At 43.2% G+C, this 71,421-nt stretch overlaps 3 protein-coding genes across 5 annotated transcripts; 1 reads left to right on the top strand and 2 right to left on the bottom strand.

Moving 5' to 3' along the window:
- Positions 1-20,220: 20,220 nt before the first annotated feature.
- Positions 20,221-26,118, top strand: LOC104341218 (L-lactate dehydrogenase A chain). Its single transcript, XM_086472290.1, has 8 exons — positions 20,221-20,244; positions 21,847-21,981; positions 22,708-22,825; positions 23,464-23,637; positions 24,084-24,257; positions 25,078-25,195; positions 25,618-25,741; positions 25,917-26,118. Exons 2-8 carry the CDS (start codon positions 21,856-21,858, stop codon positions 26,079-26,081), a joined length of 999 nt encoding a protein of 332 aa, XP_086328416.1. The 5' UTR covers positions 20,221-20,244; positions 21,847-21,855; the 3' UTR covers positions 26,082-26,118.
- A 2,286-nt stretch (positions 26,119-28,404) lies between these two features.
- Positions 28,405-48,630, bottom strand: TSG101 (tumor susceptibility 101). 3 transcript variants are annotated; one of them, XM_086471933.1, is made up of 10 exons: positions 48,554-48,630; positions 44,585-44,669; positions 42,606-42,671; positions 41,857-42,020; positions 40,369-40,495; positions 37,776-37,842; positions 35,947-36,041; positions 31,561-31,763; positions 29,867-30,106; positions 28,405-28,740 (listed from the first exon to the last, which is right to left on the bottom strand). In XM_086471933.1, the coding sequence occupies exons 1-10, from the start codon at positions 48,593-48,595 to the stop codon at positions 28,651-28,653; spliced, it is 1,179 nt and encodes a 392-aa protein (XP_086328059.1). In that variant the 5' UTR covers positions 48,596-48,630; the 3' UTR covers positions 28,405-28,650. The 3 variants fall into 3 exon arrangements, with proteins under 3 accessions (XP_086328059.1, XP_086328060.1, XP_086328061.1); XM_086471934.1 differs by having other exon boundaries at positions 35,947-36,038; XM_086471935.1 differs by lacking the exons at positions 44,585-44,669; positions 48,554-48,630 and adding an exon at positions 44,529-44,557.
- Positions 48,631-49,235: 605 nt separating this feature from the next.
- Positions 49,236-64,030, bottom strand: UEVLD (UEV and lactate/malate dehyrogenase domains). Its single transcript, XM_086471932.1, has 12 exons — positions 63,989-64,030; positions 62,148-62,232; positions 61,439-61,501; positions 60,543-60,706; positions 59,431-59,566; positions 57,977-58,101; positions 57,299-57,404; positions 54,775-54,945; positions 53,666-53,839; positions 52,966-53,050; positions 52,196-52,319; positions 49,236-50,892 (listed from the first exon to the last, which is right to left on the bottom strand). The coding sequence occupies exons 1-12, from the start codon at positions 64,028-64,030 to the stop codon at positions 50,728-50,730; spliced, it is 1,440 nt and encodes a 479-aa protein (XP_086328058.1). The 3' UTR covers positions 49,236-50,727.
- Positions 64,031-71,421: the final 7,391 nt, after the last annotated feature.

Raw genomic sequence — 71,421 nt, 5'->3', positions numbered from 1 at the left:
GATAATAACTTTATTTGACATACGGCATGTCCCGTGACGAGAATTGACAACTCAGATGCGGCAGCCCCACGATAGCCACTTCCCTGTGGGCACTCCCCTCGTTCCCCTCTGCCTTACTTCTGCAGACAGTATGTCAAGGAAATAAGCGCCGAGTCGTAAAGCCACGCGCTTCTGAACGGACTGAGTCCGGGCACGGCTCCCCGGCGTGCTCCCGGCGCACGCTGCCCTCCCCTTCCAGCCACGAGCTGATCATGACTTGAAACAGCAGCAGCGAGGGACAAGGAGAGACGCTGTGTCGGGCTGGGTGGGTTTCCTGGGCGTGCACTCAGCGGGGACAAAGATTGCCCGTCCAGACCCAGACAGCAGACACCCCAGCTGGCAAGCACCAAGCATCCTGTTCGGCAAGAACAGGCCACCCAAAGCACATCGCCGAGAAAAATGCTCTACAGCCATGCGGCACGGACACCTAGGTGCCCTCCACAAGCTCTGTATGGAGCCCTTAGGGACAGCAAAAGCAGAATGCTTCCTTCTGCTCTGCAGCCCTGCTGAGCTCAGGAATGTTAAACCCTCAAAGGCTTTCGGCCTTCGTAACCCTTCAGGCCACCAAATTGCTCCATAAGACCTGGCTTGCGCACACCCTGCCATCCTTCCAAACAACGAGAATTTCAGGAGTGTGGTTGTTGGCGCTGTTGAGGTGTGCATGGTACCAAACACAGCGAGTACCGTAACTGGAATAAAAGGAGCCAGCTGACTGGTTGAAAGTGGTGGAATTAAGACAACAGAGATCTCATTAGTAATTTAAGGAGTCATAGCAACAGCCAGCTACAAAACCAAAAGACTGCCTGATAAATTCCTGATAAGGAACAAGCTCACTCAGACTCCCAAGGCTTCTCTGCCTCTCTAGCACCTCTTCTGCCTAAGAACAGGGTCTCCAGGTTTTACATGCTGAGCGGCTGAGCATGGCACTGCTCTGCATGGGACAGAGGTGGGCAGCAAGGGGACAGTTTCTGGGAAAGAAAGCAGCCCCTCAAAAAAGGGACAGGAAAGAGCAAGCTCAGTTGAGCTCCAAATGCACTTCAAGTAGGGGTCCTGCCATAATTTAGGATTTACATTGATCAAGGTTAAAAGCACACTGGGAGCTACTGAAAGCTCAGGAGAGATCCAGCCCTCTGGCTAACTCCAATTCACCAAAATGCCACTTTCCCTATGTCAAATTCTGTCACTAGCCCCCAAGCTCGTGTGTGCTGTTTTACAGCGGACAGTGGAGTGCTTCTTTAGGGACCTCAGCCTTGGACCGGGATCCTGGGTGCTGCGGTAATGAAACATCTTTCCTAATGGCTTGCCACTCCCCTGGGCACAGCTCCTCGGCTTGTCTTAACAAAAGCAAACACATACAACACTCCAAAGATGAACACAGGAATTACTACTAAACTTTGTGATAACCATTCTCAGGTGATAACCACTACTTTAGGCTGAGTAAACACCAACACAGCAGCACGATAAATCAGAACAAGAACCAGCTGGCAGAGCTGGAATCCAGTCCTTAAATTAGGCCCTATTCAGCTATGGGGGTCTTTCTCCGGGGATTTAAGATCCATTTTTCCCCAGGAGGGAGATTTTTTTTTTTTTTCCCCAGGGGCAGCGTTTTTCCCCAGAGAGGAAATCCCTCCTCTTCATTGTGCTCCCCCTCACCAAGCACTTCATGTCACTCAGAGTTTAGTCACAATTTCTAGGCCTTACATCACAGAAGACAGACAACCCCCGTTTAGTTCTGGAAAGGGGGATGATCCCAGGTCGCAGCCAGCCCAAGGCGCTTCCCAGCTGGCAAACAGAGATCGCCAGCGGTGCACCTGGTGCCGATCTCTCTCTCTCAAGGACAGACTCCATTGACAGCAGGTTAAAAGCTCACTCTCCAGCCACACCATTGACAGGCTGACTCGCTGCCAAGCACCCTTCATGCCTAAGCATCAGGGAGGGAGGGGCAGAAAACAAACTAACCCACCAAAAACCAGTTTCTATTCCCTTACCAGCCCCAAATTCACTGGTGCTGGTGATTCCCAACCCCTGCTGGGATAAGTACTGCCATGGTCATCTAGGTAGCAACATCTTGTTCTTACCCTGCTCTGCCAGCAGACAAAGGGAAATAGCTGCTCCATCACCTCGCAGCTCCCCCAGCCTTCCGGCAGAAGCAATTGCCTTTTGTGGGACTGGGATGGGAGTGCAGCCTCAGGGCTGCCAGCCCTGGGGGAACCGTGAGGCCGGACAAGTGCCTTGGCAGCAGGGTTGGCAGAGCCTGACCTCAATCCCTAACCCCCACCCCCCTTCGCTGTGGGCAGCCTGGTTTCCGAGGCCACTTTCCCACACCGCCTTGCCCAGGACCCCTCCCTGAGAGCTCCCTGCCGTGCCAAAGCTGGACGAGAGCTCGGACAAAGCACTGCCAACCCCCAGACCCTGTATCTTGGGCTCTTTGTCTCAATGGACAAAGCCTGGGAGGAGACACAGAAGAGACAGCTAGTTTCTCTGGGAAACTAGCCTGGGATGGAAGCAGAGGTGACCTACAGGCACAGTCCAGTCTCCAGGGGGGTCAGTAACCAACTACACTTTGAGACCAGGCAGAAAAAACCCTCTCTGCGCAGAGCTGCTTCTGAGGAAGTTTACCCCACCGTGCCACCCGCGGGCAAAACCAGGCGCCTCTGCCTGCGGCTGTTTGCTGTGCCCAAGCGAGGAACGACACAGGCTCATGAAGCATGGTCAGACCTGGCGTATTCCCAGGGGCTGGGCACACCAGCTGGAAGGTGAGCGAGGCCGACCCGACACGCAGTCCCCTGCCAGCACCTCCGCAGGCACCGCAGGAGCTCTGCGGCACAAGCACTCACGTAAGCAGCCCCTGCTCCCGGGGGTTCTGCAGCGCACACGGGCAGCGAGGCACCGCAGCCCATAACAGCGCCTTTGGCAGCCTGGTATCGGTGTGGATTTGGCTCTGGCAAGGGCAGCTTTGGAGGCTTGGTGCTCTCCTCGAGACACGGGCAGGCAGCCAGAACCAGGTCCCCGCCAGCAGGCGCGAGGGCTCTAACTTGTCTCAAAGAAATCTTTGTCCACAGAAGCGTTCGATGTGGCAGTCCCCACAGCAGCAAAAGTGACCATGACCAGGAAATCTTCCACTAGAAGGAGTATCGGGTAGAGAAGCTGCGTGTTACAACACAACAGCTGATTTCCTGTCGACTTGGTTCAACCCATGGTCAAATTGCGGCTCACAGGATGGGAGGAGCATCATGCCTCAAGCCTCTAAGTAAAACTACTCAATGCTTTTCCCACCACAGGAAACTCACAGAAATAAGGGAAAAGCGCTCACAAAACCAAGCAGAAGCTGCAATGAGTTTTGTTTCTGTCCTAGTCAGACTCTCATTTAATGCTACGGGACACAGCACAGCCATGCCCAGAAACTCTACACTCAAACACTGACGTTTTGTGCTCTTCCCCTGCCAGAACGCCTCTCCCCTCCAGCCCTGGCTCGCAGTTGTCTCGTCCCTTCATGCAAAAGCGCCTCCCTTCCCGCACAGCGCCCATCGCCCCGCACCAGCGAGGAACGCTGCCGCGCCAGCGCGCAGACAGGCGAGAGGGGCAGTCTGCTGGTAAGGCAGCGTTGCTGCTTCTGCACTCGCCCTGCTGCCGAAGTTCAAGTTACATTATTTCATTGTTACTCTCCCCCTAACATCCCCCCCTTTTAAATATCGAGCTATCTGAAATCAGAATCTGATGCTATAATTAGACACCCCTGAAGCACCCACTGCTGTGTTACACAACACAGCTCGGAGCTCCTGGGCACCAGGCGAAGCTATATTAGCATTTTGTCCACACCACGAACAAATTCTTAAAGCAAACCCTCCCAAGAGTTCTTGGTTACTGAGCTTTGGTTCAGACGATGAGGCAGTCTCAGAGCATGCAAACAGATTTCCCTGGTCTGAAACTAAACCAGAGATGAACTCCAGTCACTAGCGGGTGTCAGTCCACAGGCCTAGGCTAGAGTTAGCCAGAAGTAAAACCTCCAGCACACACACACAGCAGATGTTGGGTCCGTAGCACCAACGTTTGCTCAGTATCTGACCCTATTTATTGCAAACAGCTTGTTATCGCAGACACAGCTGGTCACAGGCCTGTGCAAATCTCAATGCCAACCACTACTGCCAGACCAAGAAATATCTCTAATTCATTTAAAGGATGAACTCAAAACAAAAGCCAGGCTCCAAACTCCAAGGCTTCACTGCTCAGCCCCATTTCTGCTTTCTCTTCCCAGCAGCAGCAGGGCAAGCTCCTGCCTGAATTTGTTCCTGCAGCAGCACCAGGAAGCATTGGACCAGCCGCAGTAACTCCCATTAATAATTATTATTTCATATTACTCATTTTCAGCTCACAAACACAATGATAGCTCCATCCTTTTAAAAGGACTAGGTGTAAGGAAATGCCACGCTGCAGCAGCACATGCTTTGCAGAGCATAGATACCAGTGGCAGCGAGAGCCATATGGCACGTCCAGACAGCAGCCCTGTGAGCTAGAGCCACGAGCTCTGTAGGCAGCTCCCCCACCTATCTGGTACGTTTTATAACCAAGTATTTGTGCATCTAACTCCCACTGGATGCAGCAGGATTAAAATACTTATTGGTTCTTTAAAAATCCAGCCCTGAGGCCTTCCCTCCTACTGCCCTTGCTTGGCAAGCGCCTAACTGGGTGGCACAGGGCCCAAACCTTGCCAGCTGCACACCCAACCTGTACAGCTGTTTGGAATTTGCATCTGCCAAACAGCATGAGGAAAAAAAAAACAACAAAAAAAACAGGGTCAACATTTTAGATGTATCATTTCCCAAAGCTACCATCAACTGTTAAGCACATTTATGTAATCAAAAGGGCAGTGCCACTGGTCAAAAACAGCCCTTCGGCTGTCCCCAGTCAGCATCAAACTTTCTAAAAAAAAGAGAAGGTTACCTAATTCAACCTAAAATTGAGAGCATTCTTCCAAACACAAGTTTTCTGCGTTATCTGCAAGATGTGATCTAAATATTTCAAAACTTCACTGGATCTAAGTCACTGAGGTTTGCTGATGTCCCAGAGGGATTGGCTACTTTTTTTTTAAATTGTTGCTGACTCCCAACGTCATACTGAAGTATACCCGATAGCAGGTGAGGTGGATGAGATGAGAAGCAGGCACAATACTGACAAAGGGTAACTTTAGCTTGTTGAAGCTGAGCTCCTTCTCACCCTCATGGAAGACGGCTCCTCTGCAGCCGTGGTTTTATGCCTGCCAGCCCCTGAAGGTCCACAGGTTGATTGCACGAGATGTGCGAGAAGTCTCGGGAAAAGCAAGCTTATCTTCCATTTGCAGCGCAAGGATCCACACGTGCATCTCTAAGGATCTCCAAAACCACAATGGCTGAAAACGCGTCCAAGAAGAGACCAACTTCAGCTCTTCCAGAGGACGAATCCACAGAATGACTTCTCGTGGTGGACTACGGAAGAAGCCCTAGTGGCAGTGCCACTGCTACATGGGTGGCAACATTTCTAAGCATCTCCCAAAATAGTCCTCAGGCCCATTAGGTTTATATAATTTATAAAAGAATTAGAAAGGCAAATCTGGAACTCTGAAATATATTTTGCACGTTGGCAGCCACTACATCAAGCAGTCCAGAGTCCAATGGTTGACCTTACTTTTGGGCATGTTGGTTCTTCCTCCCCTTTATTTATTTGCATGTAATAACAGCAAATTACACAGAACCAGGAAATGGTGTCAGCACAAAGTTCAAACTAATTTCCCTACTAAAGGCCTTGCGCAACCATTTTTACAGCAGGCCTTTAATGACATCGTTAGGCCAGTTACAAGGCTGAGATTCCAGGCATTTTCAGGTAACTTGGGCATGTCAGTCAAGACTTTCTGGAAAACAAGTTTTCTTTTTCACATTTCTTTATCAAAGGCGATAGCAGTGATTATGCTCGTTTCAGAGAAACTAGAAGGTGCTGTATCCTCAAAAGGATACAAACCATATGAAAAGCAGTTTGTCTCCACTTGGCACATAAATAATTTCTCAAAGCTGCTTTATCACAAGCAAGCCACTTGCATCCTAAGTGCTAGGAATGCAACAAACTATTTAAAATATCAGCTAATATTAAGCATCTATCAACATTATCACACCTACATTCACGATTCCTTATGAAAAAAACAGCTTATTTCTCTGCTCAAGGTCTCCAGACAGATTAAGTCAATCCAGGAACACTAAGCTTCAAAGAAACACCATGCAACAGCTTTAAAAGGCTGTATTTAGAGGAAGCACTGACTATCCAATCATGAAGTATCCAGCCTCCAAGAACCCGATCTCTTGTGGGATACCTCAAACTGCACATAAGAACAGGAATATTAATATATATTACATTTTAAAATCCTAAAATTTTATTCTTCACTCCCCAAATTCCATTTCACATGTTCAACAGAAGAGCATGAGAAAAGATGAGTGATTTTGGCTTAGAATTATCTTATTTCTATTAGTCAAGCAGCTCCAGCCCTATGGGTCTTGCCTTGTGCAGAACTCTATGGGTCAAATTCATTCCATGCTGCCATATCAATGTTTCTAAAGATCATTCTTTTTTAGTGCCCTGACTTTAATGGGTGTTTTATACCAGTACTTTCTGCAGAATCAGACCTTCAGTGCATTAGATGCCTGAAGTCTTTACTGGTTAAAAATTGTTTGGGAGCACAAGTCAGTATAGGCACAGCCCCTATCAAAATCATTATCAGCAATTAAAACTGCAGCAGATATCCTCAAGATTCTCCATCTCAAGATTCTTCATCTCTAAACTTATTTCTTTCTCATCTAAAACCAGATCATAGAAGCCAAATTCTGAACTTTAAATTTTAGAGTGTTGATGTTTGTGGGGTTTTTTTAAATTATTGAACAACCTATACTGCTTGCACACCTCTCCCACTGGTCCAGTAATTACCTCGTGATTTAATTGCTACGCGGACCATGAGCCATGTGTTTGTAATAGGCAACTCCCTGGGACATGCAGCCATACCCACCAGCTACAGCAAAAGTTAAACAATGGAGCCATGGTTTCAGCCTTGCTTCCTGGCCCACCTTCTCAGCTAAGGTTTTTGCCTCTCAGTGCCCTTTCAGTGCTAGTAGATCTGAGCAACTGCTGCAGCTTTCCTTAGAGCTCCACTTTCTAGAGTCCTGGGAGTTTTTTAACAATCAAACAGAAAGTTTCTGCCGTATTTAAAAAAAACAAAAAACAAAAAACAAACACACACAAACCACCAAAAACAAAACCAAAAAAAACCCTTGAAAACAGGAATTCAGGTTTTGGAAGACAGAAAAACAATTAGAAGTACACCAGACGGTGAATTCAGAATTTTTTAAGCCAGTCACATAAACCTAGCCTAAACCTAGTTTGGGGCAGGCTGGGGAGGAGATTTATGTATATATTTGTGCAACTGACAGCTTTTTACCTGGCAGTATCAGGCATAGAAAAAGCCTCCTGTGAGCCTGCAAACAATTTATGAGATCTGCTCATGCTGTTGCTCAGCCTTCGAATCAGCCAGAGACTCCATGTTTGGGTGAGCCTCCCGGCTGCCACATGGCGCACTTTCTCCTCCTCCAGCAGGCAGGATGCCCACCTCCCTGCACCGAACTGGCAGCTGCCCACGAGCCGGCTATCCCTGCAGCGCCGGGGCTGCTAACCACCTGCTCCGACAGCACGCCCACGCGCGGGCTGGCAAGGCAGGCTGCGATACCTCGTCCAGATCTGCCCCAGAGCTGCTCCTCGCACAGCTCAGCTCTCTCCCTTCACTTTCTCACACACACACACACACTCGACTGTTGCTCTTGAGGGGTGGGGGATGCTGTGACCACCCCCTCCTGCCTACTGCAGCTAAACGGCAGCTCTGCGGAGCAGTTCAGCCTTCCTGCTCTTTGCTGCTGCAGAGGAGGCCCAAGCAAGGCAAAGCCGCCATAACGCACAGCACTGGCCAGCACCTCCCAGTGATGAGCAACCAGGCCATGGCAGCATGCTATGTTGGGGCATTGGCAAGTTCTGGACACACGCCACAACTCATGCTTGCCAGCGAGCACCGTGCAGTGGGAATGACACATCCGTGATCCCCACGTGGCTCGTAGGCACCTGCAGGGCCTGGCTCTGCGACAGCCCACAGCTTGCTACACCTTGCTTTCTCCACCGCTCTCTCTTGCCAAAGAACGGTTTCTGGTGGTTCATTTCCTGCCTGTCTTCATTCTTGCAGCCATCCAGTTAGCTCTGCTCCATGCTGGGGAACATGTAACATCATGCCACGGCTCCAGGATTTGCTCGCTCAGGTCTGCAGCTGCCGATGCTCACGCTTTCAGAAGAACGTCTTAGCATTCACCTGGCTTTTAGCTACAAAACTGTTCCTGATCCATGCTGTTAATAAAGAGGGGTGCTACAAATCTCTGCTAATACGTGTCTCAAAGGAACAATGCACCATGATCCCAGGAAAGAAGCTGGCACACAAGGCTGAATTAGGCAATGCTCGTGTGGCTTGGTACTTCCTGGCAAAACTGGAAGGCAAGCACAGGCTGACATTCCATTGATCCTGAGCCAGGATCAGAGCATTAGAGAAGCAGGGTTACATATAAACTCCTTGAAGCATCCTGGCTTGGTCTAGAAAGGTTTAGTTTTGAGCTTTTGGATAAATTCAACCCCAAACCACAGAATGCAGATGCAGACCTGCAGATCTACATCCTTCTCGATTATTTGCCACACCCAAAAATCCTGCAAGTCACTGCACTGAATTCTCCCATCAATACTGACCCTGTTCTCCTAAGCCTGCCCAGACCCAGACCTCAGAACAAGCAATTTTTCACATTTCAGGAATGGTTTCAGCTGCAAGCTTTGGATTCAGACGCTGGTCACAAAAGAGCTTTGGAACTCAGTCTCCCAGTCTGGTGTTGTCTATTATAATTGGAGATAAGAGCATTTCCGAGGCATGCACCCCTATGAAGAACCCCCCAAATCTCAGCACACCCAGAGCTAAATTCCAGGATCACCAGACTTAAAGGAAACTTAGATTCACCAGCACGCAGGTCAGCAGTGCTGTCTGCCTGTGTGCTGGCTCCCCGCATCTCACAGCTGCGTTTTACTTTGGCGGGTCCATCTGTGCTATTTTTCTGTGGCTTGCAGCCGCATGTCCAAGAGGATGAGCGTAGCAGGAATTAGAGGCTGTATGACTGCACAAAAGCAGGCAGCACATACAGCTCTGTGTGTGTGTGTCTGTGCACACACACTGCCCCCCCAGAATTAAGCATGCACTCCAGGCAAATGTCAGGCAGAGTGTGTTCCCCAAGGGACATCAGTTACTCCCTCACAGGGGCTCTTAGCTGAAACAGGCTGTTGAGTGGGTGTTTAGGGAAGGAGCTGTTGGCCGCAGAGACCACCGATGCCTCCAGGTTGAGCGCAGACAGGCAAGCTCCCTCCATTGTCCTTCGGCACACGGCCTGGACTGCGAGATCACACACATCAGCAAGTGTGACAGGTCACAGAGACATCCCCCAGCCTGAAGGGATCCTGCTGTGATCTCAGGAACCCTGCCAAAGTGACGCTTTCGTTTCTGGAGCATCCTTAACCCACTCTTGCTTTCAGCATGCCCTTCTCCTCCTTCCTTTCCTCCATTTCTAGCAACACTGCATTCTCCTTGCTCCCTGAGAGAAATAGGGCACACATAACCTGATTAACCAAGGGGATTTGGGCAGGAAGGGGCGGAGGGGGAGATTAATACGCAGAGAAACACAGAGCCTTTTCCTCTCACATTAGCTCTTGCCTATTCAATAATTAAAGTGTTCTGCGGTGACTCTGACTTTGGGATTTGCTATAAAAGCTTCTCGTAAACTCTGTCTCAGCATGCAGATATCAAAAGAAAGAGAACATTCAGTCTGACAAGCTGAAATTTCTTTCAGACTCCGGGGTCAGTCAGAAGCTTAAAATCATTTGGATGCGAGCCTATGGTTCCATTTTAAAACATAAGGGTCCCTCTTGCTGTTGTTCATCTACTGACATTGTGAATCCAGCCTTTATTTGTCCAGGCTCTCTTTGAAGCATGGTTTAGAAGTTAATGCAGGCTTTCTCCATTTCACATACGGAAAAACCTCCAAGGCTAGCAGCAGTTTGTGCAGGCTCATATGAATAAGGAACATGTTACACAGGCTCTGGCTGCCCTCCAAGTCCATTTTGGTATTCTATCGTCTTTCCATTCATTCTTGCTTGCTTACCATAAGACATACAGCTGCTTCGGGTCAGAAATGCAGAGCTATCCGCATGCAGAAAAGATGCCTTCCCTGACCTTCCAAGAAGCTATTTTTGGCTGCTCTTATACGCCTAAGAACTCTTACAGAGGCCATGAGCTGAACTAACTGGCCTGAGTAACCCTCGCCTGAGAGATATGAAACATTACAGAGATTTTTAATTATTATTATTATTTTTATTATCTCCATAACCTAATACCCTATTGACTCCAAACCTCCAGATGTTGTTTTTGCAAGGGAATATAATTTAAAAGGGGATGCAGGACTGAGATTATCACCCAAGGAACATGTATGTTCAACATTACAGCTAAATATACACAAACAAAAAATGGCAAGGACATACCCTTAATCCAGAACTTTCGAAAATTTATTGAGTACCCTCAGCCTTCAGCTGCCTTCACTTCTCAAGACTAAACCTGGGGAAATACTACGTGGCTCCAGAAGTTTCAAGGCGGAACAGATTTCTTTTCCTTACTGTGCTACTCCAGGGGCACAGTCGAGGAGTTTAAAAATGAAGGAGCACTGGGTTAGCAGCCAAACACACACACAGAATGAAACTCCATAAAGAAAGCAACAGACCTAGCACCTTCTCTCTGAACACATCAATACACCATACGACATCCTGGCAGTCAGAGACCTGCACTCTGGTCAGTCCTGTGTCTCGCAGATTCTAATGGCTGATATTCTTCCACCAAAGTGGAATGCCCTGTCTGCAAACGTTCCAGCCCAGAGGCAGAGTGGAGCGATGGGTGAGCCCCACTGCCCCAGCAGCCAGTCCAAAGGCTTGTCATGTGGCAAGGAGTTAACAAGGACCAAGGGGATTGCACATCCCTGTTGCCACTCCAAAAATTCTTTGACTTCACACAGCAAGCAGTAGATAAAGCATGCTGGTATCTTTTCACTTCTGACATCACAGCATTAAATATCAAAGTTCATCCACAAACACACAATGAATCCTACATAGACTGTAGAACGTATAAAGCAGAAATGATGTACAACTAGCAAAAGGGATATGAAGAATGTATGGGGGGTGAAGCGTTCAGGAGACCCAGCCTCCAGAAATCCAGCTTTTCTGCACATGTGTGCGCACACACATACACAGAGTCCATGACACCGTCTCCCAGCCCCTCACATTTTCATCATATTGGCACCTTTTGAAAGGGTTCCTGCACTGAGATACTGCTTCTTAAAGGCAGAACTGCATAGGGTCTAAGGATACAACTGCATCTGGATAAAGTTATGAGAAAAACAACACAAAGTTTGAGATAGCCAGTGAGAAATGGTGCACCTTGCATTTACCACCCTAGACACAGACATGCTGTTCCTCTTATTATAAAGCCCAAGCTAGAGAACCAACAGATTATGCAAATATCAGGATTCCCCCCCATAGGAGACAAAAGTCAAGTGCTTGTTCCCTTTGGTGACATCCACATCCTTAAACAGGACTCATTAGCTTTGCAAAACAACAAGGCCATGCCCTGCAAATGTTTGCTAAACATTTGTGCAATTTCATCCAAATACAGGAACAGAGGGTCCACAAGCCAGGAACTCCGCACTCAGCATAGGACTGTGAAAACGATTCATTGGCACTCCATAGACAAGCAGCAACCTTTCATTTGCTATTTAAAATTTGAGTGCAAATAAGAAAACTGAATTAACTGATAGTGATAAGGGTCAGTATTTGTGTAATGTTCTTGAAAAATACAGCACACTAAGACAAGCACCATATTTGGCAATCATTTTGCCTTACTCTGCTTCCACTTTCACTTCCCTATTTTGTTCTGCCTCTTAAGTGGATGAGCTCTTTGCTGAGAACTGCTGTGTCTGTACAACGCCTGCGCTGTGAAGCTGTGCTCCCGACAGAGATGTTCAGCATGGTACCTGCCAGAACTATATTAATGATTTCACTGTGGCTGCATAATGAAGCTGAGTCAAAAGACACATTAGCAACGCAGGCTGCACCCCTCTATCCACTTCTGTTTTCCTTTGCAATCGCTGCCACAGTTTAGACCTTTGGTACTGACTCATGGTGCACCACGTCATGTTTCAATTAAGAAACTCAGGCACTTAAAATTAAAAAAGGAACGGAAGAAAATTAAGACCACAAAAAAATTCTTTCTTGAAAAGGGTTGGAAATCATCCCCCTCTTCCTGCCAAGCCACACTTTGAACGTACATGTGCCCTCAGGGCCCACTCTAGCTTTGCTGTGAGTAGGATGACGTCTCCAGCACCAACCCCCCCAGCCTGGGGAAAGTGCAGGCCACTGAACACCCGCAGTGGCCAACTAACGCAGCTACAGCACATCTAGATGACAGCATAAATCCCTAACAGTACAAGCTAGGGTCATTAAGGAAATGGTGTACGGCTTTCTTTCCCTTGGCTACCTTCTGCTTATAAAATCAAATTAAACCAAACAAAATTAAAAAGTCTCGGGAGCAGAACTTTCAAAAACATAAGGCAACAGGTTTCCCCTGGGGGATAGCTCCACATCTGCTCCCGCAGTACATTCTGCTGGCAGTCCATGCGATATAAATCATATTTAAAACCCCGGCCTGGTAGCCTCTCAGGACAGTACCTGGTTTTCACAGTCATGTCCCCCGCCCAGCGCTCTGTGTTCACCACAGAGCTGCCAACAACCACCACCACAGAAACAAAGATCTAAAAGTACCTTGTGGAGAAACAGCCAAGTTACTTTTCCCATCTGAGAACAGCAGAAGAGTTCAACTCTGTAACACCCGCCAAAGCCACCATCAGGACAGCTGTCTAAGGGCCAAGCCAGCTCAGCTGCAGAGCTTTTAAAGAGCCTCAGGTGTGGCCCAAGAGTGCGGACTGAAATTAAAGCAGCTGGTTGCCTACTGCCATTCTATTGCTAAGTTTATTGAGCTGCAAGTTAAATTTCATCTTCCTTCTCCAAGGAATGGATAATCATTTATTACGTAGTCAGTTGTAGGCACACACATTTTTCCATATTCACTGAGCATTATCTGAGAACACCAACATGTGGGACAGACTGTGAGGCTGTCGTAGCATCCAGGCTCTAAAGGGAGACTGCAAAACCAGAACGCCAGATCTCTGGCCTTCCTACTCCACTCCAGGCACAGAAGCGGGTTTCATTCACCAGGACCCACAAAGAGCTACAGAAACTAACCCACGTGTTACAGCTCCAGAACACCTCGGAAACTGTAAAAGTTAGGCTTTACAGCACTGATGTCTTCAGTGAAAGCTGAGGAGAGAGGTATCCTGCATGCTGAAGTGTGTCCTTCATGAGAACACAAACCAAACTATTTTCCATGTCTAGGACTTCCTTGACCCCCTGTAACTTTATGCTGCTAAAGTGAGAGCTTCCTTTTACAGAGTCCCAGCTGTGACACTCCTGACTCCTAAACAGATGAAAGAGGTAGTGGGATGAATTCACATCTTTCTTGTGCACTATTTCTGTAGAGCAGGCAGGGCAGGAAGTTCCTCCACCAAGGCTGCATGTGTGTAATGTTGAGATGTACTCTCAGCTTTCTACAGGGGTTGTATGGCCCAGTAACTTCTCAACCATAGGATGCTGAGTTTCCAGCAACGTAACTCAGAATTTTGAATCATAGAAATGAAAGTTTGGCCACAGTGATTTTTGGATGGGAGAGAATACATAACCTGCTATCGTTACAGGGGGTCAAACAGATATATAAGGTCTGAAATGCTAGAAAAGTGTCTCCCCCATAGGGGAGGCAATATTGTGTTATTAAATGCAGTGTCCCAAATGGTCTGAACCAGTAAAAACTTGTCGTTTCAGGATGCTGTAGCTCTTTACCCTGAGCTAACCAGCTTGTTGGCATGTGACGTGCTGAGAAGGGACCCTGGGGAAACCAAAACTGACAGCTGCAGAATTAATATGAATATTAAAATGGAGGCGAGGGGGTCTCTGCTCCAGATGGAGTACAGGGACCTGCCTCTGCCTTTTTGCTGCTGAACCTGCCTGCCCTCTTGAACTGGCAAGTAGCAGTGGGAGCAGTCAGCAGCCATCCTCTCATATCCCTCCAGCTCCTTAGTCTAATTTATAGAAAGTCTCCCCTTGCTGCAACCAGCCAGGCACTCAAGAACAAGTCAGATAACAGTAACAGTTCTGCTGCTGCTGCCAGTTGAGAAGGCAGCAGCGAGGGTGCGTTAATGACGCTCCTCTGGACAGTCAACAGGAGGCAGGTGCTGAACTGGCTGAGATATCTTTGTGACACTGCTGGGCGAGGACTGCAGAGTGGCCCCTGTCCACGGGAGCGCCTTTCCATCCCTCTCTGACCGTGTGGTTTATCTGAGCATCCCATTTCCTGCAGTTCCTAAGTGAATGAGTAACTATTCAGAGTCGCATCAAGGGAATGGGTTTGGCTTGGAGAATCCTGCACAGTGACTCATGCTTCCATGGGTAAGTTAATTTCCTCAGAGAAGCAAGACAAAAATCACGCATTCTGCTTAGTCCAGCTACCTAGAGTGATTTAGGAAGCTATTGCAAGAAATTCAGTTTTATCTAGCTTTATACTGACTGCATAATCCATTGCTGTTGTACTTGCAAACATAACCAACCTTTTAAGGGGAAAAGAAAAATTTGTGTAACTTGGAAGTTCTGCATATTGAAACATGTCAGCTAGAAAACAGCTTGCAATCAAAACCACACATCTGACCAAAGGGCATTGTGGAAGTCTGGGATCTTCAGAAATTGACAATTATTCACGCAGGTCTCCATGCATATATTACCCTGGTGCACATTTAAAAGCAGGTTGTAGAAACACGTGTGTATGAATGCCCGGAAACGAGAATTGCATCAGCTAGCCCCTCCTCCACCATGACTGTGCAAAGGAAAAGAGGGTGCGATGCAGCAGCAGCACTGCAGCTGTGCGATACCAGCGTCCCTTCCACAACATGCATGCATGGGAGCAGCCAAGGAGAGGGACCCCGAGGTGTATGGACCATGGCTAATCAATTATGTGCAGAGATACCTGTTAGTACAAGCCGAGGTGAAACTCATCTTTTAGCTTTTTGTTTTCTTAGATCAGTTCAGGTTTGATGAGGCTATACTGTCTGGGTTTGAAGAACACAAAATACACATTTTTATGGAGTATGAACCAACTTCCTGTATCTTACCCTGGTAAGTATTTAGAAATTGCAAGAATTCTGGCGCTGGGACCTTTTCTGATGTTGGCAGTTTAGCAGAGTATACCAAACTTCTGGTGCCAGGCTACTCCATTTTGAGGTCCAGGCCTCTCTGATTTAGGTAAAGAACCATTTTAATTTTGTTTTACGAAGCTGAAGTGTTTCATAATAAACTAATCCCTACAGTACCACCATCAGAATGATAGAATAAGACCCCTTCCATTTTACAAAGGAGAAATGAAGCCGTTTAAGCTGGAGGAAGTTGTTCAGGCCTCAGAATAAATCAAAGAGAAAGACAGGACTGGAACATGATGCAGCTATGCCCAGTGCCAGATCTTTCCCTCGCACACTGACATCATATGAAAGCAAAGTTCTTGATGACGCCAGAGCAAAAGTGGGACTGATCATGCTGGGAATAACACTTAGGATTTTTAGGGGCAAATTAGACCTCCAATCTCAGGTAGAGCAGAGGGATTCCATTGACCTTTCCAGGGCCAGTCAGCATCGATGGTGGCTTTGGGTTACTGCTAACCTCTTAGCCGAGCTGTAGCTCATACAGCACATATGCACAGGTCATGGTTTGGTGTCATTATTCACCCCATCAGATTTGACTTAGTCTGTCATGAGCCAGGACCTGAGCAAATGGCAAGTGTAGAAATTAAATATCACCACGTAAAACCTCTTGCATATTAGCAAAATGGAGATAAATTTACTAACACTGTGTAAATGTTTAACTGAAAATAGCAAGATGCACACATTGAATTCACCTTGTATAACTGTCTCTGGACTTTTATTTTTGTGATACAGGTTTAATTGGTATGTCACAGTTTAAAGACAAACACACTGTTTAATAAGAATGTGACATTGTTTCCTTCTGTTGCCAACCAAAGCTGGATCAAATGACACTTGAGGCCAGTGGAAAGGCTCTGCTTGTAACTCCTGGAATAACAATATAAATATTTCCACATTTAGCAACTTCTATTGCTTTATTTTTCATGTCTAATCTGTGAAAGCTAATAGGAAAAGAGGTCAAGCAGGCTGAGGAAGGGCCAAGCTTCCCCGGAGAGACCCTGTCACATTTCAAACATGCCCATCACTCTATCAACACCACCTCTGCTACTGCGATGAAAGGCAGCAGTGGAAAAAGGACGGGAAGAATGAAAACCCTTATGCATACAAGCAATGGAAAATCGGCCCCATCCCTACAATGAAAGTCAATCACTTAAAAGAAATCGAGACAAACCTGGCCTCCACCTTCCAAGTGCAAGAAAAATGCCCTTAATTTGCTCACCCCGTTCTGTTTGTGTTGTTCTGAGCCTCCCCTGATTGAAGCTCTCTCAGGCAGAAAATCAATGTCAATCATGCCAGATGGCTGCTTTCCTCCTGAGCATCTACTGCTGCTACTAAGATCACAAAGGACACATAAAAGGAAAAGTTTGGCAGTTGCAGCCGCCTTCTCAGTTTTGTAACCCAGGTGAATTAACACTGGCAGATTAAAAGCTGACACTTCTTTTTTAACAAATTGAGGCTTCTGATCTGCTTATCGTCCTCGAGGACATGTTGGGACCAGGATGGTTTTGAAACATCCTAGGCAGCTTGCTTTGGCCGACTCTACTAAAGGTAGGACCTCTGGTATCTGAATAGGCACCAGACAGTTAAAGACAGTTGATGCTTTATGTTATAAATAACAGAGATTTGGTCTTAGTTCTGTTCTCAGTAACAAGCAACACAAACACGAGCAAGTGAAGATTTTATTGGAACTTATACCCTGAAAACCATGTCCAGTTTTACTTTATCTGAACTACAGGATAAGAACAATCTTGTAATAACAACATTCTTTTCTCAGGAGCCTTGGTATCAGCGTGACAGTAGTAAAATACCATTGCTCTACATTAGTGACATATTTTTAAAATACTCATTAATCTATCCAGCCAGTCTTGTCTTAGAAGCCTCTTATCTTACACTTAAACTCTTCTGAAGTAAACATTTTTATATGGAGAAAATATTTCTTCTTCATCTTCATTCCTGTCAAATGTTCATGTTCTGTTCTGCCAGATGTCTGGAACCCAAACTCTGGATGAGATGTTTAGTCCCATTCATATAAAGCCACTGTAAATACAGATTCCTGGGATGCAGAACTAAACTTCCTAATCCATCCTTGAGACTTCTGATTGAACAACATACTCAGCGAACCCAGCATAACGCAGAACGACAGAACTACATTATATCGTTTCCTTTTATTCGGCATTCACGCAGCATTAGGCCTACTCAGCATCTAGCTTCCCTTCCTTAGCTACCGGTCTCCTCTCACATGACACAACTCAGAAGCATCCCTCACTCCTCAAGCAGCAGCAAGGAACAAAGCACATCCAGTTTTGCAACCGGCAGGTCACTATATTTAACCTCCTTTGGTAGAAGTGTTGGTTTTCTAAGAACCAAAGAACCAAGACCACATTTGGTCTAATAAGAACCAAAATTTTCTGGCTTGTTTCAATCAAATCTCCTTATTCTATGTTTCAAGCATTTTTAGATGTTTTCTCACCTGTGGTTTTTGGGGTTTTTTTTTGTTTTGCCTATGGACTGTCAAAGAAATGATGAGGCTTTGGGCTACCATTCCTGTCAGACCACCACACCAGAAGGGAATTGTTACTGGGATGGTCTGTGATAAGGCATCAGCATGCCTTGAGCAGCAGCAGCAAATTCCTTCAGTTTTAAAGCAGTTTGGTAGACGAGTACAAGCCTTAGGTGTGATGAGATACACCCGTCTTCATACCATCTGCTCTGGTCTGGCATGACCGAGGGCTATGTTTTATGCTTGCACGTACTGGGAGTGGGATGAGTCACGTGGCGATCCGGAACTCCCTGACAACCTCCTCATCTGTCATATGGCTAACTCTAGTGACTAAGAGGTAAACTAGATAAAGTGACTTTAGAAGAGAGAAGACACATCCCAGACAAAACAGAGAGGGAAAGGCTGCTGCAGGCAGAGGAAGACAAAGGGGTTAATGAGTAAGGAAGGCTTTCTGCCGCAGCAAGATAAGCACCTCGAAAACCAAGTCAAGTACATCCAAGAAGCTGCGCGTAGATACTGCCAAAAATCAGCTAGAGTTAGAATCCCAAAAGGAAACTAAGACAAACATCACAAAGGTATTGCAGCTACAAGAAATCAAAAAAAAAAAACCAAAAAAAAAGGAAGAAAAAAAGGATCACTGTAAAAAGAATGGGAAATTAAAGGCAGCCCAGCTACTCACACAAGATTAAATGAATGCTTCCCTGATTTTCATTAAGGATGAACATGTTAATCCATGGGGTAAAGCCATGATGCCTAAGAGGAAGGGTAGAAGGGAGAAACGGATACAAGACAATAAATGAACACAGCCAGCTGGTGAGCCAAACTCAGAGAGTCTAGTGTGCTCCAACTGGAGGAACCAGACATTCTCAATCCCAGAATCCCAACATACAGTAAACCACAAATCCAGGTGCAAAGATTTTAAGTAAATTTACTGACTTGCAGGCATTGCCACAGGACCAGAGAACAGCAAGTATTTGAGAAGTGAGCCATGGTGGAAGAGGCTTGGACCTGTGCTTTTGGTATCTCTGCAGTTCAGGAAAACTTGTGAAGGCAAGTTTAACTACAAACATGAAATTCAATGAATAGAGGGATAAAAGGTAGCATGGGTTTACTAAAAGCCAGTTTTGTGGGACAACCCTGTAACATAGTATAAAATTGAAACTTCAGGCCTCCAGGAAACAATAAAAATATTTTCTTGCTCTTTATTAGTATCTCAGCAAGAAATAAGCGAAGAGGAAAAGGACTTGGCTTTACTAACCAACCACAGGGTGACAGGGAGCTGACAGCGTGGCATGACTGTGAAAAAGCCAAGTGTGAGCCCAGCCGTGGTATTTCCAGCAACGACAGGAAAACGTTGGTGTTCCCTGTTCGAGGCATCACTGGGATGACTGTCCGAAATGCTCCACACAGCAGCCTCTCTCAAGAGCAAAGCATTCAAACTGGAAGAGTCCCGCAGAAAGGCCATCCCAGTGACCAGAGCACAGCTTGCATCGTGCCAGACGGAAAGGGTTTAGCTTATGTAACGTAACAAAACAAGAAATGAGTGGGAATTGGATATGTAAATGCAGGGAAAGGGGAAGTAAACGCCAGGGAAGGACGTCCGTAACAGAACATCGAACATCTATAGATTAGGACGGAAATTAGAAGCAGGTTTCTAGCCACCAGACAAGAAGCTCCACCCGCCACTACGGCCGTAAACCCAACCGCCTTGTGGCGCCGAGGAGGAGCCCAGGGCTGGCTGCGGGGCCGCTGCCGGCCACGGCTCCCCGGAGCGGGCACTGCCCGGGCGGCGACGGTACGGCCGGCAAACGAGGGCGGGAACGCCTTTAACTCTCCGGAACCTTCCCTGCCCTCGGGAAGCGACGTTTTAAATCACTTTCACCCGTCTGGCTTAATAACACAAAGAGGGAAACCTGCCCCGACGACACCCGCTCACCACCCTCCCGCCGGGAGACGGGCCCGCGGCGGGGCTGAGCTCTGCCTCCGCTCCCCTCACGGCGCCCACCGCTACGGGCCGAGCGTTACCGTCCTCCTCACCGCCCCGCCTTTCCCTTTCCCTTCCCCTTCCCCGGTACAGCTTCCCCCTCCTCTCCACCCCGACGTGTCGGCGGGCACGTCTCCACCGCTGTCGGCCCGCCCGCCTCACGTCAGACGCCCGGCCCCTACTTAAGGCGGCGGCCGCCTACCCGCCCCGCCACTACAGCCGCAGTCGCCTGAGGACGCTCGGTAGGTGCTTTGGCGGGTTAAGGGGGTTGCTGAGGGGGAAAGCGGGGGGAACGCGGGCGCTGATGGCCGCAAGCTCTCCAGGGGGGGACGGGGGGACTCGGTCGAGCAGGCGGCGCCCAGCGCCGCCTGCTCGACCGAGTCCCCCCGTCCCGTCCCCCCCCGGCCGCAGGGCCCTCATCCCGGCGCCACGCTGGGTGCGGCGTGGGGAGGCACCGCGCCCTACTCGGCGATCTTGTGCAACCGGCGTAATTTCCACAGCACCGCCCGCCTGCCGAGCCCTGGGCGCTGCATTGCCCCGCCACCCCCACCCCACCCTTTAGCCTGCGCCGATTCATTTGCTGCCCCTAATCGGCGGTGAGAGTGCGTGTGGCCGCGGGGACAGGGGTCTGGGAGCGACCCCGCAAGGGGCTGGGAGGGTTGCGTTTGGAATGGGGCGTTGGTATAGCGCCTCGGCTCCCGGTTCTCCCTTAACCTGACGCTTTCAGGGGAACAGCGACCTCAAAACCGAAAATTGCGCGTGTTAAGCGGCACCGAGAAATGCTTGAGTGGGTGCTCCTCACCAGCCCTGCGTGCTTGGGGTGTAAAGGGAGAACTTGGCACATGGAGGGAGCGCGTTGTGCTGGGCCATGCTTGAGGAGACTGCTGCAAGTGAAGACTGACCTATTTTGGTTAACTTTTCCTAAATATGGGCACTGCTGGCTTCCTGTCCCATCCCCCCCACCCCGACCTCCCAGTCCTTACCTGCTGTGCCAGCGCTGCCTGGCCTTGCCTGCCCTGAACGAGTTCCCGCCTGTTCAGTGCTACCTCCAGAGTCGCGTTGTGTCTGTACTTGCCCCCCTCTGCGAGGCTGCCCCTGCCTCGGGCTCTCCAGGCAAGGCAGAGCTGTGCTGCTGCCGGCCCTGCACCACCTGGAAGCACGGTGCCGGCTTCTGCGGGGACCCTGGGGTGAAAGCACAAAACCCCATCATCATCGTGCCATTTCAGCACACCTACAGCTGTTGGATGAGAACCCGTATAACCAGGCTACCTGATAGCTAAAAAAAAACGGAGGGTGGGAGAGATAGTAACGCCAGACTCTAGACATCTTACTGCAAAACTATGCAGTTTCTCTTTAAAATAAACCCATAAAGTTGACTTTGAGGATGACACTGTGCTTAAGAAGGGCTTGCCTAAGCGTTGTACAGCTTCAGCTCTGGAAAGGCTTCAGGGCACACAGTACCAGTTTTTCAGGGCAGTAAATGGAGATTGCCAGACCATGCTCTGCTTAGAAGTACTAAAATGGCTTCCTTTACCTAAGTGGAATATGGATAGTTATTTAGAACTCAGCTAATGCTGGTGGAGTGCCACCCAGCTCTGGAATCAATGGTTCTCAGGATGTATTTGAGGGAAAGCTAATAGTGAACTTAAAGAGTGTGTTTCCATCAGTAATTCAGTTTTTCAATCATTTGGTTGCATTCAGGCAGTACTTCCAGATGTTTCAGGCATGTGATTTATATTTGTTTTCTTATCATCCTGGAATAGTCTTATCTTGCTCAATACAAATATTCTGGTGTCAGTAACTGCTCCAAAGCTTGGACAAATAATCTGTTGCTTTCCTTGCAGCAGTGCACCATGTCTCTTAAGGATCAGCTCATCCACAATGTCCACAAACAGGAGCAGAGCCATGCCCACAATAAGATCAGTGTGGTTGGTGTGGGTGCAGTTGGAATGGCCTGTGCTATCAGCATCCTGATGAAGGTAAGTGTCAAGCTTAGGATGAAGCAGCACAGTTGTGACTACCTGAGGCCTAAAAGAGGGGCAAAAAGTCATCTGCCTTACTAGACTAATTGGGCTAGCACACAAGATGAACTTTTGGTTGTATGTTCATTTGGGTCTGAAGTGAAGCGGCAATCTTGAAGCTCTTGACAGAGAATAGCCGTAGTTCTTGGAAACCCAAATTTACCCCAGTATCAGACAGAACATGCTCTATCTATCAGTTTGACTTAAGAGCTGCATTTACTTCTGAATGACTTCCAGAATCCCTTCTAAAGAGGAGTCCTCTAATGCTCCAAACACAGAAAAAGATAAAGAACTGAGGGGTCATTTTGTCTGAAGGGGAGTGCAGTGGAATAATTCCCTGCAGTGTGGACACTCTAAATGACCTGTCCTCTGCATTGCATTATTATACTGAAAATGCTGTGGTTAAACACCAGGCTTGCTTTTCTTAACTATAAAATAGGGTGTTTATGAACAGCTATTAAACTATTCTTCATCATTGTCCTGCTAAATTGTAATAGAATGCAGATACAAAAAACTCAACAGTAGATATCCCAGGAGACCAATTTAAGTACACTAGGAACAAGGAAAGTGTTACAGACGAGCAAAACTGCTTAAATAGCTCACTGTTTTTAAAATAATTGTAACTTCACAGTTTACAAATTGGGTACTTTGAGCAAAGAGGCAATAAATCTTGGTCTCTTGTAGGACTTAGCTGATGAACTTGCCCTTGTTGATGTTGTGGAGGACAAACTCAGGGGAGAGATGCTAGATCTCCAGCATGGCAGCCTCTTCCTTAGAACACCAAAGATCGTCTCTGGCAAAGGCAAGTAGCTGGCTCTAATGTGCTCGTGATTTCCAAATGGAGGTAGGCGCTTCAGCTCCCTGACTGGTCATCCAAGTCTAGCACTTAGCCTATCCTCACAATTGTTAGGAGGAAAGCTCACTTAGTTTCTGGTCCTAGAGAAATATTACTGAGCTGACATTGTTTCATATCCTTGTTAAGGCCAGTCCAACTACAAATCCTCTTCCAGATTTCACCACTCAGTACAGAAGGATGAATTTCTTAAGTACTCCTGCACCTTTGAGAATTTCATTTTACAGCCAGTTAGCCCATGAATGCATTACTGCTTACTTCTTGGCTATAAATGTCTGATAGCTTAAAGTTTAGTGGCAATCTGACTAGGGCAAATGCTAGCCCAAGAAGTGTAGAATACCACTGCCCAATACTAAACATTAAGATTTTGATGTGCCCTTAGGGTTGCCACTTGTGGCGATGAGCCCACAGTCTTAAAAGAAAATTTAACTTTCTATAGAAGCAAAGTCTAGGGTAACAATTACCAGGAGCATTTCAGCACCCTCAAACTTGAGAATTTTAGATAATGATCCTAAAGGGAACTGAGAACTCCTGTTCTAAACCGTGCATAGCAAGAGGTCATGTTTGACACAGCCTTTTGTCTGCAGATTACAGTGTGACTGCACACTCCAAGCTGGTCATTGTCACTGCTGGTGCCCGTCAGCAAGAAGGAGAGAGCCGCCTTAACTTGGTCCAGCGCAACGTGAATATCTTCAAATTCATCATTCCCAATGTCGTTAAATACAGCCCTGACTGCAAGCTGCTTATCGTCTCAAACCCAGGTTTGTCTTGTGTTGCCTTAGCCAGAGGATTTGGCTTAGGGAATAGTGTTTTCAATGTGAGGTGGAGTTGGTGTACTGATATGACCAAGCATAGGCTTTTAGAAGATGCTCGTGCCAGATAACCACATAGGAAGAAGTGTCATCTTCCCTCTTCACACTCAGCAAGCTGGTCCTCTGAGAAATACACCAAGTTGCCTTTTAAGTGATGCTTAACATAGGATATAGTAAGGGGCACTGAAAATTGCATGCATGGCATAAACAGCCTCTCAGTTCTGCTGTTGAAAGTCGCTGTGTTATCCCGCTGCGGGGCCTGGCGATGGGCACTGCATTAGGTTCTTCCACTTAACCAGTGTGCAGATAAAATCCATACAGGTGAACAGAAGACACCATCCTGGCTATCAGACCGCTCATGAGGGGTGCTTTTGTCCTCCCTGTTCTACTTACAGTGGACATCTTGACCTACGTGGCCTGGAAGATCAGTGGCTTTCCTAAACACCGTGTTATTGGTAGCGGCTGCAACCTGGACTCTGCCCGTTTCCGCCACCTCATGGGAGAAAGACTGGGCATCCATCCTCTGAGCTGCCATGGCTGGATTGTTGGAGAGCATGGAGATTCCAGTGGTAAGGGTGAAATCTGGCCGGCTCTTACACAGAACTTTTTCTGATACTTTGCAACAAATAGCTCCAAAAGCTACAGCGAAACACTGCTCAAAAACCTTTGCAGTGCAGCACCTTAAGAATGCAAGTCCTGCTTTAAGTCATCTGCCGCACACAGTAACCCTAGATGATCTATATTTGACCTGAGTTACCCTGCTTGGAAAAGGTCATTACTGTAACCTGAGGCAGCTAGAAATTTCCAGGCTAAGTTGTTCCCATAACTCTCCAAAAAAACAAACCAAAGCAGCAAGAGGGTAAAGTTCTCTGCAAGGGACTCCCAAAGATCTGCACTAGACCTACTGGTAGTCACTCAGTTGTCTTTACTGGCATCTCTTGATTACTTGAGGAACTATATATAGGAATTGAAGTGCAGAGGCAAGTCTAGAGGACAGGAGAAAGAGCAACTTTTGTCTTACTTACCCTGCGCTTTCTCTAGCAGTACCGTCTGCTTCCTGACACTCAGGAGGACTTACTTGGAATGAAGTCTTATTTTGAGAAACCTTTGCAAAATAGTTACTATCATCGCAGTTCATGTTGCCTAGGTGTTGTGCTCTCATAAAGGTATACTCAAACCTTGTGTCATCACATATAAAGAAAGATGTTCATATGCTCCTAGGGTCTCAGCCTACAATTTAGACTGGCCTTATAGGTCATACTACATTTAAAGTCTTATCTAAATCAGTGACATGTGTTGCAGATTAATCCAACTAGATCTTAGTTAACTGTTAATTTGAGGAGGACAAAACAGTTTTCTTAAGATAATTAACCTATGTCCAACTCTCAGTACCGGTCTGGAGTGGAGTGAATGTTGCTGGTGTCTCCCTGAAGGCTCTTCATCCAGATTTGGGAACTGATGCAGACAAGGAACACTGGAAGGAGGTCCATAAGCAGGTGGTAGACAGGTAAATACAGATTTTTTTTTTTCCCCCACAACCTGAGAACAAACAGGGCTATAGTACCTCTGAACTGCAGTATCCATAGCTAGTTTCATAAATACCCTAGCAGCACAAAACAAATGTCAAGATGCAGACATAATAGAACTTGAAATAATATTTTAAGGAGTAATGTAGATTTGGCAGAGTTAACTTTTCATGGTTAGTGAACTTTAAATTAGGGAAGTGCTTTAACTTCCAAGTTTGCAGTATAACTGCAGGGAGTAGTGTAAAATGCAAACAGAATTCTTCACTGATGAGTTCATTTCAGTCCTGTCAGTAAATCAGTCAAGCTTCTGCTGTCTCCAGATTAAGGCACCTCCAAAAGCCCTCCTTACAAGCTTTAAATACTGATGGTACTTGTTTTTTAATGAGCAACTCTGTCTCTGCAGTGCCTATGAGGTCATCAAACTGAAGGGGTACACATCATGGGCTATTGGCCTGTCTGTGGCAGATCTAGCTGAAACTATTATGAAGAATTTGAGAAGAGTGCACCCAATTTCTACCATTGTTAAGGTGAGCAGCCTCTTCTTTTGTCTGACAACTAAAACCTTGGGAATGCTGAAGAACAGTGATAACTTTCTAGTTTAATTTTGACTAAATTTAGTTGAGTTTTCCTGATTGGATGTTCTATAAAATACACACATACACAAATTCTAACCTAACTAAATTACCCTTACCTACTTTTCAGGGCATGCATGGAATAAAAGATGACATCTTCCTAAGTGTTCCTTGTGTACTGGGCAATAGTGGCATCACTGATGTAGTGAAGATGATCTTAAAACCTGAGGAAGAGGACAAATTAAGGAAGAGTGCAGATACTCTCTGGGGAATCCAGAAGGAACTACAGTTTTAAATCTGCCCAGGCAGTTCACTCTGCAGTTTAACGGGTTTAGTGGTTTGTCTTATGTTGCACTTTCCAAGTAGGTCAAATCTTTCAATGTATGTATCAACTTATAACACACAAAAAGCTCAAATCTGAACAAATGAGTTTCCTGAAGATAGCATTAGGAAACTATTCTACGGTTTTCCCTGTTTAGACACCCATGTTCTTAGCCAGAGCTAGATAACCCAGTCAGTCTTGTACAGTGAAGTGGTATGACAGAAATCCAGCACTCAAAGCAGCACTGCCTAGAAAACCCTTTGCCTTTTCCTCATCTTGTTTAATGTTGGTTCAGAACAATAAGTAATTAATTATTACACAATGTGAAACCAAAGACTGTTTTCTTGCAGTTAAAGGATTGTCAAAGCCAATTGACCAACCTTCTCTGCCAGCTGAATAGCTTAAATATTTCACTGTTTGGTAGGTCCAAATGTATTTTCCTAACAGTGCTTTGGAATTTTTATGTATATTTTTTAGAAAACCTTATTTTTGTGTATTGTATCAGCCTAGTTGTAAGTTCATGGCCTGAGCATGTTTAAAAAATGTTAAGGTTTCTGTATGCAACAAGACAGTGACTGTCCAACTGTAGTACCAGCTCCAACACCAAATAAACCACAAACTGTTATTTCTGTCTCCTTGTTGGTCTCTATAGGGCTTTATCTCCAAAAGGCAACTCCACTTGAACCCATCTAAATCAAACAATTCTATTTCTTCAGTCACACTAACTCACACCTCACCTGTGTAATAATGTATGTGAGCAGCTACTCTGTTGTAGGCTCCAGAGAGCTAGTTACAGGGTGAACTTTCTAACAGTCTTAAGGTAGCAATGAAGAAACAGTAACAAATATTTACTCAGAACTTAAACTTGATTGTATCTTAATGCAAAGAAAGGAGCTCTATTCATGCTGTTAAGGCAGTGGAGAAACAAGGCAACAAAAAAAGCATCTTCCTTACCTGTACACACAGGGATGCACGTAGAAAGAAACCTCTCTGCATCAAGTACTTGACAGCTGCAGAAAGTAAACTTGCTGCCAAGCACAAAAAAGCATCTCCTGTGGAATAGCAGCCATGCATAGAATCAATGGCCAAAGTTACTCCTCCCAGCCCCATAGTAAGTTAGATTAGGAAGAAGTAATTGCCTTCTTTGTCATTAATATTTTAAAACCATATATCTCATTACAGTAAAGAGAGAAAGGCCTTTTCTTAGCTTTTTCTAACATTAGGACATAGCATGTAGCTTAATGGAAAAGATCACCTGATTAAGTCCAGGGTAGATTTTTAATATGGACTGCTGATACTTCTCAGAAGAAAATATTTTAGAATAAGCTGAAAGTGCTCATGAAGCAACTTCAGTAACAAAGGAAAAGCTGTAGCTACTGTACCACTTTCTCTTGCATCCATGTGACCAAAGTAGCACCTGGAAAGAGAGCACAGAGCAGTAGTGACTATGAATAGCTGTGTTCTATGCAGATGACAGGAAGAGGGTATGAAGCCATCTTTCAGAAGATCCACAGGACTTACAATTTTTACTACACAACATCTGACACAGCTTTTTAATATGAACTCCAGCCTCTTCAGATCCAATGGTAACTTGAAAAGCCTTAAGACAAATGCTCAGTTTTGAGCCACGCTGATTCCTGCACTGAGACCAAGAAACATTGGTGTTCAAGCTAGCTTTACTGAGGCAGCCTACAAAAGCCAAAGCAAGAAGACAGCAGCATGCTGCTCAGAGGTGACGAGCAGCACCATGAATCCCTACAGCACTCCCAGGTGGGAGATGCTCTGTACCACAGACCCTCTTTTGCAGGCAGTGCAGTGTTTAACCACCAGGCTTGTCACCACGAGCTCTGTCCCAGCTCACAGCCAGAACCCATGCTTCCCGTGGCACCCTGGTGTGCAGTGTTTTCTGCCTGGCAGGTAGTGCCACACCAACTGGAGCAGCTTTTCTTTTGCCTGGCATTTTCTAGTGGAAAAACGCAATATACATCAAGGCTTCTTAAGGCACCATAAGGTGGACTCCACTCTGCCCGTGATCTGGTGATAGAACAGGCAAATCAATGTAACCATTATGAAGCTTACTTCAAGAAATCAATCCTTGGATGTCAAACAGCAGGGTTTTGAAATTTTGAGTTTTCAGCTTTCACTGGTCATAACAAAGGTTAGTTACACTGAAACACGAATTTTGCCAGTTTGAGACACTGAAATGTCTTCCAAATCTCAGCAGTAAAGTGAAAGTATGGTTAAGCTGACACTGAATAAGCCAGGCCTGTTTGTAAAGAAAGCACATTGTACACAGTTCTGTAGAGGAAGAAAATATGCAACAAGTTTTATTCAGCGTTAAGTTCACCAGCACAAAGATTACAGGATAGAAAGTGCATTAATAAAAGCTAGTCTTTACCAAAAAGAAAATATATTATTGATTCAAAATATCTTACACTTGAATGATGTAATAACTTATTCTGGGCACCTACTGATTAAGAGAAATATCAAGAGAATGGCTGCTTCATAAGGAAATCTAACTTCCCAGTTAAAGTCTGAGAATTTAGTAGAGATCACTGAGTCCAGCAGTCTTCCTTGCTTTCTGCATTAATGCCCTCAGCTGGAACTGCTTGCGAGACAGCAGACGTACATGCTGCAGAAAGAACGAACAAGAACAGTTGGCTACTGGGAAAGTTCTGATACAATCTCAATTTCAAAGCATGACACATTCCATGACCCAAACAGGCTGTTAGTTTTCTGGAAACAAAATGCATTGGTCTACTACACGGCATTTTCTTGGCTTAAATGACTTGCAGACGGCTACTAAATGCCATGACTGTAGTATATTTTTTGTGGTTTTAATTATTAACTCTGCACACATTCTTAGAAAAGTAGTAATATGCACTCCAAGGTGAAGTCAGAAGAATGCACTTCCCATGGTGCAGAGAACAGCTCTTTTAACAGTAGGTAAACAGAACTAGCAAGCTACATGAGAAGGAAATAATATGTCTCTACGTAGTGCACTGTACACTGGATGTTAAAAGCAAAGCTTCAGTGGTAACTTGGGGGAAACCTCAGCTGTTACAAAAGGGACCAGTAACATCTGTTACCCAGTGGCCCCAGTACAGACTGTTAACACTTCTGCATGCTAATCTTTCCAGATACAATGACAACATTAATTCCTCAGACATACACATTTTGTGTAGTTTCATTCCATGCTAAAAAGTGGGTTTAATCTTTTCAAAATAACAACAGATGTGTTTTTATTTCATGTGCCATCACCACGTACATAAGTTCACAATAAAAAGAAGGCTATTAGATCAGACACTGTGAAAACTTTAAGCATTAAGGACAGTGAAGAAAGGGAACAAATTGCCTAAGAAGGGCAAAATTGGATGGCCATTTTTTTTTTTCTTTCTATGATTCTAACACTCCATTGGCAGTGTCAGCAGAGGCATCCATAGACTGCAAGTGAAAAGCTGTCCTAATACTCCAATCACCCTTAGTTTCCCCAGAATTAGGGTGCAAGCCCAATAGAAAGCTTATGTTGCCCTTGTCTAATGATAAATGACTTTTTATCTATAATGCTTTCAAAATTGGTCTTTTGTCTGAATTCTGAAATTCCTCCTTTAAAACTTACGTTTCAACATACAAGTATTCATGTTCTTACAGGATCTTCTTCAGTGAAGAAATCACTAACATTTAAGATGAAAAAAAAGAGTTCAAAGTATTTAAACACATTTAAAATACACATCTTAAAAATATCCCAAAAAACCTACCTTTAAAAAAACATCTAGATCTATCACTCCACGTCTCAATGCTTCCCCAAGATAGAAGATGGTGTCTTCAATTGCATTTTCCTCTGCATATAAGTTCAGGATCTGCTTGTAAAGAGGTGCTGTAGGAATAATAACTTCATCTATGTCATTATTTTCTGACTGACTTTCCATTTTCTCTAAGGCAGAACTGAGCTCCTCATCCTTCTTCTTGAGAAGTTCAATGTTCTTGTCAACTTCAGCCTAAAATTAATTAAGATGTTTATTTCTTTCTCAGGTCTCAAGAGCTGAATGTCTTGTAATACAGTTGTCAAGATGAAAGATTTTTAGACATGCCAGTTGATTCTTTAATTCTCTACTCATCTCTACTATGATTTTTACAAAAGAACGAACCACCAATCTATAGATTTCAGATTCTTTCATTTAAAAAGAGTAAAAGTTGTTTTAGATAATGTCAATCCATTAACAATTTCTACCTGTAGAGAGGGCATGCTAACAGTCTTTAAGTGTTTTGAAGGTGCCACATAAGGAAAAATAATGGTTTAAACTAGCTAAAGATAATAAAAGCAAAGCGATTTCTTGGAAATGTGTCTTTTGGAGTAAGTTCCTATAAAAGTTTGCTGAGCACGGATCAAACAAATGCTTACCTGTATTGACAGGCAACAAAATATGCTGGCTTTACCCACTAATGGTAACTATAATTCAACTGCGTCAGTGTAAGATGCACCTCCTTTTGCTACTTTTGATTTTGCCTCTTGATATTTTTGATGTCCCACAGGTAGCACAGTGGAAGAGCCTGTACACCACTGGTTTTCCTCGTACCGCTCAAAGCCATACAGACGATTATCATACTCCACTCTCTCTGTCCCCACTGTCTTTTTTCCAGACTGAAGTCCTAACTTACTTAGTCATGTTTTATATGGAAGCTGTCTGATATGCTGGATCATCCTTATTGCCTTTGCAAACATCTGCAGTTCCATTATGCCCTTTCTTTCCAAGATAGCAAAGACTAGAATTACACACTAAAGTGGGCACATCATAGATTTATACGGTGACATGATGGTATCCCCTGTTCTCTAGTCCTGATTAATAACTTCTAATGATTTTTTTTAACCATATTTGAGCACTAGGCTGGTTTCAGAAACTGCTCCTCAGTCCCAAAATTTTACTCCCAAGCAGTAATGCAAGGAGCAGATGGACTAAGCAGGTGTCAGGCCTTAATGAAAAACTACAGGAATTTCTGAGCATACCGAGTAGGAGAGACTCTTGTCTGGGAAAGGAAAAGTCTGCAAGTTATACAAGGAGGCTGTGACTAAAATCAGCATGTCTGCACTAAGACATTGAAATGCTGTCTAGTGCTGCTGTTACACATTATCATCCAGAAACTGAGACAATTATGAAATAATCTCACACCACTGCCATCTTTCACAGGGAGGATGGGGAAAAATAGTATTGTTCCTCTCTACTGAGCAATGATATTTATAAGATACATGCAGGACAATGCATCTTACAGTCACTGCTATTTCTGCCTTGCTTCAGTGTGAACAATGCACCTCAATTAGGAAAGAGAATATATATTTAAAAAGCAATACACTGGAAGCTTTGATATTTCTATCATGCTTAATAATGAATTAACTACCCGCTTCTGTTCACTACTAGGAATACTAGATACAGAGCAGGGTTTCATCTCAGCTTACCACTTCTTGATCCAGGCGAGTTACCATCTCTTCCAGTTTCTGGTGTCCTTTCTTCAGGTCCTCTTCTGTCCGTTTCAAGGCATTGAGTTCAGCTTGTGCACGATCCATTTCTTCTTTCATCCGCCATCTCAGTTTATCACTGACTGCTGAAATAAGGGAAGCTCGAATGGTATCCTCACTGATAGTTCCATCTCTGCTGGGTCCTGCACAAGAAAATTCACAAGCATAAAATGAAGTCTGTTCCGCACTGGCTTCGGCACAAAGCCAATTTGAAAAAAAAAAAAGTGCCTAACTTGCTGTATGTACTTAGCAACATGAGACAGTAAAAGAAACTGTTTTCCATAATAATTCTCAGAGGAAGTGAAGAGACCACAGTGAGATAAAACACATTAAGATGTACACAAGTGAATTTAAGAGTGTGTATCCAATCATTCACTTTACTATTCCCATATCCACAATCTTCCTTTTATTTCAAAATGGGCTGGCCATTTCCCTTGAAGTCTACAAATGTTGCTAGTCTGAGTCCTTTTAAAGGAGAATAAATTTCTGGTAAACTCTACAGGAATTAATGGATACACGTATCCAACCACAATTAACATAATGGCAGGCTTGAGACAGTGAATTTGCCTACAGGTACGCTATCTTGAGGCTTGCTAATTTTTTTTTTTTTTTAGGATTAATAGAAATAGATGAACACTAAGCTAACAAAAATAATTTCAATGAAGAAGATCTTAACTGTTGTTACCCTTTTATATTTAGGAAGATCTAATAGCAAGGTCTGTTTAAGTGACAAATTACTGGACAGTATCAAGTGACTAAAAAGCTACGATATGATCTAGTCTTTCCACCTGGTTTCACAATTATTATCATTCAGCTGTCCTAGGGCAGGTATGGGAGGACAGTAAAACAATCAGCATTAATACAGAACATTTGTTATTCGGATAATCTTACTTCAACAAGCAACATTTATTGAAAGATGATAAAGCAGAGAGAGAAATGCTGATCAATCATATTAGCATACGGTTTATAGACATGTTCTAGCAGACTGAAATCAGATGGCAGTCTTTTAGGTAACTGTTCAGTGTTATACTGGGCCTACCATTTCTTTTTTTTAAACTTCTGCAGGATGGTATTGTAACTGGAGCAGGGTGTGGGGGAACATGTTTTTTAAAATTAGGTAATGGCACCCATGAAGAACCTGTAAAAATTCTCTTTGGATAAAATACTTCTTTAACGTTCGCTGTACAAAGAGTATTAGTCAAGCACACAGAGATTCTGTGGAATTAGTTATACGATTTGATTCTAACACAAGCAAGCATAGCTATTTCAGGAAAGTGTGAGACAAAGATGATGACACACCTTTGATTGACGGTATACTAAATTGCCAGTTTCACTTCGTGCCCAGAAACTCAAGGCAATAATTTAGTAGTAGTGAAACAAACTATTAAACAATATTGTTCTAGTATTATATAATCAGCTTCTATAAATGACTGATGTTAAACAGCAACAGAGGCTGCTATGTAACTGAGTTACAACTGAGGTTACTAACTTCTTTGATTGTTTTTTATTGCTTTGATTGCTAGGTACAACTTGTAATTTCAGTTTATTAAATCATATTTCGATGCAGCAGTACTAGAAATTATAACAGAAGAAAATAAATTATCTAATATATTTCTCTAGTCCCTCTCCCTCTGAAGCACTAGAGGCTTTCACATTTAAGCCTGAATATTACTATTGCTTTCACAAATCAGCTTTCAATGAGATTATCTACACACAAATCCAGGAATTCATCATCGGTGCTGCTTACGAAAAGGAGAAAAGAACAGTACTTTCTGCACTGAGAAGTAAACCTTAAACCAAGGCAGTCAAACTACCTGGAACAAAGAGTTTATTCACTGTCTAGGACTTCCTGTTTAAGGCAGAGAATTGTAAATATACACATTCCAAATCAAAACAAAAAGGTCCGATTTCACTTCATGAATAGCATCAGCATGACTGCAGTTACTGTTTACTTTACATAACGAATTACTCCCTAACACAAAGTCAGAACCAGCCATCAGTTCCTCCCACGACCCCCCCAGATATCCCTCATTCTGGGAGACTTTATACAAGGTTCGCTTTAACAGTAAAGTAGGACAGAGAAATAAAAATAAAATCACAATACACCTAACACGATGAAAGTTCACACAGAATTGCCAACAGATAGGAAAGTGGTCTTTGAACATATAAAGGGCCATTTTAATACAGCTCAATTAGATTTTATGTATCTTCTCAAAGTGCATGAACCCTTAGAATTTTCTGTCACTTCCATAATTAGCCCAGCTTGGGGAAGATTTTATGGCATGTAGCCATTAAATCCACAGAGCACTGAAACCTTTAACCTTTACCAGGCAGAGTCTGGTTTCAGAAGTGACCTTACAGAATCACCAAACTAGTAACTGCATCAGAAAGGTAATTAATGGCAGATGTTTAACAAAGAAAAAGCCTGAAGGACAATTTGAAGAAACAGCTATTATTAAAAAACTTAAGCTACTCTGAGTATTTTCATTCAATTCAAACTAAGCTCACTATTGGAAACACCCCCCCACCACCCACAAAAGGCTCTAAAGCGGTAGCACCTGATATGCTCCTATAGCCAACCTGTATAGGAAATAAACATTTTCAACTGAAAGAAAAAAAACCCAAACAATACTGTACTGTAAAAAAACCAAACAGTACTGTAAATATAATGGATGATTAAAGAGCTATGTTTGCATTTCATTTGGCACAACAGATAAACCATACAAGTCATACAAGAGGTGTATGACTTTTACCTAGCTGCATCAAATGAATCAGTCTAATGTTAAATTGCCACTACAACATGGTATCAGATGATCTAGCTCAGCACTTGAAGAGCCTTCTATGGTATTTAGCAGATATTCCACCTTTGTGTCTTCACTGGAGATGAAAATGTGGGAAAGAAATTAAATAGGATCCATCCGTATTTTAAATTACCTCTTTACTACATAAAAGCAAAACTGGATCTGTTTGAGAAAAACACTGCAGAAAGCCGATGTTCCCTAGAAAGCTTCTCATCACCTCCCTACACAAGAGCCAGTGGAGACCACTAATTCTCAAGGACCCAACTACAGTCCCCCAACACCGAATGCTGTTTGAGCTACTCAAGTGGGACAGCAGCTTTCTCACAGCGTGCATGGTAGATACATGTCACCTCAGGGCACAGATGACCACTGACGTGGCCAACACCTGTCGGAGAAGACTTTTCCTATTCAGAAGGCTGAAAGCACTTGGACATAGAGGACAGTATGAGGCACAAGAAGAATACAATATCCAACTTACTGTTGTTTCCAAATTCAGTAACAACAGAACAACTCCTCAAATATTTTAAGAGTAAAGTAGAAGCATCTATCTTCCCTTGCCAAGCTGTGAACTTGCTTTGTCCCCGTGTGTGTGAATGAAAATTTCAAAATACACACAGTTCTGGAGGGAAGAGTGTGTATAAATAACTGCAAGTTCACACATTAAATGAAGAACCTACAGATGCAATTCTAAACTACGGTGCAAGAGACGACAAATGATTGATACTCTGAATAAGGTTACAAAAGAGTCTACGTCCTTACCATGTAACTGCTCCAAAAGGACTGTCATCCAATCGGACACTTACTGCACCAACTTCCTACTTAACTAGATGAACTTTATCACTGGTTCCCAATCTGTTACACATACACTACAAGTGAGGTGCAGAGCAGAAACCAAGCTAGGGTATTTTGCCAGCAAAGGGCCACAGAGCAGCAGACTGCCAAGATATACACGTTAACACCTTAGGTCTTGCTGCCGAGGGGAAGAGGGAAGGCAGTAACAAGCAGGGACCATTAAGAAGCAACAGTGAAGAGGGTGGAAAAGAAACTTGGTAAAAATGAAGTTCATTCCAAATGCATTGGAAACCTCTGCTTTAGATAGCTATGCCTTTTGGAGTAAAGAAAGTATAAATAAAAAGTAAATAAAGAGTCCAGTAATGATTAAATGAGGACAAAAGGATTTTTATAAACCACAGCCATGAAGGGAACAGTGTGGACAATCAGAAGTCACCTACAGTTAAAGGGTGAGGAGGAAAAAAGCTTAGGGTAGTTCTTCAACATGCAGTGTTCTTCAAAATATTCAGAGCACACACAACGCATTGCACAAACCCAGGAGTTTATCAAGCTCCTGACTGAATAAAATAGAAGGAGAAGGACATACAATGTATTTTATTCTTCCTTTGAATAACTTTTTTAATTGAAGATCAATACTTTGGAAGGTCAGATTAAGAACAATAGATCCCTTTTCCCATTTCCTTTCTTTACACACCAGTTATGGAAGGAAGTTTCACTTCAGAGAGCTACTCACCAACAGTAGTCACAGGAGGCTGAGAAGGGTAGTACTGAACACTAGTGGTCGCTGGAAATGGAACACCACCCGCAAACGGATAGTTTGGGTAGCTGCTTTGACAAAGAAAGATATGCAAATGTTACGTAACTATTTGTAACATACCACCCGTGTATACTATCTTTACATCACCACGTTAAATAGTTCTTTACACAATAAAATGTTTAAATCGCATGCCAAGTTGTGCTTTTTCTTTTTCCCTGTTCACATTAACATCTCTTGCAATTTATAATTCTGGTATGATTTAAGAAGATAGCATTTTATCTGAAACCCTATCTACTTATTGCCTGGTCAAGCACTTGGATCATTCCAAATTCTCTTCAATCTCTTAATCTTGCCATGCAATTTCTCATTTGCCATATGAAACCCCAAAAGTATCCAAAAGAAATTATTCTAGTCTATTCAGACTCACAAACAGCAATTTCAATTTAAGAATTTTTAATATGAAATCGTTAACATGACGACTGCTGAACTGCTTTACATAAACCTAAAAACGCTGTGCAAAATACGGTTACAAGATGAAACTCCTCCGGAATTCTCAGCCCTGCTTTGCAGGATGAAGGGAAGCAAAAGCGTTCATTTGTTCTCTGAAACAATTATGAGATGACACGCAACGTGACAGTCTACAATACCTTTCTAAAATACATTTACTATCAACTGGAACAAGGACTCAAGTTAGTCAGCGGACTGACAGACACCTGCATACTGCAGAGTATTAATCGTGGCTATAAGTAAACAAAATGGTCCAAGAAAACATGTAAAATATAAACCAAACATATTCTGTGCCTTTCCAGGTAATTACAAATTTAATGGTTCTTAAAACCTTTGTTCATTCATAAATAATTTTATTTTAAAAATAGTTCTATTATTCATTTTTGTACAAACATTAAGAGCACTTCAAATTACTGTATTTAGGAGGAAAAAAATTTGCCATAAGAACTTAGCAAAATTCCCATTTTTCACTTCTTAAAACATAACACCCCACCTTCCTAATGCTTACAGGATTTAAATTTTTTCTTTTTTTTTTTTTTTTTAAGTCAACATATTATATATTACAGCCAACTCCTCCTACGCTCCTAATACAAAATCGGGGCATAAGGATATTAATAACAAAAAGAATTAATTATGATGTGAAAAAACATAGGTACACACTAGGAGGCAGCATTCAGCATCTTACTATTTGCCAAGACAGAACTGTGAGTCTTCTGGAAAAGCTTTATTCCAAACTATTATATAATATACTTAAAGAAAACATCTTGGCTTATATCAATAAAAAGCTTTTATAATAATTTTGTGCCCTTCAAATTGTCTTACAGTGCTCTGAATTAAGTCCACATTTATGCTACAGTTAAGGTTTGTATTAACCAGCAATTGTTTTCTTCAATGTTCCAAGTGACTAATTACCCCAAAGAATACTAACAACACTAATAAAAAACCCCAACTTGCAGGGGTACATTTCTTTCCATATTAAGTAAACATACCAACCTTATAAAAAACTAATCCGATATATGAGCAAAGCAAGGTAACATTTGGGAGTTAGGTAATAATTTTCAAAGTATATTTATCACACAAGTATACTGTATTTGAAGCAAACAACACTAAGCAAGCTAAACCTTTCTCAAATTTTCTTTTGGCTATTAACAGGAATCCAGCCCTCACTTTAAAAAGAAACAAACTGCTAACATAATAATTATACAACAAATATACCCTAAGAAAACACGACCAAGACCAGACACTACTCAGTAGAACTGTCTATCATTTGAATGATGATGGTTTAACAGGGTTCCTACCTTGGGTTTGGAGTGCTGCCTGCTGGATAGGGAGATAGTCCGCCTGGAATGCCTGGCACATAGGAAGCTAAATAAAATAATGATTTTGTATATTTTTACTTTTCAGAGGTTTAACATAAATTAAAATCACAGTTATATTAAGCTGCAGCAAGACGCTTTTCAAAATACTATTGAACAATTAACAGATTATAACACAATGAAACAACAAGAATAAGAGAAGTCATTCTATGGCCAGAGCCCCTCAAAAACGCGCGCCCTGCACCCTCAGCACCATCACTTCCCAGAACACTCACAGACGTTTCCCACGCTGCTCTTGTGCAGCTTGGCAAGAGGGACAGGCAGATGTTTTGGACTAAACTGCAGCAGACCCTCCCTCCACATATTGACCAGTTACAACTTCTTTTCTATATCCAAGCACATTTTCACAAAACACAGGCAAATTTTGCATTTCTGAAGATTCTACCTCTACCTATGAACCCTGGTTAAAATATTTTCAAGAACATTTTGTTTGGAGGCAGAGTATGAAACTGTCATTGAAGTCAATTACACATTCCTTAGAACAACTAGCTAGAACACCTTTCACTGCATATTTATGTTTTTCTTAATCATTACTTTAAACTAACCACTGCATGGATGAAAGCAGGTGTCAATTTAAAACTGCACAACGAGCAGTTGTACTAAGTAAAATGTGGATACACAAGAAAAAGTATCTGCAGCTAGGGAACTCAAAAGAAATGGCATGTTATTAAAGAAGACATACCTGAAGAGCTGTCTCCATTTCTTATATAAAGCTGAAAAAAGAAAATAACCTTTCCAATGTAGCCATTGTTCTCTGCTCACTAAAAAATGACTGTATAATTTAAGTACCTCCAGAGCACCTAGACTTCACAATAGTTGATGACCTGTTTAACAATCCAACCATGTTCTTATCCAGTAATTTCTGCTATTTAGAAGTTACACTTTAAAAAAAAATAATTATCAGCATTTATAAATGTCTAAGGCTTTAACAGTCTTAGCGATTTAAAGTTTCTTCTTGGAATTCTGACAATTCTATTATAAAAATTATATTTTGAATATATTTATTCCACATTTATAGTAATTTCAGGAATATTACATCAAATAGTGTTGGGTTTTTTTTTTTTTAGAGACAAGCTATTTTCATCCTTGAATGCTTTTAAATGACTCAACTTTTTTTAAAAGGGCTTCATTTCTTCTTAAACAGTGTATCTAGAACTTAAAAAACCCTCAAACCTAAATGTCTGTAAAATCAGGAAAAACTGATTACACTAGTAAAACTAAGCAGCTATTAACAACGCGAAAATCCTGAAACATTTCCACTAAAATTACTTCAGCTATGCTAGCACTGAGTGACTGCAAAAGTAATTAAACATGTTTTAATTGATGGTCCTTCCTTAAGGTCACAGTCTCTGCTAAAACTATACTTGCACTGACACCCGCTGTCAGAACAGCGGAATCATCTAGTGCTCTTACAGGAAGGCTAGTGCTGCACAAGCTAAAACCTCCCAAACCTTTATCTTTAGCCCGCCATCCCTAACCGTCCCATGCATGTCTGCCCCCCCTTTTCTCATGTGCTAAGAGCATAAGACCTTGTTAAAGATGGTTTCCGCTGGGAAGGGTAATGAATAGTACTTCGGTTTTTCAGATGTAACACTATGACCTGATAAAAGTGGCATTTCGACAGAAAACAGGCACAGCCTTAAAAATACAGCAAAAATATGTAACCTCAAATACAGTTATCTACCATTTAATTAATGCAGAACTGTTACACTATCGTTAAAACAATCTGGAGATAATCTGCTCCCCTTCCCCTCCTGCGCTGGCCTTTGGCTTGAGTTAAGTCTACTCTACTGTGGCTTTTCTTCTACCTAATGCAGAGTCTCCTTTTGGAAGAATTTTCTGTTTCCCCTTTTTCCTCCAGCCACCTTCTCTCAGTTTTTAAAATAAGATGCCTCCAGAAGTTTAGAGAAATAAAAGATTTTAAAAGTCTTGAGAATTTTTGCAAGAAAATAAGAATGGGTACCAAGTCAGAGTAACAAATCAACAAAGAATGAAGAAAATCACAAGGCAGGTTTTTTCATATTCAGACAGCAATTATTAAAAAATAAAGTTAAAAAAACAAACCAGGAGTGCGTGCATAGGCAACACAAGCAGTATGCTTTTGCTTATGAAATCAACAAGGAAACTGAACTGACGGACTTCTATTATAGAATTAAAAAAAAAAAAAAAGATACAAAGACAGTTATCTGAATAATCTCTTTTTCAGGATCTCTCTGAATGTTGAAAAAGGTTACTGGTTGTTTTGAGGGGCTTCGAGGGTATTTGTGCGTGGTTTGGCTTTTTTAAATACAAACTTGATTTTTCCCTCCCTTCCAAAAGCTGAAAAAAAAAATACACACATTCTTCCAACATAGGTCAAAACAGTCAAATACAGCACAGGTGAATTAATTAGCCAGCAATACAGAAAGTCATTGCAGAGTAGAATACGTTGTTTGCTGACAAACTATGCAGAGCCACAATCACTTTGGAATACTAAGATGAGTATTTGTAGAAAGCAGGAGCCATGACCACTTACTAGTTGGTGGGCCTGTTGCCTGGTATGGGGGGTAGCTTGACGAAGCAGTAGGTCGAGAAAAGACTGGAGGTTCCTCACCGAACACCACAATCATGACCTGAATCAGTTCCAGCAAGTCTGACTGGGGCTGTGAGGGTATGCAAATCACAAGTTGTTGATTTTGCTAACAGACAGGTTAGCTGACCATAAAACCAAAATGATACCATTCCATCAGCTCTCAAAAGCCCTCCTTTTAGTTGTGGGGTTTTAATTATTTTTTAAAAATATATATATGTGCACATTTAACTTCCTTTCTGGATCCCTTTACAGACACCAAACCCCAGCCAGCTGCTATTCAGAACGCTATAGCAGAATAGAGCTGCAGTAGTGTTTACACTCAGACTGAACTGCTTAATCCATGGTTCTGTATCAACTGCAGGGTAATAAATGACTGAAGATGACTGCGCAATGATGGACTATAATAATTTTTTAAAAAATTAAATCCACTCTCCAATGTGAAAAAAAGTACAGATCACTAAGTTTTCAGACATTCAATTCCATATAGCGTATAGCTTTTGCTCAGGTTCAGAACAGCTCAACAGAAAAACATTCTAACCCACTAAGGAGTGGCACAAATCTCCTTTAAATACAAGTAAACTAGTCTTCTCAGTTTATAACTACATTTAACATAGGCATGATTTCACTTCACAAAAATAAGGACAAGCATCATGAATGCAGCACCAGATTAAATATTCTATTTCCAAATTTTCTTAGCTCTATAATCCACTTACTTATTTCTACCAGCCTTTCAAAGTGAATGAATTCTGTATCACCTGTATCTTAGATGATCCTCTTGCTCGTGCAAGACCTGCATCCTGATCTGGGCAGTCATTTTCCACTATTACCATGCAAGCGCTGAACCACCACCCATGCTTAATAAATTTAATTCTGTTAATCCCTTTTTACAGAACTATGCATCTTGTACCGTTCTTCTGACCTTGTCAGCACAGTTTATCTTCTTTACCAGCCCATGTTTTAGTCACAACTGCTCTGCCAACTTTGGCCTGCACTGCTCAATGCCTTTATTTATTGGTAAAGCAAATATATCCATATACTCTAAGCTCCAGCAATGTCTACACAAAGAAGTCCAAGTGCTGACACAAGTCCGTTTCAGTCACAGAGATTAATTTCAGCCCAGAGATGTTTTAACAGAATTTTTCATTTCCCTTCCATAAATATTCTTATCTCTCAGATCTTCATATCAGCGTCCTGCCAGGGAAGGACACCAGTGCTGCACTGTTTAATCAAACTGCAACTAAAGATGCAATTAACCAGGCAACAGAACACAACATCCTGAACTTTAAGACATTACAAATAATAAGCAGTTGACTTCATTAAAAAAATGGTTTAATGTCTCAAAGAGGATTATGGGTTTTGTTAAAAATTATGCAACTACCTACAGGAATTGAGAACTGAACAATTTGAGAATTTCAGGTTCCCTATACTTACGTATTTCCACTCATGCAGATAAGGAAGGTATATCTTTCCATTTGCATCAACATGCTTCCCAGTTTTTATAGTCATAGAGCTAGTGGGTTTAACAAAACAAATTGGAGGGTTGAAAGGGTAGGTGTCCAGGAGCCACAAACAAATTGGGATATTGTACGTGTTACCTAGAAAAGATATTTTGAAAGATTTTAAAAGTTATTCCAGCTGTTCAACTGCCCTCTTGTATCCAGATTTATAAAAAACTCCTAAATCCAGTATATTCAACTACACAGAGTCAGAAGCCAAAGCCAAAATCTACTAATAACATTCAACAAAGAGTCTGCAATATGGCCATGAACTCAACATTTTTCAGAAAAATTTACCTTTGATTCACATTTACCACTAACACATTATCTCCTTTGTTCTACAATGCAACATTACCAGACCCCTATCTGAATTACCATTAGCTGCAGGAATAAATGGTTTGCAGCTCTCATTCAATCGAGAAGCTTGAAAAATGTGCAGTATCAAAAGAAAAGAGATGTCGCAGAGCTGTACAAGACTGAAGAAGCAATGCTCAACATCAAAATTTTATTCCGCAGGAAAAATAGGGAACAATTTCTTTAAAACATTATACTTTGGACAAGTAAAGGATTTCAAGAAAACAGCAATCACTGAAGTAGTGAAGTTGAACCAGGACAAATATAAATAGTTTTTCATGTAATTTGGGAAAATAATGGTGGTGATGACAATATTAAATAAATGCATACCTTTGTAAGGCACAGGAATGGTTCCACTGAGGCTCATCAACTCCCTAGATGAACCATCGTTAAAAACTGAAAGGGAACAAACAGTATTTTTAAAACAAACGTATTTGCTACATTAATACATTAGTTCAGGTTCTACCCCGTCTATCTATTAGCGTAAGTTTCCAGAAGTTACACATGTAAACTCAGCTTGAAAGGTTCTGCTCTTGAATGTTTACAGACTAGCAAATGACTGTCTACAGTCAGGTAATTTATGAATAACATGTCAAAGTACCTTCACTGCAAATAGAACTGTTTCCTCATTCAGAGACCGACTAAAACATGCTGGAACCATACAAACTGCAAATCACACAAACTGCTGCAAAGATAATCTGAACTCAAACTTCATTTTAAAACCAACTGTCACCTTAAGATTACAAAGAATTCCTTATACTTTTTCCAAACAAACAGGTCAGCAGGAATATTGAAAACTACTGGGCCATGGGCATTTATTACAGAATTAGTAAAGGTAATTTAACCAAACAATAATACACTGAAGAAGAAGAAGAAATGCATAGCACTTGACTCACTGCCAAATCTCAGTCTTAGTTCACAAACTGCACAGGAACCCTGACCTCAATTTACTGAGCTGCTGTATTTAGTTTTCCCATACTTTCAATCCAATAGATTATTCTTGGCTGAATAAATCAACTCCTAGTAATAAAGCTTTTATTTTCCTCATTTCACCTGAAAGTTTCTAGTCACACGTCAAATGTAGCTTCTCATGTACAATCGTCTTGGTGCTAGTGTTCAGCAAAGGCAAGCAGAACACATTGGGACTTAAATGGGAGTACATATTTCATTATTAATATAAACTTGGAAACTATCTCAACAACAATGCAACCATTTTGTTGTCGCTCATTTCACTGCTCCAAATAATACCAGTCTGAAAGTGGTTCTCTGCTCGGCTTTTCCCAGGCATCTTAGAGTGAGGTAACACGAATGGGGTTCTTGCCACAGCTCAAAGCTATCTGCAATTCTGATCACTATCGTTATGCAAACTTGTGTACTATTCCAACCACAGTCCTTTCACTATTGTTTTCGATTCTCCAGTCACTGCACGAACTTTCATCTGTGACAGCTGCTGGCTTGCAGCTATTACAGTTGAATCTAAGTTGTCTTTTACCTGTCCATGTCCCTTCTTAATACTTCTCAGTCTAGATTTAGAATTTAGAAAGCAGGAGACAAAAATCTCTGATGATGTGTTAGTAATATAAATTAGCTCACAGAGGAACCGCACAGGTGACAGACAGGAAAAGGGGATCAGAAGGAGGACGGCCCCAGAAGCTATGCTGGCTCACTGTACCTTGTGAAACTGTCCCCAGCCTCTGGAGCTGACCCTAAATATCATCTTCCTTTAACACACCCGAATTTACTTGGAGCCTTTAAGATAGCTAACAAACAGTGATTGTCACTGTGAATTTACACTACAAAACCCCTCATATCAATTTTCTACATACTTAGCTGTGTTTTCTTCATACTCTTAAGGACTGTCACAATTACTTTTAATGAAGTATTCATTCATTGATTTACAGTTCTTTCTAAATAGAACTCTAAAAGTATCTTTATATGACAGCAAAGCTGAATTTGCAAGATTCCAGCAATTTCAGGACACCGACTGATAGGACATCACTGAGCAATTAACTAAAAGTTAAGCTGTGAAAAATGCAATGCTTCTTCGCACATTAAATAGATCCCATAATATTACTGTTATATTACAATAATAATATACTATGTATACTATTATATTGTATATCTAATGTAATATTACAATGACTCTCAGGTTATTGCAGAAAATGTTTGTGTTTCTAAGAATGCATTGATGTCAAAGATCGAGAAATTCAAATTATGTTTTCTAATTTTAATCTTTTTCCCCACAAAACCTACCAAATATATCTAAGCCATCAACAATTCAATAACAATTGTCTCATGCACAGACTGACCATATGAATCCATGACAGGTTTGAGGTCCTTGTACTGAGTAATAACACTGGTTGTCTCTTGTACAGTTAGGTCTCTATACTTATACTGGAAAACAAAAGAGAAAGAATTACTTTAGAGACTAAGTTTTCAGTGTAATTTAATTTCATTTTGTTTTACCCAACAGACTGCATTTATGAGAGTTTACATTGCTATATGGACATTCTTCCCTGCTCTTATTTTGGAATAAGTATTCATTTCTCCATATTACTTAACTGAACACTGCCTATATAACTTACTGAACTTCAACAAGGCGTTAAGATGCTTTCAGTCTTAAATAAGAGTCCGTAGACCAAGTAATTTGCTGAAAGCTACTGCATTTTCATTCACGTTCTACCGTAACCAATGGTATCTGAGATGTATGTGGATCTTAAAAAACCCCACATCTCCAAACAAATATAGTGATGTTTCGAACTTCTGTGCTACACAGCAATCTAGGATCCGAACTGCACAGATATCCCTCCTAGCACTTTTCAAAGCATCCCAGTATTTATCAATCGTTGATCAGTATTTTCATATATTTCATCACCCAGAAAGCAGACGTTCCCAGGCACGACACTATCAGTAATTATACTGGTTTCACTCCCTTCCTTTTGTCAGGAGCAGGGAGTTAACTCACAGCACAGAAGACCTGTAAACTACGGATACACTACTACAGAATTTAACAGTCTCAGAACTATAATCCACAAAGGACACGCTCCTCAGCAACAGAGAGCTGGTTCCCCTTGTGGCCATTCCTCCTGGTAACTACCATTAAAAAGAAAAGCTAATAACGTAGTCCCTTGACAAGGTTCTCATTGTAATAAAAAAATAAAAAAATTACCATCTTCAGTTGTCTTAAGGAACACAGACAGGATCCTTTCATTCAACCATGGCAGGAAGACAAAGGGGCCAACACAATGAAACGTCCGATGCCCAAAGCACGCAGATGTTAACAACATCTGAACAAATTAATTCAGACATCACCCAAGAGCACAGTGTGGTGCCACAGCTAAAGGTCACCTTTGCGCTGACAAACACTCATGAGCTGTGAAGCTCAGAAACTAACTCTTCTTCCTGTTCTCTGCAGAGATTGACAACGATGCAACTCCTGGGCATGACAACTCCTGTTTAACGAGCAGAGATGAACACACCATGCCACTTCCCATAACACCACCTCAGCCTACAAAAAGCACCTGCGCTTCGGGGGATGCTGTGACTTTTCCTGAAACGACCAAGGGGAAAACAGCCCCATGGGCAGTCTACAAAACGCTGGTCTGTGGGAAAGCAAGCAAACCCCCCAGTAGGGATGCCTGCATGTGGTGGGAGGCACCAGCATCGAGGTCAACCAGCTAGAGAGTCAGGGCAGCCGCCGGGTGCTGTTTTGAGGGGAGGGCTGCAGCAAAGCATCTTGGCCTCCTCTTAAAGGTGGGTGCAGGACTGGAGCTTGACAGAGGAGAGACAACTTTGCAAGCATTCGAGTACATTCCTCCCTCCTTCCCCAGCGCCCAGCAGGAGCGAGAAATAGGTAACAGGCACTGCTAGAACATGGAGACAGAGGGCTGCGAAATTTCAGCTCGGCCAGCCAGAGACCGGCAGTACATGCCCACATCACTGCACGTGTTACTCCAACACGAACGAGAGCATGACACCAGCTACTTTAAAAAGAGAGGGTCTTTTTATAGGAACATACCTTATGGTGCAGGATATAGGCTCAAGAAGATTGGCATAATCACTATTAAAAAAAAGAACTGGCTTCCACAAACAGAAGCTCCTAACAAGCACAAGGATTCAGAGTCAGGATCTAACTCCACTTTTGGCACAAGAGTCTCAAGTCAGTTTAGTCAAGGAATAGACAGAATGCCTGCCTGCTCAGCAGACACACTGGGAGTCTGGTACACGGCAGCTGACAGGGCTGATAAAATCCAGATTTGGTTATCTGCGGTGCTTTTAAAAATTAGGCTCAACACCTGAAAACTAAAAAATACTTTCCTTTGTCTCTTAAAAGTAAGAAAGAGTATTGTTGCAAATAGTTTCTACACTGCACAATGAATAGCTACTTAGTAGAGGTAAGCTTGTAAGATTCCAGCTACTGCCACAAGCAAAACTGAGTGCTACATCAGCTATTAATTTCAGTACTTAGATCCAGATAACTACAGAAGATCAAAGTTCTGCATATTACAATGACATATGAAGAAGTTTTTCCTGATGAGAATGATGACTGTGCTTTAAATAATAAAAAAATTCTAGAAAAAAGTATACTTTTTTTGTGCTTATTTGTCTTTTCCATTCTAAGGAGTACTAGAATATCACAAGGCACCCTTTTCCTGTGTTCATATAGTGAGTAGTTGAGCATTTCCAAAAAATGTCAGAATTCCTTTGGAAAAATGTTAAGATCCTAGTGATTTCTACAAAGCTAGCTAAAACTGATTAATTTGAGTTCTTAATTTCGAAACCTTTTTTTCCTCCTCCATTCTCAGATGGCAAATGCATCCTCCTCATTTTACATATCAGGAAACAGATCAGAGAGATTAAGTTTTTCAAGATCAGAGAGCAGGTAAATACATGAAGTTAAATTAAGTGCTTATGTTCACCCAAATTAGGGCTTAAGTCTTTTGTTATCTCACGCACTGAACTATTCAATATGGGAACTATCACTAAGCTTCCCTCTATAGAACAGAAAGTGTAACTATTTTTGAAAAATCAAGTAGTAAAACAGAAACTTCATTTTTCATCAGCTATGAAGTACACTGCACTTTGAACTTACCTACAGAAAGTCAGATGCAGGTATAAAATGGGTGAGTGTCAGGGAAAGATTACACGGGAATACCTTAAATCCTGTTTCTTCTGTGGCATGGCAATAATTCATTTAGGGAAGACAACTATATACAAATATACACACGATCTCATTTGGTGACACCAAGTTAGCATTCAGCACTCATTTTAAAGCTGGTAAAAAAAATCTGCTTATGATTCCATGCAGGTGAAAGGCCCTTTAATAAGGTTTCTTCAGTTTTGACCAGATCCGCATCTATCGTACTTTTAAATTACGCAAATATGACGATTAAGTGTTCTTAAAAAAATCCCGTCAAACAAAACCATTATTCCCAAGTATTCGGCCTCAAGGGTTTCCATTTCAAGCTGCTGGACAAAGCCCAGTTTTTACCTGAAAAGTAGCACAACTACACATGGCTCTATATGATTCAGTGATTAATGATTTACCTTCCAAGAGATTTTCTTGTTCCCTTACACAAGGGTGGTAGGAAACCCACCCCCATCCTAGCCAAGGAAGCCGAACTTGCCTTCCACCTCCGTGGACCCGGTGAGTGCGCATGACGCGATGGAACGCATCAGCCCGCACCGCAGCCCTGCTCCGCTCCGGTGCACGGCAGCCTCAGGCCAACGGCTTCTGTCCCGCTGTCGCCGGCAACATCCTGACCCCGAACTAAAGTTTCGTCGGACTACAAATAACGACCTACTTTAGGTTTTGGTGCACCACGCTTCCCGTCACAAACTCGCTCCATTCACAGTCTCCAGGCGGCCGGACACCCCCTCTCCACCACCGCTTTGCCCGGCCGTCGTCACGGCTACCCCCGGAGCTCCCCGCTGGCTGCCGGCCCGGGACAAAGCCGCCGGCTGGCGAGCGTCCGCGACCGCCCGTGAGGAGGGCCCGTGAGCCGACCGCTCCCGGGGGCCAGCGCCGCGGCTGAAAGAGACGCGGTGGCCCCGCGCCGCCCCCGGCCCGCACCAGGCCGCGGGCAGAACCCCGCTCCCCTCCGCCCAGCCCCTCGCTGCTGCTGCCGCTGCCGCCGCCTCGGCCCAGCGGCCGCCGCAGAGGGCGGCCCGCCCGCCGCACCAGGGCAGGCGGAGGGCAGTGGCGGCCCGCAGCCCCTCACCCAGCCCGCCCGGCAGGGCGGGGAAGGGGCTCCCGGCGCCCCCGGCCGCGCCGTTACCTTGGCGAGCATTTTCTTGAGCTGGCTCTCGGAGACCGCCATGGCGGCCGGCCCCTGCTCCGCCCAACCGCCGCTCCCGGTGCCGCCGCCGCCACACACCGGCCCGGCCCGGCCCCGCCGCCCCTACATAATAACAGGAAGCAGCCGCGCGCGCTCACTTCCGGCAGCGACACCCGCTTCCGCCCGGCCGTGACGGCACTTCCGCGACAGCCGTGCGTCCCGTGGCGCGCCGCGGCCGGGCCGGGCCGGGCCGGGCCGAGCGGCCGGTGGCGGAGGCGGTGGGTGCCTCGGGCAGGGCTCCCCGCCGGCCGCAGCCCTCCCTCCGCGCCGTCGCGCCCTCGCGGTACTCGGTGTGCCAGGGCCACTGCAGAGCCCCCTCCGCAGCCGCTCTGCGGCGCCGGCTGTCGCCCAGAAAGTACTCCTGGGGAGTCGTTCCCGCGAGAAGGTAGAGGCCCTTTCCCCCCGCCGAGGGAGTGCTCCTTGGGTCAGTTGTCAAGGAATCGGGCACAGCCCTGAGAGCGACGAGCCACGAGGAGCTGTTTTAGAACGGAAGCATCAATCTGAAAAACGTCCCTGAAAGAGTCTGCAGTTCTGAGGATTAAAACAGTAAAAAGCAAAACAAAACACCTCGACTACTCACATGAGAATAAATGCTCAACAGATTAAACACAACACCTTGAAGAACAGTGTAAAACTGTAATTTTACTCTGTTTTTTCCAAAGAGAAAAAACCCCAAAGTCCAGACATTGTGTTGGGTGCTTTTTTTTAATACAGCACAAAGTTGGGCACGTGCAGCCATCACTCGTGTCCTATCGCTGACCACCACAAAGAAGGAAATTAGCGAATTCTATTCAAATAAAACTAGAGTTACTGAAAGCTTTCTTTTTCTTTCAATTTTTATCTTAATTCTGAGATCAATATAAACTCGGAATTCCTTGTAAGTCTGGCTCTTTGAGACAGAAGCAGAAGGCACAAAGGAACAGATCTTCCCCTGACACAGACCCTACTTTTGCTTAGGAAGCTTCATCCATATTTAACCAGTCGCACCTCAAGACGTACATGCAGAACACGGCAGGAGGGGAGCCCACGTTTCCTCCACGTGCATCGTCATGCTGAGGTACAAGCAGGATGAATATAGCCTTTTACCAGTGCAATGATTCAAGAGGTTAGAACCTCCCCCCCCAACCCTTTATCTTAAACTGCTTTTTGATTTACCTAAAAATCCACATTCTGTTCTTTCACCACACCCTTGGCCTTCCCCACGGAGCCTTACGGGTTCTGTTGCCCTCTCAAGCAGCCATGTTCTCCTCAGACTGATGTAAAGCTTACTGACACCAGCTGGCTTTGGATCAAGGCCTGACCTCACAGACCCTTCTGCATGACTTAACTGTCAGATTTTACCCTTTATTACCCCCTGCTCCTCCCTTTCCAGAAGGGCACCTGTCCCCTTGCTGCATGGGGTAAGTGTTGCATGGGTGTACCCAGATGCTTCAGTGCTCTAAACATCCTTACCAGGTAAGGGCAAACAAGTCATGACCAGAAAGTCTCAGACATCTTTAACACACAACAGAACTCCATACCCGACACCTCAGGTTTGAAGGATACTGGTAACGTCAGGCTTTTGCCTTGCTTCACCTTCATAACGAGCAGGAGCCCACTGATGTAAGAGCTTCTGTGACAGCCATGGAGGCTGGGGCCATCGAGCTGCACGCCCAGTGCCCTGAAGGAAGCTGACCTGTGACCCTGTCCTGGCCCCTGATGCAGCACTTACCAACCAGGAGGAAGGTCCTGGGGGGCTCTGCGCACTGGAGTTTCCACAGAGCTGGGTAAGCTGCTCTCCTAGACTGCATCCTAGTGAGGTGCAAAGAGCTAACAATAACCCAAGAATCAGGCTAGAATTAGCAACAAGAACCACCAGCAAAAGTCACCTGAATTTAGGTAAAACATCCTTGCACATTACCCTCCTCATTTTGGGTACCAAAAGTGCACTTTTCAAATAAGAAATTACTGTGCAGTATTACATATATTAAACTCAAACTGAGAAAGCACTATTTGAAAGTAAAGTACAAAACCCCTCTTGTTTTACAGAGAAATCCATATATACCAAGCGACCCTTTCTGCCAAGCAGATCTCAGGCTTTTGTGAGCGGACGCTGTGGCTTCCCTTGCGCTGGCTTACAGTTTCAGCTGCTGCTGAAGGTCATTAATCGATCCTGCGCTGCTCCGCAGTTTCTCTTGCACTAGTGGGTCGTCTTCTAGTCTGACCATTTCAATCACTCCACCGGTTCCCAGAATACACGGCAGACTGAGGAACACTTCACTGTTTATATTGCAACATCCCTGAAACAACACACAAAGGTGACTGTCACACGGTTACTTATGTCTGCTCTGCCTGAAGCGTGGAACTACACAAAATAACTTTATTTTAATTAAGCAAGGATATTCCATCATATGGCATGTTTTGCATAGGTCAAATTCCGGTTATTTTAGATCCCGTGCAATTGGTTACTGTATAGAAACTGTAAAATATTACTGTACAGATAAAAAAAATCTTGACCCGTGCCATGTGGAGGAGTTTCCCAATACAGATACATCAGACCTCTATAATGCAGGCAAAGTTTATCCTACAAAAAAAACATTTAACCAGTTTCATCAGCAGAACAAGCAGGGACACTTGATAGTACAGGATCATTAGTTCTTTCAGGACTGAACAAAAGAAGTTCAAAAATGCAGCCAAAGAGCTATGCAGAGAATATTTTTCAAGTATGGATCCCATACTCATTCTGTGAGACGTCATTAAATTTATAACCCTTTCATTCCAGTTCACCCTGCAGTTTTTGTTTACTTTTAGGATCTGCATGGGAAGTTTTACATTCTGTAGCTACTGTTCAGTTTGAGAGACTTGTCACTCCTCTATAATTGCTTTATTAAAAACTTTACTTGAAAGCATAATGATGAAATTATGTCTGCACTGGATAGAACAAGCAGCCTGCTCAACTTCCCTGCACTGGGACACACAAATCTCCCTTCTGAAGGCTGTAAATAGAAGTGACAAGTAAATGTTCCTATGCAGGTTGTTCCTCATGAAATGGCTAAATGCTCCAATGAAGGCTCTTAGGATAAACTTTAAACAAGGTTCAGTCTACAATTTTAAGTTATATATAGCTTCATAGCCTTCTCCTCAATGGAAAGTATCCAGGAATAAAAAAGCAGCTGTTTCAAAATATTGTCAGAAAATGCATTTTACACTTTTATAAAAGATACTGAACTCTTTTGGCCCCTGGAAAAATCTACATTCCCTACTGAGCACCTGGAAACTGCGAAGCACACATTTCTCTTCATTTGCCAAACCCAGATATTCCAGGGGAGCTGGTCGGCTACCTCGAACGTATTTTCCCTCTGGACTCTTGTATCTTTGGGAGAATAATCCACTGTTAATATTGGTTTCAGATTAACACAATAATTGATTTTTGTTCATTTTTGGACTAGAACTGAAAGCTGTTGTTGGAAGAAAGTAACGGAAGCAGTGCTACTTCAGAACAGTTACTTCAAGTGAGATGTCTCTGCTGCTAAATTAATGGTCATACCCAGTATAAATAATACAATTACAATGGCAAGCAAAAGATATTAACAACACATTTACCTTTGCCAGAGTGGATACAGAATGAACCTTTCTTTTATCTTTCAGAATACTGTCAGTCAAATCCGCAACCGAGAGCCCAACAGACCAAGATCTTTGACCTTTTCCCTTTACAACTTCCATAGCTCTATATAAACCAGGAAAAGGAGAAAAACATGATGTTTAGATTTTAATCCTATTTTGGTTTATATGTAAACCCCAAGATTAACTGCACCGTATCATGTAAAGTGTACTATAGAAACATGATTCTCTGTTTTGGAAAACAACAGCAGGGAATTAAGAATTGCTTTAAAGAATTTCTTTATGTACATTTTATCCACACTAGTTAACAACACTTTTTTCTATCAAGAAGTGTAACTGATAAGGGGATAATTAAATCAGGTAAATTGATCCAAACTTGTGCTTTGTTTTGAAGCAAACTGCTCTCACACAAGCTCCGAGAAAAGTGTGCCAGAAGGCTTGTCTGTTGGTTGTTTTTTTTTTTTTTAAACACACAAACTGGCAGCTGTAATGTTCTAGTGTATATTCTACAAAGCTTGTCTTGTCCTTAGATTGCCACAGGCACAACATTATTAAGAACTTCAGAAAAACCACGGGCATGTACACATATATAGAAGTGAACAACAGCCAGATCTACAATTTCCTATAAAGTCAATGTGTGAACATCATAGAGCAAACTTCCTCTTCTTCATAAAGAGCTGAAGGAAAAAAACTCTGCAAACATCAAGTGCCTAAATATGAAGAAAAAGAATCCAAGATTATAATGACCTTACCTGTTAGCCACTGTTTCCCTTGAGTTACGAGCAGCCATTGCTTCTGTTTGATTTGCAACTAAATCACAACTGGCCCACGATGGTACTAAATAGAAACAACCAACGTTTAAATGCACACCTAAACAATGACTAATATAGGTACCAGACAGACAAGGCGAAGAGAAAGAAAATATTATAATAATAAAAAGAGCAAGCTTTCCAAACTTTCCTTCCCCCACAACCCCCAAATGTAGCTGATGACCTTCTAAGGTTCCCTGGACTGCTGAAATAAACTCTACAGTAGCAGAGACACTTGCTTAAAAATTACATAACATGTAATAATTCTTACATTAGCAGTAACCATATACGATATAACCAATACAACCGTAACTACCATATATTATACCACATTTCCTTCCTCTTTCAGTATCTCTAACCTATATTGTAATACCAAATAAAAAGCAGTTGAGGTTGGGTTTTTTGTTGTTTGTTTGTTTGGGGTTTTTTTACTGTGACAAACGTCAAATACTTTTGCTACCACTCCAGGTCTACAGTCTTGGACACAGACCAAAATTGCATTATTTAGAACCATTATTATGAAAATCTAGCACCCTGCTTATGATTACCTTCAATACTTTTCTCAGTTATTCTTTCACTACTCAGTAACTTAAGCACTGCCAGGACATTATATATTCATAGTCATAACAAACTATCACTTTACCTTTGTCTTCCCCTTGCTCACCAACAATCCAAGCATCTTTTGCCAGCACCTGTGCTTTCAAAACATTTGTCAATATATACTGAAACCTCTCAGTGTCTAGGTTGGCACCTACTCCAATAACTCTGCCTTTGGGAAACGCACTCAGCTTCCACGACACGTATGTCATTACTTCAACTACATGTGAAAGAAAAAGACGTTGACAATGAAGGACCACTCAAAATTCAACACAACTGCAAGCTATGAATCACAGTTACAAAACAACTCAGGACCAAGCTGTTTACTTTATAAAAGGTATAAGCACGTAAGAACCTATCAGTAGTTTACTTCAACCTAAAACACCAAGGAGGTGAAGAAAATTCACAGTCCAAGTAAAGTTTCAAGAGAAGGCAAGTGAGACTTCAGAATGAGTCACTATGCTTCCCTCTACCAAAAATCTCACAGGCTTCTAAATTTAATTCAGCCAGTGTTTAATTTCTTTTCATTTGGCAAGCACCCTCTACTTCACCTCCACAGCTTTAAATTAGAGGAAGGGCAAGAAGCACTTGGGAAATAGAAAAGGGCTGTCTTTGTTTAGAGGCCAGAGAAGTTCACACTTACTTCTTTCTCCTTTAAGTAGTGTTTTGCTTTGTCTAAGTTGACAGTATAACTGACCCACGACAGACTCTTTCCACCACAAGATAGCTGCAATATTTACTATCAACATTATATCATGTATATTAGTAGTCTGTGAGTCTGGTCACACGGCACATAACACACATGCATCGATCCTTACTGCACAGGAGAAACATGTACATAAAACTCACAACTGACAAGACAACAGCCAATGGATGCTAATCTTGTAGACACAGTCACGTTGAAACTACGTACAGAAACATACAGAAATACATACCTTTCATACAAAACAAAGTACACAATTTTCTTTTATCTTGGTAACAGTAAAGAAAAAACTCTCAAAGACAGTGTCCTGCTCAAAGCTGAAAAGGAAAACATCTTTCAGAGTAGCAATCATCTTTGACTAAGTGGGTGTATTTGGCAGTTGATGTATTTTTAAAACAGGCCAAAGACAAACCCAGCTGAGGGACAGAACATGAGGTGAAGTACCAACATACCCGGGTGAGAAGCAACAAGGAGAACACTGTTCTGACTGTAGTGGGATATTGCTGGGATAATTCCTCTGAACAAATCCACATTGCTTTGTATGACGTCAAGGTAAGTCTGAGCATTACCCAGAGAATTAACTGTAAGTACCACAACTTTTGAATCAGCTGAAGCAGAAAAATCTGAAAATATAAAGAAAATGTGGTTTTAGAATTTGTGTCATTCTATTGGGTTTTGGACACAAAAGAGCTGTCCTAAAGGCTGAACTGCAGCATCCAGCTTAGTTAGGGATTCTTCACCTCCTGTCTTCCCCCCCATATCACCCAGTGCAGAATCTGGGGCACTTCCACAGCACCTGTAAAACACAGCTCTCCCACAGAACTACCTTCCCATTTCATAGTTGTCATAGCAAACACAGAAGGCAGACTGCAATTTGTCCAAGGTTCCAGAGCAGAGACCAGAAAACACCTAGATGGAGGTGACAGATAAGCTTTTCCAACTTTCTTGGCAAGAGAGGAAAAAAAAAGTACATCCATGAAAAGGCTCCTTCATTTTTATTCCAATTTTTAAAGAAGGAAAAAGATTTTCACTCCTTGATGTGAGACTCCTATAATTTTTGATCTGATAGCTCAATCAAGGACCTGCAGACAACCACAAAAAGTGTTCCAAAAGTCTATTTATTAACTCAGGTAAAAGACACGTATTTATTAGCCCAAGTAAACACACAACCACATTTGCTGCAGAAATTCCTAAGTCAAAGCTGCCTTGAGCAGGTAACTCTGAATATCAGAGTACCACCCAGGGGATCACCTTGGACACAGAAACAAGGTAATTTGGCTGTCACACCCTGTGGAACCAGCTGGAGCCAAAGCAGAGACCTAGTGCACTGACAAAATGGAAGCATACTAAGCAGGATAAAATTAACACCAGCTTGCCCCAAACCTAGATGGAAGCATACTAAAACAACAGGTGACAGTGGATAAACATTTTGCAATACTGTAACACTACTAACAGCACAGCCAGCAGCAACTCGCTTTTTGTGCCACAGCTAAATGTAAATATACAATAGGTAACCACGAAGGCACAGAGATTTGCACAACCAGGGTTCAGGAAAAGATGTGCTAGCAGTAAAACCTGCAAGATAAGATCAAAGGATGTAGAACAGGCAATGTCAGGTGCAGAATAAGCACACAAGATGCCTGGTGGAACCAGAACAAGTCACTATCCCAAACAAAAGATAAATTACACCAGAAGTACAAGAAAGCCCCCCATTTCATCTTGCAGAGGGTGCAAGGAACATAAAACCACGACAGACAAGCAAGGAAGAATGGGGAAGTTGCTCAATTCAGTTCCAACTTCCCCTGTGGAAGGGCTTTCAAGCTGCATCACAACCCCTGTGACAAAGACCGTAAAAGACTGTAGCCATCATCACTTACTACGTAGACATGGCATGAACTCTGTTGAATTGTACACTCACAGCTAACTGAAGATAACATTGTCAATAACTAATTGTTTGAATACACAGTGATAATGATTAAGAACTACCTATTGGCCACGTGCACATTTAATGAACACCAATCTAGGAAAGCAGTGTAAAGAAACAAAGGATATTTATTGCTTAGCGTAACTTGCTCAGCGTTAGTAGCTAAATTTGCTGAAGGCTCAGTCTGCAAGCTGCGAACTTTCATGTAGATATGCTGAAATTTTGCCTAGTTAAGTAGAAGGAAGCCTCAGAGCCAGTTCAACCTGGAAGATAAGGAAGCAAGGAAGACTACTACACTTGTCAGCAGAAGCGGCAACCTTAGAGATAAGAAAAGAAACAGACCACCTAGAGACAATGAAGGGGGATCAGGAAGACTCCCAGATCCTAATATTACTACCTGTCAGAACTGTCACGAGAGGGGTGGGGAACTTAGATTGTAAGGACAGAATTGTCCACAGTTCTTTGTTCAGGCTCCCTCTGCAGAGGCACCCAGCTCAAGCTGTTTTTACTGCTGTACCACTCAAATTACTTTATCGCACTTAAAGCCTGTGACTGTGCTACAGGATACCTAGGGTGGAGAACCTTCTTTAACAGTAGCACTTTGAAACTTACCTTTATTTATCAGCCTTTTTAACACTGCTCTTACAGTTGTCTCTAATTCCTTAACATACATATATTTTTTTCCCCTTTCCTTCCCTCTCTCCACCTATGACAACGAAGCACTAGCTTGGCTTCTCTGTATGTCTGCACAAGTCCAATTTCAGCATTAGCCTCTTACCCTGGAAGTACAGACTCACACACCTCTACCTCCATAAACAGAATGAAAAAAGCCTGAAATAAAAGCCATGCAAGCTTTGCTGAACCTTCCCTTACCAATTTTACCCTGAAAAAACTGAAGAAAAGCAAGAAGCTATGAAAAGATAACATCTTCTTAAAAAGACAGCCTATATGCCAGAGCCTCTGTATCTCCCCAAGTGTCTGGCTCTCACTAAAACAAGCTCAAGCTCACGCAGAATAGCACTCGCTCCCATTCCAGAAACACCACCTAATACCTTTGCTGATCTCCACATTTGGCAGAGTAAAGATCTCCAAGTCCATGGTCCCTCCTTTTGCTGCACCTTCAGAAAGATCCAAAAGAACCACCTTGTCTGCAGCACCCTGTATGAATAAAAATAATGCAGATCAACAATAAAACAAACCAGAATTTGTTCTTGTGGGAATGAGGGTATTCCTCTAACTCCAGTGTTTGTTGTACTGTATATAAAACAAACAAAATTACTGACCAACCACAAGAAAAAGAATTTAGTTTAGTGAGTTTAATTGAAAAATAACACATTACGAAACAAACGAACTCACAAAACCATCTCTGGGAAGTTATAAATGTTGATGTTACTGTTGTCTCTGAGCATATAGCTGAAGTACAAACGATCTACAGACTACCCTTTTCAAGGGGACTAGGAGATCCCAATTGTAAGAGGCTACCACTCAGGCAAGAAGGATTTTCAAAATAAGTGAATTTAATATTCAACCCTTTGTATTTAAAAAGCTGACTGAGAAAACAGGGCAGAAAGTAACACTTCCGTGTGTCCATAAGTTAACTGAAGCGGCAAATGACATAAGCAGTGACACAGCTATTAAAACTGTCGAGTTATTTCTAAGCATCAGACACTAAGAACTAGATTGGAAGCCTCTCTTAATCAGGTGTGTTGCTATTTAAAATAATTACGTACCTTTGCTGCAAGTGCTAGCACACATGCAATGCCAAGATCTCCAGCTCCAACAACAGTAATTTTGTTAAAACATCTTTCATTTTTGCCTCCACCAATTTTAGTCTTTGATTTCATGCCAGTCTCTCCTACAAAAGAAAACCACAAACTTGAGTGCTGGTCCACACTGTATCAACACAAGTATTGCTGCTTCATAAAGGATCACAATTGTGTCAGAGTTAAACCAAATTGCATAAACTTCAAAATAGCAGTCAAGCCTGACCACAGAAAATTCATCACAATTTGCAAGGTGTAAAACACAAACATTCCCCTCTGGAAAGGAATGTGTTTTCATGAAATAGAAAATATGAACATAATAGCAAGAAGCTAGACAGTAAGACCATACAAACAATACTCCCTCTGCCACTGTTACAGGTGTCAATATATACCATGGTCATAAAATTTGTAAAAGATTTTGTATTTTGAGAAGACAGGCAAAATGGAACTTGATTAAAATACAACAATCTGAGGTTGTTTAGCCAATGCTACTGGTAACACAACAATTCTTATTCCAAATATAATGCAAAGATTTGTAACAGAAACATTGATTGCCTAGGAACATGTATTTTATGCACGCAGACGTGTGTGCTCACAAGCATGTATGTGTATACAGTTACCAGACAAAACAGCAGAAAGGGTTAAAGGGAAAGGTTTGCACTAGTTGCCACAGATCACCATCCGTGATTTCACTAAAAGAAGAAAGAAGAAAAGTCCAACCAAAACATATCAGGATAAAGAACAACAGGACTGGAGCCATTAAATACACAGGTAAGGAAAACATGAGAAACGTGAAATTCAGGAATTTTGCCCAAGACTTACAATGGGCGAGATAAAGTCACGAGGCAAAAATGTCAAACAGCATCCACTCCTGAAGGGTATAAAAGTCAAGTCCAAAATCGGCTTGTCACTACTGAACAAGAACCCAAGAGACCCGATACGGACTCAACAGCCAGCACTCCTTGTCCTCAGCGCGGCACACTAGTGACTGCGGTCAGATGGGTCTCAGGGCTCACGACTACGGATGTGAGAGCACGAGCGAATGAGATCTGAGAGAATGAATGATGGTGATTGGGCCACATCAATTTTTATGATAAAAATCACGTTTCCCTTCCACAAGATCTCACATTGAGTTTTGGTGCAGTAATTTCCAGCAAATGAGTAGTACCAGATCTACAATACTTTTTAGTAGGCTTAAATGCAAACATTCAACATGAGCTGCTTACTCAAAGAGAATCCGAGCTCCCTGTTCTAAAAGAGGCACTTTTAATTATACAAAAAAATACCAAACATTGTGGTACAAACAGCAAAAATTCAGATACTAAAACTGCATAGGCATCTTTGTGATACCACATAATAACAAAAAATAAAACATATATAATATAAGAACATTACAAACAAATACATGAAATCACCCACACCTTCGGTAATCTTTGCAATGTAGGACAAAAGTTCCGATTGCCTGGCTGCATCAGAAGATGACAGTGAATACAAAGGGAGCTCCTCCTCAAATTTTGCAATCATTTCCTTGATTAATCCAATGACAGTTGATTTAGGCTGAAATGTAGCCATACAGAAGACACAACAGTTGACTAGCTATTTTATACAGTGGTATCAGCTGTAAACTGCAGTAGTTCATGAACAACCACAGCTATACAAAATCTAATAAAATTACAAATATTGACACCCTTAACGCTTACGTGAACACTTAAAGGAAAGAAAAGCATCACTTCTTGAGAAGATGCTTTCCAAACAGGAAAAAGGAATTTAACAAAAAGGAATTATAAAATTGAAATTATCACTGCAAATAGTTGTTGAAGGCATCCATGAACATACGGAAGCCTTTGATATAGCCACATCTAATAACATAAATGGGACAAATCATAGCTAAAGGAAAGACAGTTCGCTCTTATCAGACAAGCTTAACTGTCCAGAGTTTGGCAATTCAGTCCTCCTCCGGGGCAAAAGACACAGTGAAGTGTTTACATCAATAATGTAACATATATCCCATTCATTCCAGCAAACCAGCATTCATTAAATGATTCTTCCTGGCCTGGCAGTTATATTTAAGTTATTTAATACAGTGCATAAAATCATTTAGCAACTGCATTGGCTTCTGAATCTCTATGCTAATGTTTCACAGTTCTACCCAAAAGCTAGGAACCTCCACTGAATTTTCTGAAGGGATGCTCAATTGGCCTAACATTATCAGTCACTATTCACAGCCACAAGGAAAAAGTATCATGAGGCTTACGTTGCTTTATAACAAAGTCAGCCCCTTTTTTCTTCAGCTTAAAATAGTTTTCCTTACAATCACTTGTAACTTCCTTTACAACTGCTTCAGACTCTCTGAAAGCTGTAATTTCAAGAGACATAACATTCTGCTTCTCTTTACATAATCACTACATATTAATTTAAGATTAACAAAAAAAATGCAGAAAACAGAGACCTGAACTCTCCCCACTCCTCTCCATATGAAACCATGCATTATTCCCAAATACTTCCCTCCCCTGTCAGCCACTCCACCTCTTACATGGCTCCAGTTTTGCAGGTAGGGCAAATAAATCCTGCCACGAGCGTCAACGTGTTTTCCCACCGAAATGCCCATGTTAGCAGTCGGCTTCAAGAAGCAAATGGGGGGAGCAAAGGGATGAGAATCCAGAATCCACAGATGAATAGGTATGTTATAGGAATTACCTGTTCAACACAAAATAAAAGCCATTACTAGCTTCTGCATTGAGAAAAGGCACTAAAAACCAGGTATGTGTGCATGTGATTCACACTTCATAATAACAAAGTAAAAAACCCTGAGAGATCACTTTCTGGATTCACATTGGAAAGCATTTGTTACTTAGGCTAGTTAATAATAACAGGTTTGTCTGCACCAACTTGAAGCGCTACCAATCGTGTCCTTCTCAATACAAAGCTTTGTTTCCCGGGATGTTCTATGAGCCAACGTGTTCCCTTTTCCAAGCAAAGAAATCTCTTGCAGCTACCCACTTCATACTTATTTTAGGACTCAACTGATGCAAAGAGGCATCTATTAAGAGCTTTACCTCAGACTTCAAAGGCTTTAAGTTAAAAATAAAAAATTACCTACTAGTTATTTTTGGACACCGCCTATACAAGCATAAGGCTTGTGGAGTTCACGCAACCTCCGGCAGAACCAAAGAGTTTGCCTACAGTCTCAAACGACATGATTTTTTTAATAGTTAATTGACTTATCTAATTAATACCACCTCATTGCAGCGGCTGCATGTGCACAAAGGCACATGTTTACGCAGCAGAAGTTGCTTCTGCCAATTCATGCAAAATCCTTTTATAGCCACCTTTAAAGCAGCTGCACAGTACATTGTTAAGAGGCAGCATCCAACGCGTTTTACAATTAGATCCAAGACTGGTAAGGAAATTATATTTGATTTATCTTACCATATTTCACTGGAACAGTACCACTAAAATTCAGGAGGTCCTTCTGGGATCCATCCTTGAAGGCTAAAATGAAAAAGGCGATTTAAAAAAAAATAATAATAAATCCTTTCGAATTTGGCATGGCCATCCCATCCACAACTACCAGTATACAACACTAATTTTTCTTTAGAAATCATATACACTGCTCCTGAAAGAACCAAGGCTAGAGCACTACAAAGGTCCCCCCTCCCCCTTTGAAAGAATTCCTTAATGGAATCCTAGTGAAAACTGCATTGGTACAACTAAGCACATCATTAGTCTAAAAACCCTGTCCTGGGTAATTCTGAGGTTGTAGGCACTTTCAGTCAGGCTGAGGGATTCTGGAAGTTACACTTGATAAGCTAAAGATATAAAAATGCCTGCAATACAATCATGGAATACGGGAAAAATGCTGTTACATACAAAGAATTTAAAGGAACATCAATCTTCTAGAATTGCTGACAAAATAAAATGAAATTTAGTGAATGAGTCGCTTAGGTTTTTATACGCATGCATTCTTGGAAGACCTTTCAAAACTAGTCACGTGGCATGAACATTTTACTGCAAGTCAAAATAAAGACAAGAACACAACTGAAAGATATTCACACTACTTAGTCTATTATACACAGCCTGAATTTATGGCAAGTAAGAATCCCCACACTTAGTTCAACGTAACTGTATCACTTCTTACTGTATGTGTTCATGGAGAACGTGAAGTTTGGGTAGGTCTTGTTAACATTCTTCAGTTCTTCTATGGTCAGGTCTCTGAACTTATACTGGGAAGGTGGGAGAGAAAAAAAAAAAATCAGAAAAAAAAAAAGTTTAATTTCAAAGGCTTCTTCTTTTATTACCAGAGACAGGGAAAAGGAACAAGAGAAGGCAGAAACACAAAAAGGGTAAGGTAATAATTACTTGCAGGATTATAAATAGTTTTGGTGTGAAATAAATTCTCAAAAAAAAGATACCAAAAAATGCTTTAAAGGTATCACAGGTCTGCTGTTGCTACATCAGAACTCAAATTCTGAACATCTCTTCTTATATACCATTTCTTCCTCTTTACAGCTGTGTGAGAAAAGGCTTAATAAAATTTAGCCTCCTCTCCACACAGTAATTAAAAACAATATAAAAATATAAACCTCTTAGAAAAAAGAAGCTATTTCTGACACAGTTACTACTAACATCTCAGATCCACCTGCACGTGTTTCAGCAGAGTTTTGTAAGGTGTCGATTTCCACAAACATATTCTATGTATAAGTAATTAGCCTCTGGGAAATTTTTACACTTTTAAGCTGTCCCTAAGAGCTGAGAAAATTCAAACAAAATAACACTCCCCTCTTTCTTGACTGCAGAAAACCTGCCCACAGATTAACAGAAGTACTGACGCTTGAAATGTGATCTGAAAGCAATTAGCAGCAAGAACGAATCACTGCTACTTCATTTCAGCTGTCCCCAGCCAGTCCAATACCTGAACTTCCAAGAGATTTGCATCCTCCCACATCTGAAAGTTATGAAGAATATTTTCCACTTCCTAGATTAGAGCATCTGCTTCTCATTTTAGGAAGCCTGGAGTCACCCTGGAACCCTCACCTAAGCAAACACAACCGCAGCCTGACCGTAGCTTAAAGAGCTGCTCACTGCACTTAACACTTGCCACGAAGTGGTAGCTAAAATCTACAACCTCTCCAGCACCACACCCCACCAGAACAGCAGCAATACTACAGCGACGTGGGTGCCACCATCGTTTTCACCTTCGTACATGAAAACACAAAGCTGCTGAAAAGAACCCCTTTTAGTCAGCTTCTCCCCATTCAATCTTACAGGATAATGCAAAGTCAAGCAGTAAAAAAAAATAAAAAATAAAATAATCGCAGGTGCCCAAATTAGAAACGTCCACACAACTTGAACTTAACACGATTGCAGAAGTGTTGATACGCCTGGCTGTGAAAGCAAAGCCACCCTTCCGCGGCTGGGCCCTGCTTATTTGTAATGCAAAATGAGGCACTGCTATTAAATATTTTGCTTTTCTAAAGATCGTTACATTTATGAGGCGAGTCCGACACAGACCTTTCTAATTTTGCGCCTAAAACTATTTGGCACGGCCACAACGTACGTACGCGCCCCGCCGTTTCCCACATGGAAATTAAAGCGCGTTTGCCTGCGAGGGGTGCTACAAAATCCACCTGCGTCCCTACACCAGTGCGGGGACGCGCCCAGGAAAGCCCCTCGGGAGACCGGCAGCCCCTCACGGAGGGCACACCCCGGCCGCGCAGAACGGGACGGCCCCCGAACGGCGCGGCCCCTCCCGCGGCGGCTCCCGAGCACTCCTGCCGGCCGGGGCCCGCGGGCGCCGCCTGTCCCACGCTGCGCGCCCGCAGCCGCCGCTCCGTTCCCTCCGCCCCGCCTACAAGGCGGCATTTCCCACAGCCCCCCGCTCCCGCCGCCGCCGCCGCCGCCCCTCTCCCGCCTCCCGCCCGGCGCCGCCTCAGCGGGCGGGGGGGCCCGCGCGCCCCCTCCCCACCCGGGCGCGCGCACCTTGCCCAGCTGCTTCCGCAGCGCCTCCTCCGAGAACGCCATGGCGGCGCGGCGGGGCGGGGCGGGGCCGCCTCCCGAGAGCGCCTGCGCGGGGAGCCGCGTCCCTCAGGGCGCCGGTTCCTTCAGGGCGCAGGCCTAGGCGGCGGCGACGCCTATGGAAAAAAAAAAAAAAGCTCTTTTAAATCTTCCTTCTAATGGCTCTGGGAGCGGGAGGTGAAATAAAGGCGGGTGTACATTACCGCGTCAGGTGAATGCAAAGAGCTCTGGGCTGGGTGTTACTTCCACACTTCACAGTACACACCGACCTGCTAACCAGGCCGCAGCCTCCAAAAAAGGCTGAAATCTGTGGGGAAAAACCTCACAGGTATCCAGGGGCCCGCTAAGCTGCCGCCTTCAAGACGGCAGGCGAGGGTAGCCGGCGAGCAGAGGCCTTGCACGTTCCCCGCCTGCGGCTGCTGGGGCACCAGCTCGGCAGGGGCGTACCGGGGTGAAATCGGCAGGAAAACATGACAGAGCCCATGTGGGAGGTGAACAAACGCTCCTCTGGCAGATCGATTCTAACTTGTGACAGCACCAGACAGTTCTTAGCTACTGTCCTTTCTACTTATTCTAGTTCTTAGCTACTGTCCTTTCTACTTATTCTCTCACGAAGCTAACATGAATTTTGAATGGAATCTGGCTGTGTGCATGTGGTGGTGCAACTCCCCCCCCCGGCCACATTACAATGTTGGGACCAGCCAACGTGTTCTTGCCTTGGCTACAAAGGCAGTGAGTTTGAACACCTGGTGTTCTGTTGTCCTGGTTAGGTGCAGTGAGTTGGGGCCATTAGGCACTCCCTCGCTGCACCCGAAACTCCTGCCACCTGACGACTGGGCCCTCCCTAACCCTGCCCGGGAAACTCCTGCTGCCTGGGAAACACCTGCTGCCTGGATCGCAGCCCACTCTGCAAGGGGCCAGAGATACCTGACAAAATTGTGACCAAATATGGAAAGAACACCGACCAAAGTCAATCATCTTGCAATCATACGAATAGTGATCCTACAGAGATCCTAACCAAGTGTGAAGGGTTCACTCAGCCCTTGACCAGACTGGCAGTGGTTTGGTGCAGGCTCCAGAGCAAGTAAAGGCCTGAGCCATAGCCGGGCCAAGAGCTCCTCTAGCTCCAATTTATTCTGAACACCCACAATGGAGCAGAGCAACACAGTAAACATCAGTACAGCTGAGTTTGGAATGCCGGTAACTGGTGGCTTTTCCAAACTTATTTATCAAGAAACAAAGTTGTGGGTACAAGGATACAAGGTATTCTGTATGTGATTTGATCAGGAGCCAAACGCTTCAGCCCATAAATATGCCAGCCTAATGGAGCCATCTTTGAGCTCCTGGGGACTGCAGTGGGCTGTGACCCGGTATTCCCCCCCCCCCTAGAACTGGGACACCAAAAGTGAGTAATTCACTATAACTTATTGCAAGCGCAGTAGGAGAAAAGTTTTGGCCATAGGTTAACCTCTGTATCTGTGTGTGTGTATGTGTGTACAATTTGACTTTTATATTTGTGTGTATATGTGCGTTTGTGTATAATCTCTGATACAATCTCTGTCTCTATCTGGTGTGTGTATGATTTCATTCAGTAAAATCTATCATACATCTCATGTGAATCTTGCCATTCTCGAATCTTTACCAAGTTGCTATGTTGATTGTGGTAAATCTTATTAAATCACTCTGATAACTGGCTGATGATCAAGCATTGTTGAAAATCATATAACCTAATCTTGTGATTTACCATAATAGTGCTAATAAATTGCTGCTATCTCAAAGTTGGATAGGATGAGTTTGGAATCACTCATTCCCCAACAAATTGGCGTATTCCTTTATACATTTCTTTCATGTAGTAAGTAATAGGGTGAACCTCGCCACTGAACTTTGTTAAGTTGCACTTTTACAAATTCACATTAAAATCACTTTTACTAATACCTTTGATGGTGATTTAACTGATTTAAAACACTCATCCACAACAGTGCAATAACAGAGAAGCAATCTCAGGTATGAGACCATACATAGCTATTACAGGGATTTGGGGATTTCTTCCCTCAGTGTTGACAGTGTCACAACTGATTTGCAACTTCATGGAGTTACAAGTATGTAAATAAAAATCTGGAATGCACTTCTTTCCCTGCATTAATCTACCTCTTACTTTTTAAGCCTCCCTACCACACAGCAAAGATAGCAGGAAACTGCCTTTTGGAAAGCGGCCATGCAAGGCTGAAGGCCAGTTCAGTGGAAAACACTGTGGATTCAGCTGGGTGACTGGAGACAATGCCAGTCCTACCCCCATAACCTACCAGAAAACTGCCAGATCATAACAGACCAAACATGGTAGCAGCACATTTCCACAAGGAGTAAGTTCTCCTCAAGAAAGCTCATACAGCTTTCTTCTCCCTCACGGGCGTGAGGCCTGAGACAGACCATAACCAGGAGCACAGGTTGTTGTTGGTACAGCCATAGCAGAAAATAATTAGGTTTGGAACAACCTCTATCAGTTTGTGCTGTCATAAGCCTTGTTTACTGATGCCATTCTGTTTCTGCGCTGAAATGTTGTCTCTGACGGTGTGAATGACCTTACAATTTCAGTGTTCAATTTGCAGAGTACCACAGCCTCAAAGGAGAGCCACCACACCGGACCGCTCGATCAGTCCGTCAGGAATTGGCACTGCAGATTCCAGCACGTGCTACACATCCTTTGCAAGCAGGTAATGAAGCCCTGCAAACAGCGGTACAATAGTCATCACCTTTTGGATGTTTGTTTTGGGAATAATACTGAAAAAGTACTGTGAGGTGGGTTCAAAACAAATCTGCATCCCTGCAAAGGCATTAGCTGTTTTATGTGAAAGAAGGTAATAATATCACTAGCAGGACTCCTAAAAGAACACTTTTAGATTTTAAGCTGTTCCTGCACACTCTACTAACAAGGCAGAACCTGAGATATGCTTTGTTTCAAGCAGCAGCACAGGCCCTCTCCCAGAGTAAGTTGCTGTAGTTAAGCAGGTTTACAGTAACTGACACACACTGAGGACCTGCTTTCTGGCCCTTTGAGCTTTCTCAATCAGCATCTGATTATTTTAAAATATTGCTTGTTAAGACATGATGTTCTCCATATCAGAGGCTGATGTACAATGTACAGCAGATACTTTAGTTTCCAGCTGTCCACATTCAATGCAACTAAGTTTCAGGGAGGAGATATTAACAGACACCTCAGCTTAAAGAAGAGAGACGGACCTTACCTTTTTCTGTAATAGGGTGCTAGGAGTATTACATATTAGTCTTGCACTTGAGAATCCCAGCTAGGTGGATTCGTGACAGCATCTTGTATCCAGGGTTGTGGAAGCCCGTCCAGGAGCAGAAACCACAGCTTGGCATTTAGGACTGTCCCATGGCTGCAGCAGCAGGGGGAGTGGTGCAAATAGCCAGGGTGGCACTCAGCCCCTAGCAAATGACAGCTGGGGCTTTGCGAACTCCAGGACGAGGGGGAAAGGGTTGTGGGACCTCTTGAATGGGTGAGACGTACGGGAGACTCACCAGGGACTGGCTCCCTGTGAACAGGAGGTGTGGTGAGGACTGCCTTTCCTCCTCCCTGGCGCCTCGCTTTGCTCGGTCCTGCCCTTCCTCGAGGCCCACATTTGTGCAGAAGCTGCTGCCCTCCAGGAGAGTGTTTGCAGGGCAGGATGCGTGAAATAGCAGCAGCAACCCGGCACACCGCTTCAAGGCCCCGGCCCTCCTCTGCCCAGCAGCATCCTGGGTGCTGTGTCCCTAACGCCCCTGCCCCAAAGAGGAGAGGGAGGAAGTTTGCCTTGGGGACTGTCACCAGTATAACCTTGCACACTGTGTTCTCTGGGGTGGTGGGTGCTATGGTAGAGACCCTCTGTAAACGGGGAAGTGTTGTGGACAACCTGGGTTTTGTGGTAGGGCAAGCAGGAAATTCAAGCTTTAGTGGGACACCGAGAGCTCTGGTCTGGGACACATGCAACGGCAGCTGCCTTCAGCCCAGCCTCCTACAGCCTCTGTGGTTGCTTGCTTTTTTGGAGGATGGAAACAGCAAACCCTGTGATGAGCTGTTACAGACTGATCTGCGTGGACACTTCTCTAAACCCTGTTAAGGGACAGTTTGAAAATCATTTTGTTTCACAAAGGTCCTAGCACAGACTGATGTCTGAAAACACAGCATTCTTTTTAAATTTTTTATCTCAAGCATTTACATTTTTAATTTTTCCCTATTTCACAGCAAAACCAACTAGGGAATTCTGGTAGATACTTATGGTTATCAGTGGGTTAGGTGTTTGGAAACACTTTTAAAACTCCATATGTGCATAAATAACCAAAATAATCATAGAAACCGCAACAGTAACAACATACCCTTGGTAGCGACACACCACTATTGTTTCAAGAGTAAGAGTGGTGATACCGCTTCTGTGCCGGGCTGAGAGGTCACCCTTGACTGAGCCTGCACCCAGACTACAGATCCAAATTTCTTAGTACTCACTGTTCAAACGCTCCCTTAAATTCAGAGCTGTGTCTGTGCCCTCTGACTCAAAATCTGCTCTAAGTGTCATTTGCAATGAATAACAGTATTAAATTAACAGATCCTAATGCCAACTAATCTCTAGGCACTGAAATACCTTGCTAGTAGGTTGACGGTCTGCCCACACAGAACACAGCCTTGCTGCCCCACATGCCACCCTGTCCTGGTCCTCTAGTAGTTCCTCTCCCCCTCCATCACTTGCTCTCTACCTTTTGTTACTAACATTCCCTTCTATGTTCCTGAAGCTGGCTCTTGGCTTCCCTAGCCCAGCGCCTCCCAAGCAGGAAGCAAGAAGGAAGCCAGCAGTACAACTGTAATTTCTGAAGATATTTTCTGCCAGTTATTTACTTGATCTGTATGTGTTTACACACTCACTTCGATCAGCCAAAGCAGTATAAGGCAGGCCAGAAGCACTCAGGGTGGTGCTGAAGTTGAACATGGCCAGACGGAGAGATACCGATAGCTCTGTGAGCAACCAGGCTGTTCTGTTAAATGCAGTCTGGAAGATAAACACACCTTGCCTTACACCTCCCGTGGGTGGCTGCAAGACAGTGGGGAGAGGTCCTTTACTGGACATACTAAGTTTTAATGTGCCACAAAAAGGTTCGTTCTTTTATTCTATTTGATGGTCTGTTGGCCAGAGTTTTGACTAACATCTCTTTATTTGGTGTCAGTTCTAAGTTTATATGATTTCTAGAGGTAAAAATATGAAACTTAGCTTTCAAGATCAAGTAATATATTGTCAAATGCTTTCTCTGCTCTAGAAAAGCTTTCAAATGCACATCAACTTTCAGCACCAATGATCTGGTAAAGCCAGTGCGACTGGCCATGCTGTGCTCTTCCGAATGAGGCCATAGCATCTTGCATATATGCTGACCAGACAAGCTACAGAAAATTCCCCAACCTGGCATTTATCGAGCAATACATCCAACTCTTATTTTATTACAACTTCTGTCTCCATAAAAGCTCACCGTATGTTGCCAAAAATACAGCATTTTGCCACAGTATGGGTCCTCTTGCTGACTGAGATGTCGTCTTTGAGACTTGGTAGAAAAGTTGAGATGGTTAATGATACAGAAAATAGGCTGCAGTTTCTCAGATGCTAAGGGTGAGGGCAAAATGACATGACAGTCTCGTGGAACACCGAGCTAGTTCACCAGCATGTGGCTTGTGAATTTTATTCAGCTCCACACAAGAGGAAAATGTCATCATTTACTGTCTTAAACTTTTCTTCTCTAAATACTAGTCTCATTCTTCTGCTTACCCGTGGGCATCCTGTATCTGTAGGTATGCTAGCTTAGAGCAGAGCCCAGGGAAGGGCTCTCAATAATGTGCAACTACAATTCAGGGAGCATTTTGAAGAATTTTCTCCAGTGGAGAAAATCATGCAATGCTATTTGTTGTCCAGATTAAGTTAAGAGTAATGGAATGGAAATTACAAGTTGAACTTAGAAATATTAAATGCTATGGGCAAAATTTGCACTTCTGAAACATGCTCAAGTGGTCGTCCCAGATACTGAAATCTGGGGAATAAACAAAGACCAACTGCAACCCAAGTCGCAGGATCAAGTTTCCTCACAATCCCCACACTGGCTTCAGCTCTGTAAATATCATGAGTAAGAGCATTATTACCTCAGTGTTCGCTTTGTTCTGAACAAGCAGTAGGTCACCTGTGTGTGTGAACTACACCATGACCATTTTCTGTGTCATAACTATCAGTTTAAAAGCACCATCCAACCAAGGCTGGATTTAAACCAGCAGTTCTGAGGTACGTGAGGCCTCATTGCCAACTGCATATGGCAGCAAACAGCCTTCCCCAAAAGAGCGACTTTTCCCTGCAAGTTTCAGCGTCTCTCATGCTGCTCGCAAACAGGGATTCCCCGGCCCCGGGCCACATCACACACTGTATGCTGCTGTCACCGCATTCCCTCTGTACAGGCAGCTAGCAAGCAGAAGCCAGGCTAATAAAGGGTTTGCTGGTCCCCTCATTTTGGCTGGTGGAAGAGCGTTGTTAAAGACAGCATGTCACTGCGTGAACTCTGAAGGTGCACCTTATGTGACAGGGCTGCCTGTCTATGCGTCATTCACAGCCACGTTTGATGTCGCTGTGGAGGTCTCACAAACAGAATTCTTGCACGTTCTATAGAAATTAAGAACCAGATAAAATGGAGTGACTCACATTAGTGCCCCTCCTGTGCAAAAAAAATGATAAGCAGAGTCCTTTATCAATTGCAGAGCAGCAGGTCAATCCACAGGGGGAGTGCTCCAACACACACACCCCACCTTGCCTGGCCAAACCTTGTGACATACCGGGTGTGCTGAGGGACCACAGAGTATTCATGCAATGCAAGAGCTGGAAGAAGCTGGCAGGGAGGAGAATGATTGTGATAGGGACTTTAGGACAGCCCCATAACAAACATCGTATCTCCTTACTTGTGTCACTGATGACATACCTCTTATGAAGTCCACAAAGAGGTCAAATACCTTGACAAGTACATGCAAGGCACTCAAAAACATCCTTTTACACTCCGTGGGCGCTAAGTATGCTCTCACAGGTATTCCGAGAGCACTATAAAACCTGGAACACGACACTCAAGTGTTTTTTAAGTCAGAATCAAGCTGCTTCCTTTGACAAGAAAAAAAAACCCAATTGAATCTCTTTATTCTTTTTAAATCATCAATTGCTATCAGCTTTCACACACATAGTGCAATAGCAGACGGCATCAGATACTTGCCTTTCCTCAACTGAGGAATGCTAAGAAACGGGGCAGAAGTTGCATCCAGCATACAAAAAAAATCATGAATTAGCCAGTGCAGGGAAAAGGATATAGGTAAAACCCAAGACTCCCATGAAGAAGTG

The sequence above is a fragment of the Leptosomus discolor genome, chromosome 12 (genome assembly GCF_034619465.1).
Source record: "Leptosomus discolor isolate bLepDis1 chromosome 12, bLepDis1.hap2, whole genome shotgun sequence".
Taxonomy (NCBI): domain Eukaryota; kingdom Metazoa; phylum Chordata; class Aves; order Leptosomiformes; family Leptosomidae; genus Leptosomus; species Leptosomus discolor.
This window is presented reverse-complemented; position numbering and strand designations above follow the sequence as displayed.

What these genes read in the sequence shown, in the direction of transcription:
- UEVLD (XM_086471932.1), bottom strand. Translation starts at nt 64,030, where the DNA reads ATGGCGTTCTCGGAGGAGGCGCTGCGGAAGCAGCTGGGCAAG. An exon ending in TGCGGAAGCAGCTGGGCAAG is followed by an intron (nt 62,233 to 63,988) that starts GTGCGCGCGCCC and finishes CCACCTTCCCAG; the next exon opens with TATAAGTTCAGAGACCTGAC. An exon ending in AAATGTGGAGATCAGCAAAG is followed by an intron (nt 54,946 to 57,298) that starts GTATTAGGTGGT and finishes TTATATTTTCAG; the next exon opens with ATTTTTCTGCTTCAGCTGAT.
- TSG101 (XM_086471933.1), bottom strand. Translation starts at nt 48,595, where the DNA reads ATGGCGGTCTCCGAGAGCCAGCTCAAGAAAATGCTCGCCAAG. An exon ending in CATTCCTGTGCCTTACAAAG is followed by an intron (nt 42,021 to 42,605) that starts GTATGCATTTAT and finishes TATCTTTTCTAG; the next exon opens with GTAACACGTACAATATCCCA. An exon ending in CTCGCCTGGATCAAGAAGTG is followed by an intron (nt 30,107 to 31,560) that starts GTAAGCTGAGAT and finishes AATTAATTTTAG; the next exon opens with GCTGAAGTTGACAAGAACAT.
- LOC104341218 (XM_086472290.1), top strand. Translation starts at nt 21,856, where the DNA reads ATGTCTCTTAAGGATCAGCTCATCCACAATGTCCACAAACAGGAGCAG. An exon ending in GCTTATCGTCTCAAACCCAG is followed by an intron (nt 23,638 to 24,083) that starts GTTTGTCTTGTG and finishes TTCTACTTACAG; the next exon opens with TGGACATCTTGACCTACGTG. An exon ending in CATAAGCAGGTGGTAGACAG is followed by an intron (nt 25,196 to 25,617) that starts GTAAATACAGAT and finishes CTGTCTCTGCAG; the next exon opens with TGCCTATGAGGTCATCAAAC.